Source organism: Coregonus lavaretus (assembly GCF_964263955.1).
Source record: "Coregonus lavaretus genome assembly, chromosome: 35".
NCBI classification, from domain to species: Eukaryota; Metazoa; Chordata; class Actinopteri; order Salmoniformes; family Salmonidae; genus Coregonus; species Coregonus lavaretus.
In genome coordinates this window covers 960,738-1,032,826 of record NC_140022.1, presented here as the reverse complement: position 1 = coordinate 1,032,826, position 72,089 = coordinate 960,738, and the positions used below count along the sequence as shown (strand labels likewise).

General features: G+C 43.2%; 3 protein-coding genes and 1 long non-coding RNA gene across 7 annotated transcripts in view; all 4 read left to right on the top strand.

Moving 5' to 3' along the window:
- LOC311109794 (LIM and senescent cell antigen-like-containing domain protein 1) overlaps positions 1-7,136 on the top strand; it is a 14,877-nt gene extending 7,741 nt beyond the window's left edge. Inside the window, exons 8-10 of the mRNA XM_084152788.1 lie at positions 2,777-2,825; positions 2,904-2,979; positions 5,534-7,136. Coding sequence (XP_084008914.1) covers positions 2,777-2,825; positions 2,904-2,979; positions 5,534-5,648 — 240 coding nt within the window. The 3' untranslated portion in view covers positions 5,649-7,136. The remainder of the gene's footprint in view (positions 1-2,776; positions 2,826-2,903; positions 2,980-5,533) is intronic.
- On the top strand, positions 405-2,767 carry LOC311109795. Of its 4 annotated transcripts, none has more exons than XR_014610634.1 (3): positions 405-797; positions 830-1,081; positions 1,237-2,767. It is a non-coding gene; the product is annotated as an uncharacterized lncRNA (long non-coding RNA). The 4 variants fall into 4 exon arrangements; XR_014610635.1 differs by having other exon boundaries at positions 405-829; positions 1,040-1,081; XR_014610636.1 differs by having other exon boundaries at positions 405-1,081; positions 1,237-1,688; positions 1,721-2,767.
- Positions 7,137-12,734: 5,598 nt separating the features above from the next.
- On the top strand, positions 12,735-28,262 carry LOC311109738 (uncharacterized protein). The gene is made up of 3 exons (XM_084152710.1): positions 12,735-13,006; positions 23,814-24,062; positions 26,842-28,262. Exons 1-3 carry the CDS (start codon positions 12,739-12,741, stop codon positions 27,603-27,605), a joined length of 1,281 nt encoding a protein of 426 aa, XP_084008836.1. The 5' UTR covers positions 12,735-12,738; the 3' UTR covers positions 27,606-28,262.
- A 6,198-nt stretch (positions 28,263-34,460) lies between these two features.
- On the top strand, positions 34,461-55,027 carry LOC311109583 (uncharacterized protein). The gene is made up of 4 exons (XM_084152512.1): positions 34,461-34,540; positions 35,368-35,604; positions 48,726-48,974; positions 52,863-55,027. Exons 2-4 carry the CDS (start codon positions 35,502-35,504, stop codon positions 53,777-53,779), a joined length of 1,269 nt encoding a protein of 422 aa, XP_084008638.1. The 5' UTR covers positions 34,461-34,540; positions 35,368-35,501; the 3' UTR covers positions 53,780-55,027.
- Positions 55,028-72,089: the final 17,062 nt, after the last annotated feature.

Here is a 72,089-nt window from a genome sequence, read left to right as displayed (position 1 = left end):
ACTATGATCTGACTGTGAGACCCACTACAACCAGTTAATAAAACTATGATCTGACTGTGAGACCCACTACAACCAGGTAATAAAACTATGATCTGACTGTGAGACCAGGTAATACAACTATGATCTGACTGTGAGACCCACTACAACCAGGTAATAAAACTATGATCTGACTGAGAGACCCACTACACCCAGGTAATAAAGCTATGATCTGACTGCGAGACCCACTACAACCAGGTAATACAACTATGATCTGACTGAGACCCACTACAACCATATAATAAAGCTATGATCTGACATTGAGACCTACTACAACCAGATAAAGCTATGATCTGACTGTGAGACCAAGTAATAAAACTACGATCTGACTGAGAGACCCACTACAACCAGGTAATAAAGCTATGATCTGACTGTGAGACCCACTACAACCAGGTAATACAATTATGATCTGACTGTGAGACCCACTACAACCAGGTAATAAAGCTATGATTTGACTGTGAGAACCACTACAACCAGGTAATAAAACTATGATCTGACTGTGAGACCCACTACAACCAGGTAATAAAACTATGATCTGACTGTGAGACCCACTACAACCAGGTAATAAAACTATGATCTGACTGTGAGACCAGGTAATACAACTATGATCTGACTGTGAGACCCACTACAACCAGGTAATAAAACTATGATCTGACTGTGAGACCCACTACAACCAGGTAATAAAACTATGATCTGACTGTGAGACCCACTACAACCAGTTAATAAAACTATGATCTGACTGTGAGACCCACTACAACCAGGTAATAAAACTATGATCTGACTGTGAGACCAGGTAATACAACTATGATCTGACTGTGAGACCCACTACAACCAGGTAATAAAACTATGATCTGACTGAGAGACCCACTACAACCAGGTAATAAAGCTATGATCTGACTGCGAGACCCACTACAACCAGGTAATAAAACTATGATCTGACTGAGAGACCCACTACAACCAGGTAATAAAGCTATGATCTGACTGCGAGACCCACTACAACCAGGTAATAAAACTATGATCTGACTGTGAGACCCACTACAACCAGGTAATAAAACTATGATCTGACTGTGAGACCCACTACAACCATATAATAAAGCTATGATCTGACATTGAGACCTACTACAACCAGATAAAGCTATGATCTGACTGTGAGACCAAATAATAAAACTATGATCTGACTGAGAGACCCACTACAACCAGGTAATAAAGCTATGATCTGACTGTGAGACCCACTACAACCAGGTAATACAATTATGATCTGACTGTGAGACCCACTACAACCAGGTAATAAAGCTATGATCTGACTGTGAGAACCACTACAACCAGGTAATAAAACTATGATCTGACTGTGAGACCCACTACAACCAGGTAATAAAACTATGATCTGACTGTGAGACCAGGTAATACAACTATGATCTGACTGTGAGACCCACTACAACCAGGTAATAAAACTATGATCTGACTGAGAGACCCACTACAACCAGGTAATAAAGCTATGATCTGACTGCGAGACCCACTACAACCAGGTAATAAAACTATGATCTGACTGTGAGACCCACTACAACCAGGTAATAAAACTATGATCTGACTGTGAGACCCACTACAACCAGTTAATAAAACTATGATCTGACTGTGAGACCCACTACAACCAGGTAATAAAACTATGATCTGACTGTGAGACCAGGTAATACAACTATGATCTGACTGTGAGACCCACTACAACCAGGTAATAAAACTATGATCTGACTGAGAGACCCACTACAACCAGGTAATAAAGCTATGATCTGACTGTGAGACCCACTACAACCAGGTAATACAATTATGATCTGACTGTGAGACCCACTACAACCAGGTAATAAAGCTATGATTTGACTGTGAGAACCACTACAACCAGGTAATAAAACTATGATCTGACTGTGAGACCCACTACAACCAGGTAATAAAACTATGATCTGACTGTGAGACCCACTACAACCAGGTAATAAAACTATGATCTGACTGTGAGACCAGGTAATACAACTATGATCTGACTGTGAGACCCACTACAACCAGGTAATAAAACTATGATCTGACTGTGAGACCCACTACAACCAGGTAATAAAACTATGATCTGACTGTGAGACCCACTACAACCAGTTAATAAAACTATGATCTGACTGTGAGACCCACTACAACCAGGTAATAAAACTATGATCTGACTGTGAGACCAGGTAATACAACTATGATCTGACTGTGAGACCCACTACAACCAGGTAATAAAACTATGATCTGACTGAGAGACCCACTACAACCAGGTAATAAAGCTATGATCTGACTGCGAGACCCACTACAACCAGGTAATAAAACTATGATCTGACTGAGAGACCCACTACAACCAGGTAATAAAGCTATGATCTGACTGCGAGACCCACTACAACCAGGTAATAAAACTATGATCTGACTGTGAGACCCACTACAACCAGGTAATAAAACTATGATCTGACTGTGAGACCCACTACAACAAGGTAAACCTATGTGCTGTGTCCAAAATGGCACACTATTCCCTATGTAGTGCACTACTTTTGACCAGGACCCATAGGGCTTGTGTCCACAACCTTTCATGCGATAGGGTTGCTGAGTTCTAGAGTTATTGCATGTTGTTCTGGCTGGAATTGACTGAAATGTAAAGTTTGATAACGGTTAAATCAAGTGCTGTTTGGTGAATGAAAAGCTAATCTCTGCCGCTGTCTCAACCCTCTAGCTCTTTGGTGATGTATGCTACCACTGCAACAGAGTGATTGAAGGAGACGGTAAGCATAAACTATTGTAATTGATGAATTGTTTTAGAATGATCTAAAGCCATAATGGAGTTCCTCTTCCTCTCGTAGTGGTGTCAGCCCTGAACAAAGCATGGTGTGTCAACTGTTTCTCCTGTGCCACCTGCAACACCAAGCTCACCCTCAAGTATGTTATTATTACATTATTATTATATAGGAGTAGTATTATACTGGGCTCTTCCCTGTCTGTCGTTGTCCTGCTGTCCTCTCAATCTGGGTGCGTCCCAAATGACACCCTATTCCCTATAAAGTGTAGTAGGGTGCCATAGGGACACAGTCTGTGTTCTCTAACCTTCCTCCTATTGGACACAATCTGTGTGTTCTCTAACCTTCCTCCTATTGGACACAATCTGTGTTTTCTAACCTTCCTCCCATTGTACACAATCTGTTTTTCCTCTTATTTCACTACAGTCTCCTGACTTAACTTCTCCACCCTGTGCTTTTTCCATCCTCTTTTTCTCCTCTCCTCTCCTCTCCTCCCTTCTCTCCTCTCCTCTCCCCCCTTCTCTCCTCTTCCTCTCCTCTCCTCCTTTCTCCTCTCCTCCTCTCTCCGCTCCTCTCCTTTCTCCTCTTCTCCTCTCCTTTCTCCTCTCCTTTCTCCTCTCCTCCTCTCCTTTCCTCTCCTTTCTCCGCTCCCCCTCTCCATTCTCCTCTCCTCTCTCCGCTCCTCCTCTCCTTTCTCCTCTCCTCTCCTCTCTCCACCCCTCCTCTCCCCCTCTCCTCTCTCCACTTCTCCTCTCCCTCTCTCCACTCCTCCTCTCCCCCTCTCCCTGTGGTGTAACAGAGACAAGTTTGTAGAGGTAGATCTGAAGCCTGTTTGTAAGCACTGTTACGAGCGGATGCCTGAGGAGCTGAAACGCAGACTGGCCCGTCGCGAGAGGGATGCCTCAAAAGACCGCAAAAAGAAACCTGTTATCTGTCTGTAGACCTTTCCAGTCCTCTTCCTCAGCTTCACTATCCTCCTCTCTCTCGTTTCCCTCCATTGGTTAGTAATTCCACTTCCTGTCAGCTTCACTATCCTCCTCTCTCTCGTTTCCCTCCATTGGTTAGTAATTCCACTTCCTGTCAGCTTCACTATCCTCCTCTCTCTCGTTTCCCTCCATTGGTTAGTAATTCCACTTCCTGTCAGCTTCACTATCCTCCTCTCTCTCGTTTCCCTCCATTGGTTAGTAATTCCACTTCCTGTCAACTTCACTATCCTCCTCTCTCTCGTTTCCCTCCATTGGTTAGTAATTCCACTTCCTGTCAGCTTCACTATCCTCCTCTCTCTCGTTTCCCTCCATTGGTTAGTAATTCCACTTCCTGTCAGCTTCACTATCCTCCTCTCTCTCGTTTCCCTCCATTGGTTAGTAATTCCACTTCCTGTCAGCTTCACTATCCTCCTCTCTCTCGTTTCCCTCCATTGGTTAGTAATTCCACTTCCTGTCAACTTCACTATCCTCCTCTCTCTCGTTTCCCTCCATTGGTTAGTAATTCCACTTCCTGTCAGCTTCACTATCCTCCTCTCTCTCGTTTCCCTCCATTGGTTAGTAATTCCACTTCCTGTCAGCTTCACTATCCTCCTCTCTCTCGTTTCCCTCCATTGGTTAGTAATTCCACTTCCTGTCAGCTTCACTATCCTCCTCTCTCTCGTTTCCCTCCATTGGTTAGTAATTCCACTTCCTGTCAGCTTCACTATCCTCCTCTCTCTCGTTCCCCTCCATTGGTTAGTGAAGATGACAGGAAGTGGAATTACTATCCTCCTCTCTCTCATTTCCCTCTTGGTTAGTAATTCCACTTCATGTCACCTTCACTATCCTCCTCTCTCTCGTTTCCCTCCATTGGTTAGTAATACCACTTCCTGGTACCTTCACTATCCTCCTCTCTCTCGTTTCCCTCCATTGGTTAGTAATACCACTTCCTGTCAGCTTCACTATCCTCCTCTCTCTCGTTCCCCTCCATTGGTTAGTAATTCCACTTCCTGTCATCTTCACTATCCTCCTCTCTCTCATTTCCCTCCATTGGTTGGTAATTCCATTTCCTGTCAGCTTCACTATCCTCCTCTCTCTCATTTCCCTCCATTGGTTAGTAATACCACTTCCTGTCATCTTCACTATCCTCCTCTCTCTCGTTTCCCTCCATTGGTTAGTAATTCCACTTCCTGTCATCCTCACTATCCTCCTCTCTCTTGTTTCCCTCCATTGGTTAGTAATTCCACTTCCTGTTCACTCTTCATTGAGCTTTTCCTTTTATTGTCTTTGTTATTGTTATATTTCCCCTCCAGTTTGCTTGATGTGTTCTGTTCTGTCATTGTTCTTCTGTTATGTGACATTGTATGCGTCCCAAATGGCACCCTATGGGTCCTGGTCAAAAGTAGTGCACTATAAAGGGAATAGGGTGCCATTTGGGAAGCAGCCATTGTGATCAAAGCAGTAAGAGTGTAATGTGTCATCTTGCATATGTAATTTGTAATTTGCCTTAAAAATCTAATATTTAGTGTTGGTGCCACTTCAATCCAACTGCCTGTGTTTCTATCCTTCATGCTAGTTGTGTGATCATAGTGTAACGTGCTGCTGTTCATGACAGTAATAATGAATGATAATACATTTATTTGTAAAGCACATTTCATACACACAATGCAACTCAAAATGGCACTTAAAACAAAATACTGACTCTGTGTCTCTCCTGTCCTCTGTTGACAGGAACAAGTTTGTGGAGTTTGACATGAAGCCTGTGTGTAAGAAATGTTACGAGAAGTTTCCTCTGGAGCTGAAGAAGAGACTGAAGAAACTGGCTGAGACCGTCGGACGCAAGTAGACCTCCGAGTACCAAGGGGGCGACACTCAACCCAACAACCAGGGTTACAAAATTCCAGTAACTTTCCCCAAATTTCCTGGCTTTCCGGATGTTCCATTTGGGCTTCTAGAAACCTGGGATTTTAGGAAAGTTACCGGAGGTTTCTAACCCTACGAGCAACGCTGAAACCTAATATTAACCCTAACAAGCGCCAAAATTAGTCAAATTAATCGTATAAATGTGTCAGATTAGACTCCTGTCTGTTTGTACCAGCATTTTAGTATTTGACATCCTCAGGTACTCAGTATAACGTGTTGAAATATTTTGTCTCACTTTTTAATTGTTTATTTTTGTGCAATGCAAGTGGCTTTTGCATGTGGAGCTGTTTTCTAGCTGTCCAGAGTCTTATTCAAATAATATAGAACCTCGTACTGCCTGACAATGACCTATGAAAGCATGGACAAAAAAAAAATGCGTTCAGAATATTTAGATACTTTTATGTGTGTTTTTTTTGTTTTGTGTATTATGTCTTAACTATGGCATACTTTTCAAAAGCCAAACATGTCTGAAATGGTCCTATCAGGACCCAGAGATACATACCTCAATGAGAACTCACTGGGGACATGAAATTTGGATTGGTCACGAGCCGACCACATTAACAGCCTTATATAGGGTTTATAACCTAAGCCGCCATGACATCTAACAAAATACTTACACACTGTCTTAAAGAGATGAGAAGGTGCTTCGAATACACTTAAAATAGCTTTTGTCATGTGCCTTGGGTATGAATATACACTGAGTATACAAAACATTAACAACTGATCAGGTGAAAGCTATGATCCCTTATTGAGGTCACTTGTTAAATCCACTTCAATCAGTAGATGAAGGGGAGGAGACTGGTTAAAGAAGGATTTTTAACTCAATATTAGGAAGGTATTCCTGATGTTTGGTATACTCCGTGTGTCAGATAATATGCATGTGATTGTCCAATATGCTGGGATGTGACCCACTCTTAGACTTACTGCAACTGCCTTAATCAGAGGTGAAAAGAATATTCCTCACTTCTGTGTAAGAATGAGAATTCTAGCCATGTATCAGAATGTGGAGCCTATGAGTCTGGTATATCATGTATCCTAACATTTGCTTGTAATAAAATGTCAGAGGTTTGTTTGAATATTACTCCCAGCCGTTTCAGAGGGGGAGAGTTGAAAGGAATGTAGATTACATGTCTTAGACCACTACTCCATTTTGTTACATCACTGTGAGTTTCTATCATGTATAAACAAGTTAGTGTTTCATGGAGCACATTTTCTTAAGTTGAAGAAGATAAATACATATGATAAACATACGTATATAAAGGTCTTAAACATACTAATAGTTGGGTTTGATTAACACTTTGCTAAAGGAGGTATTTTTGCATAAAGATAAATAATGGAAGATGCTTTATGAATTTGTTGACAATAAATCTAGTTATATAAGACAATTTAATAAACACGTAGTCGTTTCAGAGCCTGTCTATCAATAAACAAACGTTACGTAGTAAAAAAAGAATCCACCCAAACTAATGGTGAAAACTGATCATCGCTAGCTCATTCCCACAGAACACTGCAGAGGGAAGCGGTACCACCCAGTCAAACATCAGACTACATTGAGCGTACAAAACATTATGGATACCTGCTCATTCCATGACATAGACTGACCAGGTGAAGCTATGATCCCTTATTGATGTCACTTGTTAAATCCAAGGATACCTGCTCTTTCCATGACATAGACTGACCAGGTGAAGCTATGATCCCTTATTGATGTCACTTGTTAAATCCACTTCAATCAATGTAGATGAAGGGGAGGAGACAGGTTGAAGGATTTTTAAGCCTTGAGGAGACAATTGAGACATTGATTGTGTATGTGTGCCATTCAGAAGGTGAATGGGCAAGACAAAATATTTAAGTGCCTTTGAATGGGGTATGCTAGTAGGTGCCAGGCGCACCGGTTTGGTCAAGAACTGCAACGCTGCTGGGTTTTTCACTCTGATGAACTGTCACGAGTCCTTGAAGAAGAACTAGTTAGTCCATCAGTCCAATAGATGTCGCTGTTGGCTTTCCAACGAGACGGGAAGGAAGGTGTGATGTTTAGATCAGAGATTCGTCTCCCAGTGGAGGCTCCTCAGAGCAGGAAGGGGAGGACCATCCTCAGTGAATTTCATAAAAATAGTGAAACATTAAAAAACGTTATCCTTTTTAGATAAAACTATACTAAATGTATTCACGTCACCAAATAATTGATTAAAACACACTGTTTTGCAATGAAGGTCTACAGTAGCCTCAGGAGCACTCTGTAGGGTAGCACCATGTTGTAGCCGGAGGACAGCTAGCTTCTGTCCTCCTTTGGGTACATTGACTTCAATACAAAACCTAGGAGGCTCATGGTTCTCACCCCCTTCCATAGACCTACACAGTAATTATGACAACTGCAACCGATCAGAGCTCTTGCAGCATGAAGTGACATGTCCACCCAATCAAAGGATTAGAGAATGAATCTAGTACTGAAAGCATAAACCACAGCTAGCTAGCACTGCAGTGCATAAAATGTGGTGAGTAGTTGACTCAAAGAGAGAGAAAGACAATAGTTGAACAGTTCTGAACAAATTAATTTATTCCAAAATTAAGGAGAAGCAAGAGAGAGAGAGCTAGCAATATTTCCTTTTTTTTTTAACCCTTTCACTTACTTAGCTAGCAAATGCAGCTAGCTAGTTTAGCCTACTCAAACGCCCGGCTCAAACAGAGATGGATGCTATGTTAGCTAGCTGGCTATGGCTATCCAACACTGGAACTCTTTCAAGTAAAAGGTAGCTTTTGGTTTAATTAATTTATTGCCACCGGGGCCCCCGGTGTAACTGCTAAACTGCTTTCTGCTGACTGTACACTGTACTGCATGATTGTAGCGGCTTTACTAACGCATTAGTTCTAGTAGCTATGTTGACTATGACGTTAATACGGTGACAACGATGTAGGCTGTGCGTAGCGGTTAGCGGTCATGCTATGAAGGTTTGGCTTGGAACGTTTTTGCGCCTGGTCAGCTGATGTGTTGTCCACTGAAGTCCACAAGCGAAGGGAAAAGGTGAGAGGAGGAGAGTGCATAGATAGATGCGCGCAAAGTGATCATGCTGTTTGTATGTGGCTGCTATGAAAGTGAACTGTGTTTGCGTGTGATCAGGGGTGTATTCATTTAGCCGATTCTGTTGAAAAACTTTTCTTAAACGGAAGCAAACAGGGATAAACATACCTGAATTTGTCCAATAGAAACTCTCATTTGCAACTGTTGAACTAATGATTACACCCTAGATCAGCTAGATGCAGGCAAGAGTGTGCAAGGCGGTATTGAATGTGCAGGGGCGGTGTGTTCAATAGGGCGATATGGGCGACGCACTGCCAAACGGGAAAAGGAAGGGATTTTTTTTCTAATCAATTATATCACGGCAACAGTAGTTATCAGTGTTGTAATCTAGACGTCTGATCTGCCACAGTGCCACTAAATGTCCAATCAGGCTAAAGTCGTGCTTCAAATGGCCTCCCCCCCCCTTTTGGGGCGATTTCAGTCAGGTTGAAAATCGCCCAGAAGTCTGTCATAGACTCCCATGTAAAATCTATTTTTTTCAAATATCAGAGCTTTCAATACAATCTCTATGGGTTTCTGAGGGCTTGCACTTACGCGCTTTCGTCATACGTAACGTAACCATGAACGTAACTAAGAAAAGAGCGGGTAGCCTCATCAATCAATTCACTACTACTGTAAAAATGGCTAGGCTTCAGTGCAACTCGATTGTGTCTTTGAAAGAAGTTCCTTTTTGTCGGCGAACAAATGAAGATAAATTGGCAACGAAACAATTAGGACCTCCCAGACCAAATTTAATAATTCAACAGGTTTCTACTAAAGGGGGGAAGTCCTACACCCGAGGATTTTCCAAAAATTGGTACGAACGAAAAACCTGGCTAGCAGGCTGCGATGTAGCTAATGCAGTCTTCTGCTACCCCCTGCTTACTCTTTCACCCTGAAGGCGGCACGGCAGACAGCACCGCTTGGACAGCGACTGGTGTGTAACGGACATGCACCATCTTTCAGGAAAGATTAAGAAACATGAGCTGTCAAAGACCCACATGGATAGCTGTTTGAGATTGTCTGCTTTGGGGAGAGTGAACATTCCCACTCAACTGGATGAGGGATACAGGCTAGCTGTCCGCCGCCACAACGATGAGGTTAGTGTTGATAATCACAAGTTTACTGGAGAACTGAAACTGACAAGGCTGACAAGATAGGACCCTTTTGTCCATTGTTATTGGATAGGAACAGAACTTATAACCAGCTCCTGACCTAAATAGATCTTAGCACAACATTTTACTCAACATATCATATTCCATATTCACTATAACAAATATATTTACTACGACATTAGCAAGAACCGCCACATCCTCATCCGGCTAATCCAGTGTGTGAAGTTTTGCGGAGTGTTTGAGTTAGCTTTGCGAGGCAAAGATGAAACTGAGGGCTCCACCAACCCTGGTAAGCCAACACTTTTGAGATCAGTCAATAAATGCTTCTGGTATTGACTTATATGCTGCCCCTGTCTTCATGTTGTTGCTGGACATATCTTTTTTAAAATGTGTGTAGGTCACCTAAATCATCAGAAAAATTGCCCCCCCTGAGAATTTTTTCAGGAGCCGCCACTGTGAATGTGTCACTATCTGTCATCTTGATTACTCAAAATTATTTCATTCATAGGCTAGGTTGTAGCAACCTCATGATGGGTACAGGGAAAAATGTAGTTGTGTAGTAGCCTACACTTATCGATGTTACATTGAGATGGGTGAATGGAATATCACATTTACATTTTAGTCATTTAGCAGACGCTCTTATCCAGAGCGACTTACAGCTAGTGAGTGCATACATTTTCATACTGGCCCCCCGTGGGAAACGAACTCACAACCCATGGCGTTACAAGCGCCATACTCTACCAACTGAGCTACAGGGGGTCCTGAATGAAGTGTCTAAGCAGCGAGTTAAAGACCAATGAAATCAGATTTCCTCCCGCTCTCAAAGGTTCCGTCATCATCCCATTCATTTGCGGAAGATGACTGATTAAATATTGTATTCATTAAATGTTTTTTGTTGTGTTAAAAATACTAATATTAAAATGCCTATCACATGACATTAACTATACGCAATAAAAGAAAGGCACTTCTAATAGCGTATTCCACACCATATCCTGCTGAATTTGCAAGATAACATTTCTGCCGAAATCAAAATGAAAGAAAAGTTAATGTGGTAGTCATCCAATATGCTGTAATAGAAATGATCATCCTTCCGTCTTAAACGGCACCGACCGCCACTGTCGTCTCCTGTGTACACACCTAATCCTCCAAACACGGCGAGTTGAGTTGATGCCAAAGAGCTCCATTTTGGTCTCATCTGACCACAACACTTTCACCCAGTTCTCCTCTGAATCATTCAGATGTTCATTGGCAAACTTCAGACAGGCATGTATATGTGCTTTCTTGAGCAGGGGGACCTTGCGGGCGCTGCAGGATTTCAGTCCTTCACGGCGTAGTGTGTTACCAATTGTTTTCTTGGTGACTATGGTCCCAGCTGCCTTGAGATCATTGACAAGATCCTCCCGTGTAGTTCTGGGCTGATTCTTCACAGTTCTCATGATCATTGCAACTCAACGAGGTGAGATCTTGCATGGAACCCCAGGCCGAGGGAGATTGACAGTTCTTTTGTGTTTCTTCCATTTGCGAATAATCGCGCCAACTGTTGTCACCTTCTCACCAAGCTGCTTGGCGATGGTCTTGTAGCCCATTCCAGCCTTGTGTAGGTCTACATTCTTGTCCCTGACATCCTTGGAGAGCTCTTTGGTCTTGGCCATGGTGGAGAGTTTGGAATCTGATTGATTGATTGCTTCTGTGGACAGGTGTCTTTTATACAGGTAACAAACTGATATTAGGAGCACTCCCTTTAAGAGTGTGCTCCTAATCTCAGCTCGTTACCTGTATAAAAGAAACCTGGGAGCCAGAAATCTTTCTGATTGAGAGGGGGTCAAATACTTTCCTTTAATGATCAGTGTGCACCTTGTCAGTTTTGGTGTGTTTTGTTAGCTTCTACTGTAAAGATACTGAGATGACCTTGTATTTGCCAGTAAGGTTGAATATCCTTGGAGGCTTCTTAAATTGAAACAATGTAGTCTGATGGTTGACTGGGTGGTACTGCTTCCCTCTGCAGTTTTCTGTGGCAATGAGTTAGTAGACACAACATGTGTCAGATAGAGATGATCAGATTTCATCATTAGTTTGGGTGGATTATATATTTTTTACTACTAAACAATTTTTTTGTTTAATGATATACATACTTTGAAACGACTACAAGTGTTTATTAAATTGTCTTCTAAAACTAGATTTATTTTCGTCATTGATGATAAATGTATTTGGATAACTGCATTGAACTTAATTGATCTGCTAATGAAAAATAAATATTCTACATGAATTTGCGTTATCTATACAGAAAATACAATGTTTTTGTTTAATTCATGGCATTCAAACTAATTTAAATATCTATGTATCTACTCAATACATGTCACTAAACCTCTACAAGCCAATTAGCTAGCCCCCAGTATTTTCTACAATGCATACAAATATATGTTTTGCAGTATAAAGGACGTTTTCATATTTAAGTTAAATAAAAACGAAAAATGTATTTCATTTTTTTATCATTTTAAAGTGTTTTATATTGTGTCAATGTCCATGGACAGCATTACTACAACAATTCAAGTATGACCCACTTACTATTGGGGAATGGAACCAGAGAGGAGGCTTGTCACCCTTTCCACGCTTCATTGTTAGAGTGAAAGAGCTGTGAACTCACCTGTAATTTTATTTTATTTTTCAAGCAAAGTATAAGGAAGTTATACTCCAGTCTAGTAGGTGGCGGTAATGCAACATTTATTGGATGCCAACCGCCGTTAAACCTAATCGAAGAACTCACCTGTAATGTGCCACGTCTACCACAACCTTTCCAATTCTGTTAGAAAGCAGCACAGCATTTTAGGACGCCATTGTTCAAAATGTGTTCATGCATACAGTTCAATGGGAAGGGGGACCAGGAAATTGATCTCAGACAATCCAGAGTTGACAGATTAACAGTGAGGACAAACCCAGCCTGCCTCTCTCCTTCCACACTGGGTCCTGATTGTGACAGTGGAGCCCAGTTTGCACCGCAGTATGCAAAGATGTCATCCGTGAAGCTGGAAGACTGCAGTCAAACGCTGGAGCTGAATGTTAACATTAAAGATGAAGACGAGGAGGAGAAGATTGTGAAATCTGTTAATCATGGTAAGAGCAGGTTCTATCTATCTATACATTAGCTTCATAAATTAGACCTCCATGATTTATGATCCAGTGTATCGCTAGGTTGAATTCTGGTTCTATCGTATATGGCGTCTTGTGGGCGAGCGGTTTGCTGTTGTCAACGTTGTGAACAGAGTGGTGGTGTTATGTAATGGAAAGGCATAAGCTACGGTCAACGAACACAATTGCATTTTATCGAAGGCAATTTTAATGCACAAAAATACCGTAACGAGATCCTGAGCAGTGGCGGCTCCTGAAAAAATTCTCAGGAGGGGCAATTTTTCTGATGATTTAGGTGACCTACACACATTTAAAAAAAGATATGTCCAGCAACAACATGAAGACAGGGGCAGCATATAAGTCAATACCAGAAGCATTTATTGACTGATCTCAAAAGTGTTGGCTTACCAGGGTTGGTGGAGCCCTCAGTTTCATCTTTGCCTCGCAAAGCTAACTCAAACACTCCGCAAAACTTCACACACTGGATTAGCCGGCTGAGGATGTGGCGGTTCTTGCTAATGTCGTAGTAAATATATTTGTTATAGTGAATATGGAATATGATATGTTGAGTAAAATGTTGTGCTAAGATCTATTTAGGTCAGGAGCTGGTTATAAGTTATGTTCCTATCCAATAACAATGGACAAAAGGGTCCTATCTTGTCAGCCTTGTCAGCAGATGGCCAAGGACAACACCCACGCCATAGGCCTCTCAGTTCTTCCAACTCACGAGTTCTTGCTCTGAGGACACACACACACACAAACACACACACACACACATCATCACTGTTAAACACACACACACACACACATCATCACTGTTAAACACACACACACACACACACACACACAAAAATCCCCTCTCTTAGGCTGAACATTTGAAGACAGAGAACCCGACTCAGAGCCAATGCAACAGTGACAGTAGCCTGGAGGGGACCTCGCCCAACTCATCAGGACCAATCAGAAGATCAGAACTACTAGATTGAACCTACTTCATTTATTGCATAAAATGTCTGCACACAATGTTTCGGGGCTCTCTTCAGATAATAATAATAATAATAATAATAATAATAATATGCCATTTAGCAGACGCTTTTATCCAAAGCGACTTACAGTCATGCGTGCATACATTTTTGTGTATGGGTGGTCCCGGGGATCGAACCCACTACCTTGGCGTTACAAGCACCATGCTCTACCAGCTGAGCTACAGAAAGTGGATACTCATGGATGCGCATTGCAATTGTAAAATGTCAACACAATTGGAGACACCACGTCATTTTTGGAGACATGTTATTGACAGTAAACTATTGTAGATGCGACTGCTAACTAAATAAAACATTTTAGCTGGCTAGCTAATCATCTTAGCTAAATGTGGGGCAAACAATTCAGTTATTTACCGTTAATTTGAGGGATTGGGGTGAAAGAAATCGAGTTACATAGTGATACTTTACGATATACTGTATTGACAATATCGCAATATTTTAGCGCTAGTTGGCTGTACCTGCACCAAAACACCATTATTGTTCCTTCATAGCTTGTTCTCAATCTTTTCACATTGGGAGCCAATTTGTTTTCAGCACTTTTATTTCCATGACTGATCAAAACTCGTTCTCATGGCTTTCTGATCCCTCTGCAACAGACATATGGTGCGCAATAAAATCACAGTATCGAATCGCAATACGTATAGAATCATGAGACTCGCAATGCTGATGCATATATCTTATCGTGAGGTTCATGGCAATTCCCAGCCCAAGTTCATTTGCCACAACAAATCTCTTCGCTAGCAAACGCAATGTGTCTCCAGCAATGTTTACTTTTTTGACGTTCTATGGTATCTCCACTTTCCAAGCATATATGACCACATGTAATATTTTGGTAAGTGATGCAAATAGTGAACTATGTAGGGCCAGGATGTAAAATATATGTAGCTGCAGCAATTTCTCTTATCTGATATGGTAAGTAATGGGGCTTGATTTATAACTCCCTAAGAGTTTGACGAACGGGTCCGTGAACGCGATTGCAGATATCTTTACCTCTGAATAAACTGCCTTATATTATACAATTATCCACCTTGTCCAAAAGTCTCTACTTTTTCTCCGTTCTCCAGTAAACTTGTTTTATCAACAATAGTAAGGTTCAATGACACAGAAAGCAGTTCAATGTCGGGGTACAGAGTCGCTCTCTTACCAGGATCGCGGTCCGCTCTGACCAGGGTGAAGGTGGCCGGCTCCACCTCTCTGCCAGCAGCGTTTTCATTATTTAGTCCGTTCGTAGCGGGTATGTACACGATCAACAAGATCAGTCCAAAACCGAAGATCAGTCCAAAGCAGAATGTTTGCAGAATGTTTGTAAACTAAGTCTACAAATTAAAAACATAAAATAACGCCACACTGCAGGTCGCAACATAGACGCTGATAGCCGCCATTGTCTTAGTTACGTTCAACGTTACGTCACGTATGACGAAAGCGCGTAAGTGCATGCACACAGACACCCATAGAGAATGTATTGAAAGCTTTGAAATGTGAAAAAAATAGATTTTACATGACAGGCTATGAGAGACTTCTGGGCGATTTTCAACCTGACTGAAATCGCCCAAAAAACGGGCGGGGCCATTTGAAGCACGACTTTAGCCTGATTTGACATTTAGTGGCTGGCAGATCAGACGTGAACACTGATAACTGCTGTTGCCTTGATATAATTTTTTATAAATAAAAAAAAATAAAAAAAAATTTATATATATTTTTTTTATATAATTGATTAGAAAAAAAATCCCTTCCTTTTCCCGTTTGGCAGTGCGTCGCCCATATCGCCCTATTGAACAAGCCGTCCCTGATCCTGAGGCACATGTTTTAAAGGTATATGGGACCAAGAGATGCATATCTGTATACCTAGTCATGTGAAATCCATAGATTAGGGCCTAATGAATTTATTTAAATTGACAGATTTTCCTCGTATGAACTGTAACTCTGTAAAATCATTGAAAATGTTGCATGTTGCGCAGCAACGCTCCTCATCCAACCTGACAGAGCTTGAGAGGATCTGCAGAGAAGAATGGGAGAAACTCCCCAAATACAGGTGTGCCAAGCTTGTAGCGTCATACCCAAGAAGACTTGAGGCTGTAATCTCTGCCAAAGGTGCCTCAACAAAGTACTGAGTAAAGGGTTTGAATACTTATGTAAATGTCATATTTCCGTTTATTTTTTGGGGGGTAAAAATGTCTAAAACTGTTTTTGCTTTGTCTTTATGGGGTATTGTGTGTAGATTGAGGGAAATAAACAATTTAATCAATTTTAGAATAAGGCTGTAACGTAACAAAATGTGGAAAAAGTCAAGGGGTCTGAATAATTTCCGAAAGCATTGTACACCCCTGATCGTGCACCCCTGATCGTGCACCCCCTCAGTACACAGTTCACTTTCATAGCAGCCATGTTGAATTCCTTCTCGCATCTATGCGCTCTCCTCCTCTCACCTCTTCCCTTTGCTTGTGGACTTCAATGCACAACACATCAGCTGTATGTAACCAGGCGAAAAAACCTTTCCAAGCCAAACCACTACACACAGTCTACATCGTTGTCACCAAATTAGCTAAATTAACATCATAGTCCGCATAGCTAATAGAACTAATATGTTTGTAAACCCGCTACAATCATGCAGTAACATTAGTCAGTAAGAGTTAAAGTACACCGGCGGGCCCCGGTGGCAATAAATTAATACAACCAAAAGCTACCTTTACTTGAAAGAGTTCCAGTGTTGGATAGCCATAGCCAGCTAGCTAACATAGCATCCCTCTGTTTGAGCAGGGTGTTTCAGTAGGCTAAACTAGCTAGGTAAGTAAGTGAAACTGAAAGTGAAGAAAAATGAAAATCTCTCTCTCCATTTCTCTCTTGCTTCTCCTTCATTGTGGAAGAAATTAATTTTGTTCAACTACTGTCTTTCGCTCTCTTTGAGTCAACTTCTTACCACATTTTATGCACTGCAGTGCTAGGTAGCTAGCTGTAGCTTATGCTTTCAGCACTAGATTAATTCTCTGATGCTTTGATTGGGTGGACAACATGTCTGTTCATGCTGCAAGAGCTCTGATAGGTTGGAGGATGTCCTCCTAAAGTTGTCATAATTACTATGTAAGTCTATGGAAGGGGGTGAGAACCATGAGCCTCCTAGGTTTTGTATTGAAGTCAATGTACCCAGAGGAGGACGGACGCTAGCTGTCCTCCGGCTGCACCCTGGTGCTACCCTACAGAGTGCTGTTGAGGCTACTGTAGACCTTCTTTGTGTGTTTTAATCAATTATTTGGTGACGTGATTATATTTAGTATAGTTTTATCTAAAAAGGATAACCTTTTAAATGTTTTACAACTTGTAGTTTTATGAAATTCACTGAGGAGGATGGTCCTCCCCTTCCTCCTTTGAGGAGCCTCCACTAGTCTACATGCTCTCTTGAGAACCTTGATCATCTCGCAATGGAGTCAGAAGACAAGTGATGAGCGCTCTGAGGTTGAGCATGTCCAGGATTAAGTCGGCCTACCTGTGGCAACTTCCAACATTTGCCCTGAGAATCCTACCAGAGATGATTTTGGACCGGTAGGAGTGAGATGTTTGGAAAGCGTGGATTCCTGCTTTTTGTCCCACCCATACATTGTGTCAAGGACAAACTGGGAATAGTTACATCTGTGAAACATTAGAGAAGTGGAATTGTTTAGATTTTTTTGTGTATCCACCTCCCAGAGGAAGCGGGCGCTTCGAGTCACGCGGCTTGGGTCTCAACCTGTGGTGTACTTTGCGCTCCGGAGTACGGCCCCGCTCAAAGGAGTGATCAGTGGGGTAGAGGTGGATCAAATGAAAAGGAATATTCCTAGTGTTTGTGACACCCGCTGTTTGGTGAGACCCGGTGGCAATGGCGAGACTAAGAATACCCTGTCTGTCTTGTTGAGCTTTGACTCTACCTTTCTACCTGATAAGGTCATGTCAGGTTATATTTGGTATTCTGTGAGGGCCTATGTTCCGAATCCGCTACGGTGCTTTAGTTGCCAAGGATTCAGACACGTTGCAGCAGTGTGTAGAAGGGAGATCCTACCATGTGAGTTGGGATAGAGAAAGCGCTGTGTGTCAACTGTGGGGGTTTCCATGCAGCTGGGGACCCGACGTGCCCTGTGAGAGAGACGGGTTGAGATTGCCAGAGTTCGAGTGGGGCAGAACGTTTCCTATGCTGAGGCAGTAAAGAGAGTAGAGGGTAGCCCAAGGGTGAGAGAGCCTCCCAGTGAGTAGGCCTGAAGAGAGAACGATCCAGAGAGGATGAGTTTTAGTAAGGTTGGATTTCTTGCGTTTTGTAGCCATGGTAATGAACTGCAATGCACTGATGGAGGGGAAATCACAGAAGGTACATGTGGTAGTTGCAGCAGCAGAGAAATATTTGGGTGTGAGATTTTAGTACAGAAGATGTACAGAACAGCGCTGGAGAAGATGGCTGCCGTTTTACAGCCCTCTAACCAATTGTACTATTATGTGTGTTTTTCCGCGTTATTTGTAATTTATTTTGTACATAATGTTTCTGCCATCGTCTCTTATAACCAAAAAGAGCTTCTGGATATCAGGACAGCGATTACTCACCTTGTATTGGACGAAGATTTTTTTCTTCAACGAGGCGGCCGCGAAGGATATCATATAGACACCCGACAGGGCCCAAATCCCCGTCATTCGCATAAGGAAGAGACGGAGATATAGTGGACGTAGGTCGGGGTGCCTTGTAAGGATCCGACGGCGAGCGAGTAAACTGCCTCTTCCATCAATCCTATTAGCCAATCTTCAATCATTGGAGAACAAATTGGATGACCTAAGATTACGGTTATCCTACCAACGGGACATAAAAAACTGTAATTTATGTTTCACCGAGTCGTGGCTGAACGACGACATGGATAACATACAGCTAGCGGGCTACACGCTACATCGGCAGGATAGAACGGCTGACTCCGGTAAGACAAGGGGTGGCGGTCTGTGTATATTTGTAAACAACAGCTGGTGCACAAAATCAAATACTAAGGAAGTCTCAAGGTTTTGCTCGCCTGAGGTAGAGTATCTTATGATAAGCTGTAGACCACACTATTTACCAAGAGAGTTTTCATCTATATTTTTCATAGCTGTCTATTTACCACCACAAACCAATGCTGGCATTAAGATTGCACTGAATGAGTTGTATAAGGCCATAAATCAACAGGAAAACGCTCATCCAGATGCAGCGCTCCTAGTTGCCGGGGACTTTAATGCAGGGAAACTTAAATCCGTTCTACCTAATTTCTACCAGCATGTTAAATGTGCAACCAGAGGAAAAGCAGGAAGCACCAGTGACTCGGTTAATAAAAAAGTGGTCAGATGACGCAGATGCTAAGCTACAGGACTGTTTTGCTAGCACAGACTGGAACACGTTCCGGGATTCTTCAGACAGCATTGAGGAGTACACCACATCAGTCACTGGCTTCATCAATAAGTGCATCAATGATGTCGTCCCCACAGTGACCGTAAGTACATACCCCAACCAGAAGCCATGGATTACAGGAAACATCCGCACTGAGCTAAAGGGTAGAGCTGCCGCTTTCAAGGAGCGGGACTCTAACCCGGACGCTTATAAGAAATCCCGCTATGCCCTCCGACGAACCATCAAACAGGCAAAGAGTCAATACAGGACTAAGATTGAATCGTACTACACTCGGCTCTGACGCTCGTCGGATGTGGCAGGGCTTGAAAACTGTTACAGACTACAAAGGGAAGCACAGCCGCGAGCTGCCCAGTGACACAAGCCTACCAGACGAGCTAAACCACTTCTATGCTCGCTTCGAGGCAAGCAACACTGAAGCATGCATGAGAGCACCAGCTGTTCCGGATGACTATGTGATCACGCTCTCCGTAGCCGATGTGAGTAAGACTTTTAAGCAGGTCAACATTCACAAGGTCGCAGGGCCAGACGGATTACCAGGACGTGTACTCCGAGCATGTGCTGACCAACTGGCAAGTGTCTTCACTGACATTTTCAACATGTCCCTGACTGAGTCTGTAATACCAACATGTTTCAAGCAGACCACCATAGTCCCTGTGCCCAAGAACACTAAGGTAACCTGCCTAAATGACTACCGACCCGTAGCACTGACGTCTGTAGCCATGAAGTGCTTTGAAAGGCTGGTCATGGCTCACATCAACAGCATTATCCCAGAAACCCTAGACCCACTCCAATTTGCATACCGCCCCAACAGATCCACAGATGATGCAATCTCTATTGCACTCCACACTGCCCTTTCCCACCTGGACAAGAGGAACACCTACGTGAGAATGCTATTCCTTGACTACAGCTCAGCATTCAACAGCAGTGCCCTCTAAGCTCATCACTAAGCTAAGGATCCTGGGACTAAACACCTCCCTCTGCAACTGGATCCTGGACTTCCTGACGGGCCGCCCCCAGGTGGTAAGGGTAGGTAACAACACATCTGCCAAACTGATCCTCAACACGGGGGCCCCTCAGGGGTGCGTGCTCAGTCCCCTCCTGTACTCCCTGTTCACCCATGACTGCATGGCCAGGCACGACTCCAACACCATCATTAAGTTTGCCGACGACACAACAGTGGTAGGCCTGATCACTGACAATGATGAGACAGCCTATAGGGAGGAGGTCAGAGACCTGGCCGTGTGGTACCAGGACAACAACCTCTCCCTCAACGTGACCAAGACAAAGGAGATGATTGTGGACTACAGGAAAAAAAAGAGGACTGAGCACGCCCCCATTCTCATCGACGGGGCTGTAGTGGAACAGGTTGAGAGCTTCAAGTTCCTTGGTGTGCACATCACCAACGAACTATCATGGTCCAAACACACCAAGACAGTCGTGAAGAGGGCACGACAAAGCCTATTCCCCCTCAGGAGACTGAAAAGATTTGGCATGGGTCCTCAGATCCTCAAAAAATTCTACAGCTGCACTATCGAGAGCAACCTGACTGGTTGCATCACCGCCTGGTATGGCAACTGCTTGGCCTCCGACCGCAAGGCACTACAGAGGGTAGTGCGTACGGCCCAGTACATCACTGGGGCCAAGCTTCCTGCCATCCAGGACCTCTATACCAGGCGGTGTCAGAGGAAGGCCCTCAAAATTGTCAAAGACTCCAGCAACCGTAGTCATAGACTGTTCTCTCTGCTACCGCACGGCAAGCGGTACCGGAGTGCCAAGTCTAGGTCCAAAAGACTTCTCAACAGCTTCTACCCCCAAGCCATAAGACTCCTGAACAGCTAACCATGGCTACCCTGACTATTTGCACTGCCCCCCCACCCCATCCTTTTACGCTGCTGCTACTCTGTTAATTATTTATGCATAGTCACTTTAACTCTACCCACATGTACATATTACTACAACTACAGTGGGGGAAAAAAGTATTTAGTCAGCCACCAATTGTGCAAGTTCTCCCACTTAAAAAGATGAGAGAGGCCTGTAATTTTCATCATAGGTACACGTCAACTATGACAGACAAGTTGAGGAAAAAAAATCCAGAAAATCACATTGTAGGATTTTTTATGAATTGATTTGCAAATTATGGTGGAAAATAAGTATTTGGTCACCTACAAACAAGCAAGATTTCTGGCTCTCACAGACCTGTAACTTCTTCTTTAAGAGGCTCCTCTGTCCTCCACTCGTTACCTGTATTAATGGCACCTGTTTGAACTTGTTATCAGTATAAAAGACACCTGTCCACAACCTCACAGTCACACTCCAAACTCCACTATGGCCAAGACCAAAGAGCTGTCAAAGGACACCAGAAACAAAATTGTAGACCTGCACCAGGCTGGGAAGACTGAATCTGCAATAGGTAAGCAGCTTGTTTTGAAGAAATCAACTGTGGGAGCAATTATTAGGAAATGGAAGACATACAAGACCACTGATAATCTCCCTCGATCTGGGGCTCCACGCAAGATCTCACCCCGTGGGGTCAAAATGATCACAAGAACGGTGAGCAAAAATCCCAGAACCATGACCTGCAGAGAGCTGGGACCAAAGTAACAAAGCCTACCATCAGTAACACACTACGCCGCCAGGGACTCAAATCCTGCAGTGCCAGATGTGTCCCCCTGCTTAAGCCAGTACATGTCCAGGCCCGTCTGATGTTTGCTAGAGTGCATTTGGATGATCCAGAAGAGGATTGGGAGAATGTCATATGGTCAGATGAAACCAAAATATAACTTTTGGGTAAAAACTCAACTCGTCGTGTTTGGAGGACAAAGAATGCTGAGTTTCATCCAAAGAACACCATACCTACTGTGAAGCATGGGGGTGGAAACATCATGCTTTGGGGCTGTTTTTCTGCAAAGGGACCAGGACGACTGATCCGTGTAAAGGAAATAATGAATGGGGCCATGTATCATGAGATTTTGAGTGACATCAGCAAGGGCATTGAAGATGAAACGTGGCTGGGTCTTTCAGCATGACAATGATCCCAAACACACCGCCCGGGCAACGAAGGAGTGGCTTCGTAAGAAGCATTTCAAGGTCCTGGAGTGGCCTAGCCAGTCTCCAGATCTCAACCCCATAGAAAATCTTTGGAGGGAGTTGAAAGTCCGTGTTGCCCAGCGACAGCCCCAAAACATCACTGCTCTAGAGGAGATCTGCATGGAGGAATGGGCCAAAATACCAGCAACAGTGTGTGAAAACCTTGTGAAGACTTACAGAAAACGTTTGACCTGTGTCATTGCCAACAAAGGGTATATAACAAAGTATTGAGAAACTTTTGTTATTGACCAAATACAAAGTATTGAGAAACTCACACGAAGAAGAAGATGAAGATGTCGCTTTTGCACTAATGTAGCACAGATATTTTGCCAGATGTATAAATGTGACGCATCCGGTTGGCGTTTCCACCCACTACCAAATACGGTGGTGAGAATAGCCCAACAGGCTCTGTTGAAGACTTAAGACAGGATCCTGACGCTATCTCCATCCTTGCTGGTAATGACCTAGACTAAGAGGCTTATGTCATACCATGCTAGGTAACAAATCCGTTAAGGTATTATAACGTTTGTTAAAGGTTTTATGTGTTATTTTTGTGAGTGGAAAACATGATTTAAAAACGATTTTATAAGTCGATAGCTAGAGACTGGGTTTGTCTGAGTCAATGAACATCATTTATTTATGGTAATTTCATTAAATATTTTATTTATTTTAGATTTCTAAGCTCGTTTGACATGTTATTGGTTTTATGTAAAATTCACGAGCTGGTAAAATGGCCGCCGACACTGTCTGCGTCAACGGATTTCAGTGCGCGCAGGGCAGATGCATCAGAGAGACAATTTCATGGTTGCACTACTGTTTTGAAGCTGAATGTAATGTATCTTTTATTTTATTTTACACATGTGTAATAATATTCCGACACATTCAGTTTCTATCTATATCGATAATTGTTACTATGTTGTGAATGGGAAATACAATTGTTTTTTTTTGTGAGTGAAATAATACAGGGAAGACTAGGTTATTAAAGAAAATTGTTCATAGTGATGCCTAAAACAAACTGTAACCTTGTACTAAATGGTTTGTGATTTATGCATTATGTAAATTTTAGGAAATCTACTATAGGTTAAGTGCACTTACCTTGTGTAATTTAAAGTGTGCACTTTGTCTAATGTGAATGAATGTTTTGTTGTCAATGCATAGCTACCTGATTTATTGAAATTAGATAATTGAATAAGGAAAAAACTAAATGTTTTTAAGAGAATAAAATAAGCGGCAGAACTGTAAAGACAATTTTTGTGTCCGTTTCTCTTTATTACAACAGGCCGACTCCGATTAACTCTGACGCCGGTAACATCAACAGTGAGGACAAACCCAGCCTGCCTCTCTCCTTCCACACTGAGTCCAAACCTACAGTCACTGGGTCCTGATTGTGACAGTGGAGCCCAGTTTGCACTGCAGGATCCAGAGATGGCATCAGTGAAGCTGGAAGACTGCAGTCAAACACTGGAGCTGAATATCAACATTAAAGATGAAGAAGAGGAAGAGAAGATTGGGTATTCTGTTTCTCATGGTAAGAGCAGGTTCTATCTTTGTAAGTTTGTGTTTGTTCCAACTTCCCACTGTGCTTGAAAAGTTGCAGTAGAACTGTTTCAATGAGAAGGTTGTGTTATTTCATGCTACTGAGACTTGCATGGTTTGACACCAGTATTGTCAGCATGTGTTTTATTCGCTGGGCTATCTGGAGTGAGCAGAGAGTAGACTAAAGAAGTGAAGTAGACAAACTGCCAGTGTTTTAAAGTTCTATGAAATGAGTCTGTGTAGTTACTAACCCTTGTGATAGTGAGTTGGCTCATTATTTTCACTCCTTTTGCGCATTTTGAGCTTTTTACTCTTACCCACTTTTAGAATGGTTTTATTCCCCTTTTGTATTGCACAGCCTACTGATATGAATTCATACAGTGCATTCGGAAAGTGTTCAGACCCCTTGACTTTTACCACATTTTGTTACGTTACAGCCTTATTCTAAAATTGATTAAATTGTTTTTTCCCCCCTCTAATCTACATACAATACCCCATAATGACAAAGTAAAAACAGGTTTGTATACATTTTAGCAAATGTATGTCAAATAAAAAAACGGACATTACATTTACATAAGTATTCAGACACTTTACTCAGTACTTTGTTGAAGCACCATTGCAGCGATTACAGCCTTCAATCTTCTTGGGTATGACGCTACAAGCTTGGCACACCTGTATTTGTGGAGTTTCTCCCATTCTTCTCTGCAGATCCTCTTGAGCTCTGTCAGGTTGGATGGGGAGTATCGCTGCACAGCTATTTTCTGGTCTCTCCAGAGAATTTAGATCAGGTTCAAGTCCGGGCTCTGGCTGGGCCACTCAAGGACATTCAGAGACTTGTCATGAAGCCACTCCTGCGTTGTCTTGGCTGTGTGCTTAGGGTCGTTGTCCTGTTGGAAGTTGAACCTTAGCCCCAGTCTGAGGTCCTCAGCGCTCTGGAGCAGGTTTTTATCAAGGATCTCTCTCTACTTTGCTCCGTTCATCTTTCCCTCGATCCTGACTAGTCTCCCAGTCCCTGCCGCTGAAAAACATTCCCACAGCATGATGCTGCCACCACCATGCTTCACCGTAGGGATGGTGCCAGGTTTCCTCCAGACGTGACGCTTGGCATTCAGGCCAAAGAGTTCAATCTTCGTTTCATCAGACTAGAGAATCTTGTATCTCATGGTCTGAGAGTCTTTAGGAGCCTTTTGGCAAACGCCATGTGGGCTGTCATGTGCCTTTTTACTGAGGAGTGGCTTCTGTCTGGCCAATCTACCATTGGTGGTGGAGTGCTGCAGAGATGGTTGTCCTTCTGGAAGGTTCTCCCATCTCCACAGGGGAACTCTGGAGCTCCGTCAGAGTGACCATCGGGTTCTTGGTCACCTCCCTGACCAAGGCCCTTCTCCTACGATTGCTTAGTTTGGCCGGGCGGCCAGCTCTAGGAAGAGTCTTGGTGGTTCCAAACTACTTCCATTTAAGAATGATGGAGGCCACTGTTCTTGGGGACCTTCAATGCTGCAGATATTTTTTGGTACCCTTCCCCAGATCTGTGCCTCGACACAATCTTGTCTCTGAGCTCTACTGACAATTCCTTCGACCTCATGGCTTGGTTTTTGCTCTGACATGCACTGTCAACTGTGGGACCTTTTATATAGACAGGTGTATGCCTTTCCAAATCATGTCCAGTCAATTTAATTTACCACAGGTGGACTCCAATCAAGTTGTAGAAACATCTCAAGGATGATCAATGGAAACAGGATGCACCTGAGCTCAATTCCGAGTCTCATAGCAAAGGGTCTGAATACTTATGTAAATAAGTTATTTCTGTTTTTTATTTTTAATACATTTGCAAAGATTTCTAAAAACGTGTTTGCGCTTTGTCATTATGGAGTATTGTGTGTAGATTGATTTTTATTTATTTAATCAATTTTAGAGTAATGCTGTAATGTAACAATGTGGAAAAGATCAAGGGGTCTGAATACTTTTCGAATGCACTGTATGTCACCAGGTACAGGCGGAAGAGGACTGGCCACCCCTCAGAGACTGGTTCCTCTCTAGGTTTCTTCCTAGGTTCCTGCCTTCTAGGGAGTTGTACTTAGCCACTGTGCTTCTACATCTGCTTGCTTTTTGGTGTTTTAGGCTCTATTTCTGTAAGCACTTTGTGACAACTGCTGATGTAAAAAGTGCATCGGAAAAATGTATTTGATTGACATGTAGAATGAGTGTACAAAACATTCAGAACACCTTCCAAATATTGAGTTGAACCCCCCTTTATGCTCTCAGAACAGCCTGAATTCGTCGGGGCATGGAATCTACAAGGTGTGTAAAGCTTTCCACAGGGATGCTGGCCCATGTTGACTCCAATGCTTCCCAGTTGTTTCAAGTTAGCTGGATGTCCTTTGGGTGGTGGACCATTCTTCATACACACAGGAAACTTTTGAGCGTGGAAAAACCCAGCAGCATTGCAGTTCTCTACACAAACCGGTGTGCCTGGCACCTACTACCATACCCCGTTCAAAGACACTTAAATATTTTTTTGCCCATTCACCCTCTGAATGGCATACATACACAATCCATGTCTCCAATTGTATCAAGGCTTAATAATCCTTCATTAATTTGTCTCTTCCCCTTCATCTACACTGATTGAATTGGATTTAACAAGCGACAGCCATAGGGGAACATAGCTTTCACCTGGTCAGTCTATGTCATGGAAAGAGCATGTGTTCCTAATGTTTTGTCCACTCAGTGTATATCACACCAACTGACTGGTTCTTCTGATGTTGTTCACACAGGAGACCATGTTGAGACATTCTCTACATCCAGAGAGCAACAGCAGGAAGATCACAGAGCTAAGAGGTCTCACCACTGCCCACATTGTGGGGAGATTTTCCCAATTCTATCAAAGCTAAAAATACACCTAAAAATACACACAGGAGAGAATCTGTATTCCTGTACTGACTGTGGGAAAAGTTTCACAACATCAAGGACTCTGACAGTTCATCAGAGAGTGCACACTGGCGAGAAGCCTTTCAACTGCTCTGACTGTGGGGAGCGTTTCTCTCAACAGAGCAACTTAAATAAACACCAACGTATACACACAGGAGAGAAGCCTTACTCCTGCTCAGCCTGTGGGAGGAGTTTCTCTCAACAGAGCAACTTCAAAAAACACCAACGTATACACAAAGGAGAGAAGCCTTACTCCTGCTCTGACTGTGGAAAATGCTTCACAACATCAACTGAGCTAACAGTTCATCAGAGAACACACACAGGAGAGAAGCCTTACTGCTGCTCTGACTGTGGGAAGAGTTTCTCCCGGATGGATACCTTAAAAGTACATGAACGTGTACATACAGGAGAGAAGCCTTACTACTGCTCTGACTGTGCAAAGTTATTCGCAACATCATCTGAGCTTAAAGTTCATCAGAGAACACACACAGGAGAGAAGCCTTACTGCTGTTCTGACTGTGGGAAGCGTTTCTCTCAACAGAGCAACTTAAAAACACACCAACGTATACATAAAGGAGAGAAGCCTCATCAGTTGTCTCAGACCAGTTAAGATTAAAGTCACTCCATCACTTCATTCTCACCTCATAAAGGAAGTGGGAACAGTGAATTTGATAACATTAAGAAAGAGTAACACACTATTGTAATCCTATTGTTTCTCACTGTGAGAGAACTGTGCAGAGGAAAGGGAGCGTTATAGAATGTTAGCATCTCTTTACTTTACTGATCAGTGAGCACTTTGTCAGTTTTAGTGTGTTTTATCTTTTACTCTAAAGGTATTGAGAGTACCTTGAATTTGCCCTTAGGGTTGAATATAGAGCATGGCGCTTGCAAAGCCAGGGTTGTGGGTTCGTTTCCCACGGGGGGCCAGTATGAAAATGTATGCACTCACTAACTGTAAGTCGCTCTGGATAAGAGCGTCTGCTAAATGACTGAAATGTAAAAATGTAATATCCTCTGTGAGGCTTCTTACATTGAAACAATGGAGTCTGATGATTGACTGGGTGGTACTGCTTCCCTCTGCAGTTTTCTGTGTGAATGAGTTAGTAGACACAAGTGTAACATGTATCAGATAGAGATGTTGTGATGATCAGTTTTCACCATTAGTTTGGGTGAATTTCTTATTTTTTTACTACTAAGCAACATTTTGTTTAATGATACACATACTTTGAAACGACTACATGTGTTTATTAAATTGTCTTTCAAACTAGATTTATTATTTTCGTCATTGATTAATTTATTTGGTTAACTGCGTTGAACTTAATTGATCTACAAATGAAAAATAAATATTCGACATGAATTTGTGCTGGTCAAACTTTGGGTAATCTATACAGAAAATGCAATGTTTTTGTTTAATTCATGGCATTCAAACTAATTTAAATGTATATGTATCTACTCAATACATGTCACTAAACCTCTACAAGCCAATTAGCTAGCCCCCAGTATGTTCTACAATGCATCCGAATTCCCTTTTTCAAATTTAGTTACTTTACAGCCTTATTCTAAAATTGATTAAATAAAAAAATGTCCTCATCAATCTACACACAATACCCCATAATGACAAATCAAAAACAAGTTTTTAGAAATATGTGCAAATTAAAAATAAGCTTATTTACATAAGTATTCAGCCCCTTTGTTATGAGACTTGAAATTGAGCTCAGGTGCTTCCTGTTTCCATTGATCATACTCGATGTTTTTAGAACTTCATTGGAGTCCACCTGTGGTAAATTCAATTGATTGGACATAATTTGGAAAGGCACACACCTGTCTATATATAAGGTCCCACAGTTGACAGAAGGAATTGTCCGTAGAGCTCAGAGACAGGATTGTGTCGAGGCACAGATCTGGGGAAGGGTACCAAAATATGTCTGCAGCATTGACTGTTCCCAAGAACACAGTAGCCTCCATCATTCCTAAATGGAAGAAGTTTAGAACCACCAAGACTCTTCCTAGACCTGGCCACCCGGCCAAACTGAGCAATCGGGGGAGAAGGGCCTTGGTCAGAGAGGTGACCAAGAACCCGATGGTCACTCTGACAGAGCTGCAGAGTTCCTCTGTGGAGATTGGAGAACCTTCCAGAAGGACAACCATCTCTGCAGCACTCCACCAATCAGGCCTTTATGGTAGAGTGGCCAGATGGAAGCCACTCCTCAGTAAAAGGCACATGACAGCAAAAGGCACATGACTCTCAGACCATGAGAAACAAGATTCTCTGGTCTGATGAAACCAAGATTGAACTCTTTGGCCTGAATGCCAAGCGTCACATCTGGAGGAAACCTGGCACCATCCCTATGGTGAAGTATGTTGGTGGCAGCATCATGCTGTGGGGATGCTTTTCAGCATCAGGGACTGGGAGTCTAGTCAGGATCGAGGGGAAAGGTGAATGGAGCCAAGTACAGAGAGATCCTTGATGAAATCCTGCTCCATAGCGCTCAGAGCATCAGACTGGGGTGGCGGTTCGCCTTCCAACAGGACAACGACCCTAAGCAAACAGCCAAGACAACGCAGGAGTGGCTTCGGGACAAGTCTCAATGTCCTTGAGTGGCCCAGCCAGAGCCTGGATTTGAACCTAATCGAACAACTCTTGAGACCTGAAAATATCTGTGCAGCGATGCGCCCCATCCAACCTGACAGAGCTTGAGAGGATCTGCAGAGAAGAATGGGAGAAACTCCCCAAATACAGGTGTGCCAAGCTTGTGACGTCATACCCAAGAAGACTTGAGGCTGTAATCGCTGCCAAAGGTGCTTCAACTACTGAGTAAAGGGTCTGAATACTTATGTAAATGTAATTTTCAATTTGATCTTGAATGCATTTGCAAAAATGTCTTAGCCTGTTTTTGCTTTGTCATTATGGAGTATTGTGTGTAGATTGAGGGGAAAAAAACTATTTAATCTATTTTAGAATAAGGCTGTAACGTAACAAAGTGGAAAAAGTAAAGGGGTCTGAATACTTTCCGAATGCACTGTATATGTTTTGCAGTTTTAAAGGAATTTTTTTCATATTTCAATATAAGTTAAATAAAACAAATCATTTATTTTGTCAATTTACGATTGTAATGTGTTTTCTATGTTGCCAAAGTCCAGGGACAGCATTACAACCACAATTCAAGTATGACCCAGTTACTATTGGGGAGTAGAACCAGAGAGGAAGCCTGTGTTCCCCTTTCCACGCCCAACTGTTAGAGTAAAAGAGCTGTGAACTCACCTGTGATGGCCCACGTCTACCACAACCTTTCCAATCGTGTTAGTTAGCGCCATAGCTTTTTAAGACAGCCATTGATCAAAATGTGTTCATACATGGGAGGGGGTGTGGCATGCACAAGGGAGGACCAGGAAGTTGATCTCAGACTTCCATTTAGGACTGGGATCCTATCCAGAGTTCCCAGATTGACAGTGAGGACAAACCCAGCCTGCCTCTCTCCACCCACACTGAGTCCAAACCTACAGTCATTGGGTCCTGATTGTGACAGTGGAGCCCACACCCCTACTTCCCGCGGCTATGGTAATGATTATAACGTTTCCTCATAAGCATAGCAGGTATCTATGGTAGTGTTTATGTTTCGTCGTCAACATAGCAGGTATTTACACTGAGTGTACAAAATATTAAGAACACCTTCCTAATATTGAGTTACACCTTTGCCCTCAGAACAGCCTCAATACGGGCGGCAGGTAGCTTAGTGGGTAAGAGCGTTGTGCCAGTAACCGAAAGGTCGCTGGTTCTAATCCCCGAGCCGACTAGGTGAAAAATCTGTCGATGTGCCCTTGAGCAAGGCACTTAACCCTAATTGCTCATGTAAGTCGCTCTGGATAAGAGCGTCTGCTAAATGACCAATTATTATTATTATTATTATTAATTCGTCAGGGCATGGACTCTACAAGGTGTCGAAAGCGTTCCATGGAGATGCTGGCCCATGTTGACTCCAATGCTTCCCACAGTTGTCAAGTTGGCTGGATGTCCTTTGGGTGGTGGACCATTCCTGAAAAACCCAGCAGCGTTGGAGTTCTTGACAGAAACTGGTGCGACTGGCACCTACTACCATACCCTGTTCAAAGGCACTGAAATATTTTGTCTTGCTCAAAGTTACTCTCAACTGCAGCGGCGGCCGCTGATTGGCTGAATACCCGTGTCGTGAGATGGTTCGAGTTGTCAACAAAGTGGCATGACAGAACTATGATGCCAAGTTTTCGAACCAGAGGTGTGGTGAGAACTCGATCCGTTGGAATAATGCGATACGAGATGTATTTGTCAAAGGTCCGCTGTGGGTCTGTATAAACTATGCGATTAAATTGGAGACCGATTTATAGCAGTGAATGTAATCTATTAATGTACTGTTATAGTATTTCTAAGTAGCAACCATATCAGCCAGGGAAACTACCGGTAATTGTTCTCACTTTATGATAGAACATTCACATTTTTCAGTGAAGTCGAAATCCTTCCTCTTCAATGGTATCTGACAACACCGCATCCAACGACTGATCTGAAGACCCTTTTTAGCAGCAATGGAGTAACTCGCTTGGCCCTAACCACTGCTCCATAATTGCTGGTCGTCAACCTCCCTCTCTGCATGGTTTGCCAGTTGGTGTCGGTGCGCTGTCCAACTGCCGTATAGTCTCCTGCTGCTCCACCGACAGCGTCATGCCTGCATGCCCCAGGTGCCCTTGTTTTTTAACAATGTCCGGCACAGACAGGGATGACAGAGGGTAGCGTTTTTTCTTGCTCAGGTTCAAGAAGACATACCATTCCACTGAACCTGCCCCAGCGATGGTTCCTTAGCAACTGATGATCCTCCTCTATGGGCTCTCGGGACAGAGGGTTGTAATCTTCGGCCGGGTACAGGTCCTACACTGACTGCACCTGGTTGGGCACGGCTGGCATCCGTACAGACAAAATTGTGAACCGCCAAAATAGGCTGCATGGCTACACTTCTGAGCTCCACGGAGGCATTCACATGTGGTAGAGAGAATCCCCTGGTCACCTATAGAGACCTGCCAAGAGGAAGGATGTAAGTGCGCTGCAAGAAATGTGCCATATTGATAAAGAAATGTGTGAGTAAGATATTACTAAAATGTAAAACCCTCAGTTAAACTAATAATGTATGACTATTAGTAGACTAGAGCTTAGAGAGTTAATCAAATGTGTTTTATATAATATGCATATTTGCCCAGCAACAGAGTATTTGTGTCTTGTAATTAGGCAAGCAGAAGTGCAAAACGATTGAAACCAATACCAGGAGACTGGTTCCAAAAACACATAGGGAAGGGGAGTGAAAGGCTTGCATAATATTGTGAGAACAGCGAAAGAGAAAACCTGCCCGAGCAAGGAGTAGACTATGATAAGAACGTTTGTGTGTGTGTGTGTGACCTGATGGTCAGGAGAGCAGAGGAAAATCACATGAGCTAAACCCAGGTGTGAGTTTACAAGATGTGTACAGTGGAAAAATACAGCCCGCCTAAAGCGGGGTGGGACTTCTTCTCTGACGTGTGTGTATAAAAAGATTGTACGACCATTTTGTTGCAGAGTGCTCTCAATGAATAAAGGCTGACCACTGCAGAATTGGGTCTTTGTTTAATTTATTTAAACTAGAGATTTACACCTCTGGGAATTATTCAAAGATTTAAGAAGTGTTTGACTTCAACCATTGAGATAACAAAATTCTCGTGACACATATAAATAAAGTTTGATTTGATTGATGACATTACAGCTGTAGAATATTTAATAAAATGTAATTTTCACATGTGGACAAGTGAAGTTTTTCTATAAACTTTTAATTGATAACTTGGGATTTTATCATTTGATATCAATCATACATTGGGAAGGATCCTATAAATCAAGACTGTGTGAATGCAAGTTACCACTCCAAATAAATAAATACTGTACAGAACAGGCTGGATGTCTAAAGAAAATACATTCTGAATGTCAATAGATTTAGATTCATTCTCATCAATGACAACATTCTAGAACTGAGTTTCACTCATCGAAGTCTGGTATCCGGGGTAATCTGGTTAATGATTATATAGTTAAGTGGCTCTTTCCTTGTATAATGTTGACAGCTGTATAGAACACATTGTATCACTATGATGCTCAAACTTCACTTAATAGCTACACTCACCAACACAGGATAAACTTTATCCCTCATGCTGGCCCTGACCAAACCGTTAAGTTGCCCCTCACTGTAGCTGCACTTCTCCACATGGCCAGACTTATAGAGGTCTTCTCCCCTTTTAATGCCCTTATGGCATTTTTCAAGGATGAGCATTAGGCCTGAAATAGACACCAAAGTCGACATACTGTACAAACAATTACCTATGCTAAGTAAAACAATGCTTTTTTGATCTACCGCTCTGCTAACTAGCTAGCTAACGTGTAGCCAGTGGCTAGCTAAAACAGAGAAAGTTAATGTAAATTCATGGATTGGTCACAGAAGGTCTCGCTGATCGCAGTGGTGAACGGTAGCTGACAGTGTCGGCTAGAGATGAAGTGCGGGAGCTTCCTGCAGGAATTTGTAGTCTTGCTGAGGATGCGTTTTAGTAAGGTTTGATTTCTTGCGTTTATAGCCATGATGATCCACTGCACTGATGGAGTGGAAATCACATTAGATAGATGTGGTAGTTGCAGCTGCAGATAAATATTTGGGTGTGAGAGATTTTAGTGCAGAATAAGTTTTGATGGAAGGGGTTCCATCCTCCCAGGCCGATGGCCTTGTGTAGGATCGTTTAGGGCCAAAGTAGTGGGATGGGGTGATGAGTTATGGGGGATAGTGTATAGGTGCATGATTATATGGTGCAATTTAAGATTTTCCCATTCTCCTTTTCCCAGTTTTTTTTTGTGTGACTTAAATGTGCAATCCGTACTCCGACCTGCGACAGGCAGCAATAAGAGTGTCTAGTCTGACGGAAATTCACACGAAGAAGATGTCGCCAAAGATGTTTATATGTAAAGATAGAACACCTTGTCGTTTCCAATGGGAGCAAATTAATCATAGTGGGCAGAACAAGCACGTGCTAGCGATATCCTATTGGCGCGTTCTAGCAAACATCTGCATGTTTCCGTTAGGGAACGTCTACTCTGTGAAGTGCTTGTGTGCAATAACTAAATTTGCCTTTGCAGTCCTAAACAGCGAGATTTTAAAAAACGTTTGAAAAGGGTAAAGTCTACAAAAGTTGGTCCACTCTGTTCATAACAGATGATAGTTTTGGGAACATAAAACTGTATTGAGATCAAATGCTTAATCGATGAGAAAAAGTGCAGAAAGTCGGTCAAAATCCATCTCGTCCCATCTTCTCCCACTGCTCGCCAGTGGGCTTCCTCTCACTACCATATTTGGTAGTGAGTGGAAACGCCAACCGGATGCTTCACATTTATACATCCAATGAAAAATATGTCTCATTGTTCTGTCTGTGATGTCGCTTTTACTCTGTTGCAGTGGGCGCCTGAACTGTGGTGTCAAGACGATCACTTTTGTGTCCGTTTCACATGTGTTACTACAGGTATGTAATACCACGTTTAAACTTTTAATATCGAAAGAACATGTCATAGCGTGCTAGTTAACAAATCCCTTAAGGTATTATCACATTTGGTTAAGGTTTTATGTGTTCTTTTTGTGTCAAGTCGAGTGAGCGTAACTATTTTATAAGCCACATAGGTAGAGACGTTGGGTTTGGCTGAGTGAATGAACATAATTTAGTAAAGCTAATTTCATTGAAAAAATCAATTTATTTGCGATTTCTGAGTTCGTTATTGGTTTTGTGTAAAATTCACGAGCTGGTAAAATGGCGGTGCCACTGTCTGCGTCAACGGACTTCAGTGCAGGCAGTGCGGGTGCATCAGAGAGAGACGATTTCACGGTCGCACTACTGTTTTGAAGCTGAATGTAATGATTCTCTTATTTTTTGTGTGTAACAATATTCAGACACATTCAATTGTTTTTATCTTTATCTATAATTGTTACTATGGTGTGAAAATTGTAAATACAATTGTTTTTTGTGACTGAAATAATACAGTGAAGAGAAGCTTATTTAAGAAAATAGTTCATAGTACTGCCTAAAACAAACTGCAACCTTGTACTAAATGGTATTTGAGTCATGTATGCATTTATGTAAATTGCACTTACCTTGTGTAATTTAAAGTGTACAAATTGTGTCTAATGTGAATGAATGAATGTTTTGTTGTCAGTGCTTAGCTACCTGATCTATTGAAATTAGATAATTGAACTAGAAAAAATACAAATTATTTTTAGAGAATAAAGAAAGTGCCAAAACTGTCAAGACAAAAAAATTCTGTGTCCATTTCTCTTTATTACTACTGGCCGACTCAGATTATGCCAGAGGCCGGTAACATCAACAGTGAAGACAAACCCAGCCTGCCTCTCTCCTTCCACACTGAGTCCAAACCTACAGTCACTGGGTCCTGATTGTGACAGTGGTGCCCAGTTTACTGCAGGATCTAGAGATGGCATCAGTGAAGCTGGAAGACTGCAGTCAAACACTGGAGCTGAATGTCAACATTAAAGATGAAGAAGAGGAGGAGAAGATTGGGAAATCTGTTTCTCATGGTAAGAGCAGATTCTATCTTTAAGTTATCTTCATAAGTTATGACCCAGTCTATTGCTAGGTTGAATTCTATAATTCTGACACTCAAACATCCCTGAAGAACACAAGACTGTTCTTCGTTTCAACTTCATACTGTGCATTACAAGTTGCTATAGAACTGTTTCAATGAGAAGGTAGATGTTATTTCATGCTACTGAAATCTGCATGGTTTGACAACAGTATTGTCAGCATGTGTTTTATTCACTGGGCTATCTGGAGTGATCAGAGAGTAGACTAAAGAAGTGAAGTAGACAAACTGCCAGTGTTTTGAAGATCTATGAAATGAGTCTGTGTGGTTGCCAGGATTGGTGTCAATTCCATTTCAATTCCAGTCAATTCAGTAAATACACTCGTTCTAATTTCAATTCTCTTCAATGCTTTTCGATCAAGAAAAGTTGGGGTAACACTTTACTGTAGGTGTCCTTATTCATGCATTCATAAAGCCTTTTATAACACCTATATAACACATTACATTTGACATAAACTGCGATAAGTAGTTTTAAATAGTAATGAGTAACGGCATAAAATGTTACGAAACTAGTTATAATAATAATATTAATAATAATAATAATAATATGCCATTTAGCAGACGCTTTTATCCAAAGCGACTTACAGTCAGGTGCGCATACATTTTTACGTATGGGTGGTCCCGGGGATCGAACCCACTACCCTGGCGTTACAAGCGCCATGCTCTACCAATTGAGCTACAGAGGACCAACAATAATAATGTGTGTTATATGACTGTTTATCCTGTTGTCATATGCACTAATGTCTACTGTTAATAACAATGGGTATTACACAGTCTGCATGACAACTTATGTCATATGCTATTACATGCTACATAATTGTCTGCGTACCAGATGTTATAACGGGGCGTTATATATCATTTACCAAACTCTTTGTCACATTTATAAAACGGGTTGTTTGGATCTTGGATGCTGATTGGTTGATAGCAAGGAGTTATCACCACAATCCACACATTCCACGCATAATGCCTGTTAACAGTTCCATTAGATTTATCAATGCACATCCACTGTCCCACAGCCCAGCCAGGCAATTTATAAACCTAATCTCCCCTGGGGGAAAAAGCGTCTAGACAATATTTCCCCACGCTACTAGCCTGTCGGACATGTTGCATTTCCACCGTGCACCATGCATATGGACGTGACGAGTCTGACAGCTTCTCTGATCCAGGCTAATACATTTTTCAGGATCATTATAATGGATTTATCCAAATAATTGGCAATAGCTAAGGTAGTAGCTAAAACAAACGAAAATGCACATCGTTTGCTGTCATTTCAGCTGCTTGATGTGATTGTGTGTTAGCTTTAGTTGACTACCTAGCTAGCAAAGGAGAATAACTACAATACATTACCAAAAGTATGTGGACACCTGCTCGTCGAACCTCTCATTCCAAAATCATGGGCATTAATATGGAGTTGGTCCCCCCCTTTGCCACTATAACAGCCTCCACTCTTCTGGGAAGGCTTTCCACTAGATGTTGGAACATTGCTGCGGAGGACTTGCTACCATTCAGCCACAAGAGCATTAGTGAGGTCGGGCACTGATGTTGGGCGATTAGGCCTAGCTCGCAGTCGGCGTTCCAATTCATCCCAAAGGTGTTCGATGGGGTTGAGGTCAGGGCTCGTGCAGGTCAGTCAAGTTCTTCCACACCGATATTGACAAACCATTTCTGTACGGACTTCGCTTTGTGCATGGGGGCATTGTCATGATGAAACAGGAAAGGGCCTTCTCCAAACTGTTGCCACAAAGTTGGAAGCACAGAATTGTCTCTAATGTCATTGTATGCTGTAGCGTTAAGATTTCCCTTCACTGGAACTACAGGGCCTAGGCCGAACCTTGAAAAACAGCCCCATACCATTATTCCTCCTCCATCAAACTTTACAGTTGGCACTACGCATTGGGGCAGGTAGTGTACTTCTGGCATCTGCCAAACCCAGATTTGTCCGTCGGACTGCCAGATGGTGAAGCGTGATTCATCACTCCAGAGAACATGTTTCCACTGCTCTAGAGTCCAATGGTGGTGAGCCTTACACCACTCCAGCTGACGCTTGGCATTGCGCATGGTGGTCTTAGGCTTATGTGCGGCTGCTCGCCATGGAAACCCATTTCATTAAGGTCCCGACGAGCAGTTCTTGTGCTGACGTTGCTTCCAGAGGCAGTTTGGAACTCGGTAGTGAGTGTTGCAACCGAGGACAGACGATTTTTACGCGCTTCAAACCTCAGCCGTCCCTTTCTGTGAGCTTGTGGGGCCTACCACTTCGTAGCTGAGCCGTTGTTGCGCCTAGACATTTACACGTCACAATAACAGCACTTACAGTTGACCGGGGCAGCTCTAGAAGGGCAGAAATTGGATGAACTGACTTGTTGGAAAGGTGGCATCCTATGACGGTGCCACGTTGAAAGTCAATGAGCTCTTCAGTAAGGCCATTCTACTGGCAATGTTTGTCTATGAAGATTGCATGGCTGTGTGCTTGATTTTATACACCTGTCAGCAACGGGTGTGGCTGAAATAGCTGAATCCACTAATTTGAAGGGGTGTCCACATACCTTTGTGTGTATATTTAAGTGTATCTTATTGACTTGACAATCAGATGGTTGTTGCCTATTTATACATTATTTATGAAATCATTATTTATTGAGTTTATTAAGTTATTGTCTCTCGTCATTGAACCACTGTTAGCTAGCTAGCTACATGCCAATGATTTGTTTAGCATAGCAACGTGGAATTAGGGCTGTTGCGGTGACTGTATTACCGCCCACTGGAAATTACGAGTCATGACCGCAGTCAAATTGTCACGGTTTCGGCCGAGGCTGCTCCTCCTCCTGGTTCGGGCAGGCATCGGCGGTCGTCGTCCCCGGAGTACTAGCTGCCACCGATCTATGTTTCATGTTCGTTTTGGTTTGGTCTTGATGTTGTACACCTGTGTCTAGTTAGTCCTCATTAGTGTTCTATTTAAGTCTTGTTGGGTGTGTCTGTGTTTGTGTGTGATTGTTCCTGTCGTATGTTTGCTTGTCGATTTCCTTATTCGCTCGGTTGAGCTATACTCCACTGTGTTGGAGCGTTTTACGCACCTGTGTAGTGCGCCTTTTGTTTGTCGCCTACGTGCGTAGTTTCGCCTTCGGGCAAGTTTGTTCTGTTTTCCTTGTTGGATATTTCACTAAAGTCTTTTGGACTATACTTCGGTGTCCTGCGCTTGATTCCACCACTACACCCACCTACAGCATTTATGACAGAATCACACACCATAAGAATGGAATCAGCAGGAGCCGCAGCAGCCCAGGCGACGCTGGAGGACAGGGTCCGTGAACAGAGTGACCAGATCCTGCAGATGGGGTCCGCACTGCAGGAGGTGACCACCACCATCCGAGGCTGGGGGACTCCTACACCGCCATCCTCTCTGCCAGCCCCATCGGGAAGTCAGCCCATTCCCGCTCCGGAACCCAGAGGAGTTCGACTCTCGCTCCCGAGGGCCTACGATGGGACCGCAGCCGGGTGTCAGGGATTCCTTCTCCAGGTGGAGCTTTACCTGGCCACCGTGCACCCGGCGCCCTCGGGACATGAGAGCGTGTCCGCCCTGATCTCCTGCCTTTCCGGGAAGGCGTTGGAATGGGCCAACGCAGAGTGGAGGAGGATCGACGCGAACACCATCACCTACGACGAGTTCTCCCGCCGCTTCAGGGCGGTGTTTGACCATCCCCCGGAGGGGAAAGCGGCGGGGGAGCGTCTGGTCTTCCTCCGGCAGGGGAGGAGGAGTGCCAAGGAGTTCGCCTTAGAATTCCGTACTCTAGCGGCGGATGCAGGGTGGAATGAGCGGGCTCTCATCGATCACTACAGATGTAGTCTACGCGAGGACGTCCGTAGGGAGCTGGCCTGTAGGGACACCAGCCTCTCGTTCGACCAGTTGGTCGACATGTCCATCAGGCTGGATAACCTGCTAGCTACCCGCGGACGTTCCGAGGGGGGTCCGTCCATTTCACCCTCCAGCGCCTCCGAGCCGTGCCCCATGGAGCTCGGGGGCGCTGGCGCTAGAGAGCGGAGGAGGAAGAGCCCGAGGGGGCCTGTCTCCTGCACCAAGTGCGGTCGTGGAGGGCACACTGCGGCCAGGTGCTGGGGAGGGTTCTCCGAGGGAGAGGACAACAGGCCACGCACTGGGGGGGCCTCCCAGGTGAGTAGACGGCCCGCTTACCCAGAGCTTTCTGTTGCGCACTTTTGTATACCTGTTGGTTTTCCACAGGTTGCACCTCATTCCCAGCATAAGGCGCTAGTAGATTCAGGCGCAGCTGGGAATTTTGTTGATCGAAAGTTTTGTTTAGAGTTAGGGATCCCTCTCCTACCTGTTGACAAACCTTTTCCCGTACATGCCTTAGATAGCCGCCCGTTGGGGTCGGGGTTGATCAGGGAGGTCACAGCGCCACTTAGGATGTGTGCGCAGGGGGGTCATGAAGAGACTATACAGCTGTATCTGATCGACTCTCCTGCGTACCCAGTGGTGCTGGGGATTCCCTGGTTAAGCACCCATAACCCTGCTATTTCGTGGCAACAGAGGGCTCTCGATGGGTGGTCTGCTCAGTGTGAGGGGCGATGTCTGGGTGTTTCCGTGGGGGCGACTTTGGTGGAAAGTCCAAACCAAGTGCCCGCACTGCACATTCGGCCTGAATATGGGGATTTAGCTCTTGTGTTTAGCAAAACTAGGGCGACGGAGTGTGCGATTGATCTCCAGGCAGGAGCAGCGCTCCCACGGAGCCATGTGTATCCTTTGTCTCAAGAGGAGAGGAAAGCTATGGAGACTTACATAGCCGAATCTTTGAGACAGGGATACATTCGGCCTTCCATTTCCCCCGCCTCTTCGAGTTTCTTTTTTGTGAAAAAGAAAGATGGAGGGTTGCGCCCGTGCATTGATTACCGTGGTCTCAATCAGATTACTGTGAAATACAGTTATCCACTCCCTCTGATTGCGACCATGACGGAGTCATTGCATGGGGCGCGGTTTTTCACAAAATTGGATCTCAGGAGCGCGTATAACTTGGTGCGCATTAGGGAGGGCGATGAATGGAAAACGGCGTTTAGTACCACGTCAGGTCATTTCGAGTATCTTGTCATGCCATATGGGTTGATGAATGCTCCATCAGTCTTCCAATCCTTCGTAGATGACATTTTCCGGGATATGCAGGGACAAGGGGTGGTCGTGTACATTGATGATATTCTGGTGTACTCATCTACCCGAGCCGAGCATATAACCCTGGTGCGACGTGTATTGAGGAGGCTGTTGGAGCACGACCTATATGTCAAGGCAGAGAAATGTCTGTTTTTCCAGGAGTCGGTCTCCTTTTGGGGTTATCGGTTGTCCGCGTCAGGGGTGAGAATGGAGGTGGATCGTGTGTCCGCTGTGCGTAATTGGCAAACTCCAACCACTGTAAAAGAGGTGCAGCAGTTCTTGGGCTTTGCGAATTACTACCGGAGGTTTATCCGGGGTTTTGGACAGGTGGCAGCTCCCATCACGTCCCTTCTGAAGGGGGGTCCGGTGCGCCTGCAGTGGTCAGCTGATGCGGACAGGGCCTTTGGGAGACTGAAGGACCTGTTTACGTCGGCTCCGGTGCTGGCGCATCCGGATCCCACAATTCCATTTCAGGTTGAGGTGGACGAGTCTGAGGCTGGTATAGGGGCCGTTCTCTCTCAACGGTCCGGCTCGCCACCTAAACTCCGCCCCTGTGCTTTTTACTCCAAGAAGCTCAGCCCGGCGGAGCGTAACTATGACGTTGGGGACAGGGAGCTGTTAGCTGTAGTTCAAGCCCTTAAGGTGTGGAGGCATTGGCTTGAGGGGGCTCAACACCCTTTCCTCATTTTGACTGACCATCGGAACCTGGAGTACATCCGGGCAGCGAGGAGACTGAACCCTCGCCAGGCTCGATGGAGTATGTTTCTCACCAGGTTCGTATTTAAAATCACGTACATCCCTGGGTCCCAGAATGGTAAGGCAGATGCACTGTCCCGGCGGTATGACACGGAGGAGAGGTCCGTTGAGCCTACTCCCATACTACCGGAGTCTTGCCTTGTGGCACCGGTGGTGTGGGAGGTCGATGCCGAGATCGAGCGAGCGTTGCGTACCGACCCCAGCCCTCCACAATGTCCTGAGGGTCGGAGGTACGTTCCGCTCGAGATTCGGGATCGACTCATCTACTGGGCTCACACGTCACCCTCCTCTGGACATCCGGGTATTGGCCGGACAGTGCATTGCCTTAGCACTAAATACTGGTGGCCTACTTTGGCTAGGGATGTGAGGGTTTACGTCTCCTCCTGCTCGGTGTGCGCCCAGTGTAAGGCGCCCCGACATCTGCCCAGGGGTAAGTTACAGCCCCTACCCGTTCCACAACGACCATGGTCCCACCTCTCGGTGGATTTTGTAACAGACCTTCCCCTCTCTCAGGGGAATACCACCATCCTGGTCGTTGTGGACCAGTTCTCTAAGGCCTGTCGTCTTCTCCCTATGTCGGGTACTTCCTACTGCCCTACAGACCGCTGAGGCCCTATTTACCCACGTCTTCCGGCATTACGGGGTCCCCGAGGATATAGTGTCTGATCGAGGCCCTCAGTTTACCTCCCATGTGTGGAGAGCGTTTATGGAGCGTTTGGGGGTCTCGGTTAGCCTTACCTCGGGGTACCACCCGGAGAGTAACGGGCAGGTAGAACGTGTTAACCAGGATGTGGGTAGGCTTCTGAGGTCGTATTGCCAGGACCGGCCTGAGGAGTGGGCGCGTTACATTCCCTGGGCCGAGATGGCCCAGAACTCTCTCCGCCACTCCTCTACTAACCTAACCCCTTTCCAATGTGTATTGGGTTACCAGCCGGTTCTGGCACCATGGTAGCAGAGCCAGATCGAGGCCCCTGCGGTGGATGATTGGATGAGGCGCTCGGAAGAGACGTGGAACGCTGCCCACGTCCACCTGCAGCGGGCCGTCCTTCGTCACAAGGCGAGCGCCGATCTCCACCGCAGTGAGGGGCCGGTGTACGCACCCGGAGATCGAGTCTGCCTCTCTACCAGAAACCTGCCCCTCCGCCTGCCCTGCCGGAAGCTGGGTCGGCGGTTTGTGGGGCCCTTTAAAGTCCTGAGAAGATTGAACGAGGTGTGTTTATAGGTTACATCTACCTGTTGAATATAAGAATATTAACCCCTCGTTCCATGTGTCTCTTCTCAGGCCGGTGGTAGCTGGTCCACTCCAGGACAATGAGATAGGAGAGACTCCTCCGCCCCCATTGGACATCGAGGGGGCTCCGGCGTACACCGTTCGGTCCATCTTGGACTCCAGACGCCGGATGGGGGGTCTCCAGTATCTCGTGGAGTGGGAGGGGTACGGCCCGGAGGAGCGGTGCTGGGTGCCGCGGAGGGACATCCTAGACCCATCTCTCCTGTCGGAGTTCCACCGGGATCATCCCGCGCGCCCTGCTCCGCGTCCTCCTGGTCGTCCCCGAGGCCGGGGTCGGCGCACGGCTGGAGCCGCGCGTCAAGGGGGGGGTACTGTCACGGTTTCGGCCGAGGCTGCTCCTCCTCCTGGTTCGGGCAGGCATCGGCGGTCGTCGTCCCCGGAGTACTAGCTGCCACCGATCTATGTTTCATGTTCGTTTGGTTTGGTCTTGATGTTGTACACCTGTGTCTAGTTAGTCCTCATTAGTGTTCTATTTAAGTCTCGTTGGGTGTGTTTGTGTGTGATTGTTCCTGTCGTATGTTTGCTTGTCGATTTCCTTATTCGCTCAGTTGAGCTTTACTCCACTGTGTTGGAGCGTTTTACGCACCTGTGTAGTGCGCCTTTTGTTTGTCGCCTACGTGCGTAGTTTCGCCTTCGGGCAAGTTTGTTCTGTTTTCCTTGTTGGATATTCCACTAAAGTCTTTTGGACTATACTTCGGTGTCCTGCGCTTGATTCCACCACTACACCCACCTACAGCATTTATGACACAAATTCCCTGCTGCCGTTGGTAATGGTATTCCCATCAAAACTGTGCAAATGAATGGCGCTGTTGGGTACCCTACCAACTGGGTAACGGCCCTCACTAACGGCCTGGTACTCAGCAGTCTATTGTCCCTCAAATCACTCTCTAAACACTTCATGATTGAATTGGAATAATCTGAATGATGAGGAGAAATGGTGATGGGAAGTTAGAGCTCCCTTTCTGAAATGGACACAGGAAATCCCTGAACCCAATATGAATTAATTTTTAAAACCTGTTCCGAAAGGGCCTAAAGGACATCCAATCCGAGTGAGGGAAGCAGCAGAAAAGCAACTTAATTCAACCGGAGTTAAGGATACAGAGTGATACGTTTGTGAAAGGAAATCAAATCAAATTAAATTGTATTTGCCACATGCGCCGAATACAACAGGTGTAGACATTACAGTGAAATGCTTACTTACAAGCCCATAACCAACTATGCAGTTTAAGAAAAAAATAAAAAAAAGCAAATAATTAAAGAGCAGCAGTAAATTAAAAATAACAGTAAGGAGGTTATATACAGGGGGTACCGGTACAGAGTCAATGTGCGGGGGCACCGGTTAGTTGAGGTAATTGAATTAATATGTACATGTGGGTAGAGTTAAAGTGACTATGCATAAATAATAAACAGAGTAGCAGCAGTGTAAAAGAGGGGGTTAGGGTGGGGGGGCAGTGCAAATAGTCCAGGTAGCCATTTGATTAGCTGTTCAGGAGACTTATGGCTTGGGGGTAGAAGCTGTTAAGAAGCCTTTTGGACCTAGACTTGGCGCTCCGTCACCGCTTGCCGTGCGGTAGCAGAGAGAACAGTCTATGACTAGGGTGGCTGGAGTCTTTGATAATATTTAGGGCCTTCCTCTGACACCGCCTGGTATAGAGGTCCTGGATGGCAGGAAGCTTGGCCCCAGTGATGTACTGGGCCGTACGCACTACCCTCTGTAGTGCCTTGCGGTCGGAGGCCAAGCAGTTGCCATACCAGGCAGTGATGCAACCAGTCAGGATGCTCTTGATGGTGCAGCTGTAGAACTTTTTGAGGATCTGAGGACCAATGCCAAATCTTTTCAGTCTCCTGAGGGGGAATAGGCTTTGTCGTGCCCTCTTCACGACTGTCTTGGTGTGTTTGGACCATGATAGTTTGTTTGTGATGTGGACACCAAGGAACTTGAAGCTCTCAACCTGCTCCACTACAGCCCTGTCGATGAGAATGGGGGCGTGCTCAGTCCTCTTTTTTTCCCTGTAGTCCATAATCATCTCCTTTGTCTTGAGCACGTTGAGGGAGAGGTTGTTATCCTGGCATCACACGGCCAGGTCTCTGACCTCCTCCCTATAGGCTGTCTCATCATTGTCAGTGATCAGGCCTACCACTGTTGTGTCGTCGGCAAATTTAATGATGGTGTTGGAGTCGTGCCTGACCATGCAGTCATGGGTGAACAGGGAGTACAGGAGGGGACTGAGCAGGAAGAGAGAGTTAGGGGCACAGAGCGAGCCGTTTGTGAAAGGAAGAGAGGGTTAGGGGCACAGAGCGAGACGTTTGTGAAAGGAAGAGAGAGTTAGGGGCACAGAGCGAGACGTTTGTGAAAGGAAGAGAGAGTTAGGGGCACAGAGCGAGACGTTTGTGAAAGGAAGAGAGAGTTAGGGGCACAGAGCGAGACGTTTGTGAAAGGAAGAGAGAGTTAGGGGCACAGAGCGAGACGTTTGTGAAAGGAAGAGAGAGTTAGGGGCACAGAGCGAGCCGTTTGTGAAAAGAAGAGAGAGTTAGGGGCACAGAGCGAGACGTTGTAGGCTACTAGAGAGCCGAGGCCGTGCGGTGTGTGTGAATGTGTGTGTGTGAGTAAGACAGTCTGTCTTTACAGAAATAAATCAAATCATTCAAAATAGGCAACTACACCAGAAAGCATGATTTGGCCACAGAGGATCATTTAGCTTCTTTAAAAGAAAAAAAGCTGTGGATGGTTTTAAATTGCATAGCCTACAGTCGGAAGGACCCCGCAATTTGGGCGCGCAGCAAATGTCAAGTAGATGATTGTTGAGTTGCGACTGTCATTGAAGCAGAGCGACCCAGCCTGACATATCACAATATTAAAAAATGCAATCGCGGAAAAACAGTTTGTCAAAGCAACTATTGCTTTAAAGAGACAGTGGGTCTCCAGGAACAGGGTTGGAGAGCCCTGGTGTAGGATATATTACATGGATTTATTAGACTTTTTCAAATGTGGATGTTCCAAAGGCGCATCAGCAGCCTGTATGCATGGAAGGCCTGGAGATGCTAAACATGTTTATGTTAATTAACGGTCAATTACCGTGAGACCGGAAGTCATTTGCATGACAGTTACCGGGTGACAAAATGTCATTACCGCCACAGCCCTACGTGGAATGAATAGAATGAGTGACTGGGTCAAAACATCCCAAAATAATTTAACGACCAGCCTGTTTGGTTAGCAACTTCAGAACTAATAACTGCCATTTGCCCGGACTATATCGTGTGTGTTTGAAAATTCACTCTGGAGTGTCAGTGCAGGAGTACTGTTGCTCCGAGAGTTCTGACCTCAGCTTGACTGCCGTTATAACAGGCTAAAGGTGGCTAGCTTGCTAGCTTACTTCCAGACACAAATGAGAACACCTCACCCTGAAAATGTTTCTCACCCTAGCAGAGCTGGTTAATGTTATCAAGAGGGTTAGTGACTAACTGTGTTACTGGAAACAATTTCATTCATATTTTTAGCTGCTGTTTACTTACACCTGTCATAACAACCCGAGTTCAGGGCATTCCTCAGTTATTCTGCGTTTTGGCACTCTCAAACCAGAGTGCTCTGAAATCGGGAGTAGATTGCCAGGGTGAATTTATGTCTGGTGAAAGGATGAAATAACATAAATGTACTCATTAAAATAATGTTTTTAATGAAAACATGTCATTATTTGCCTTGGGCCTAAGAACAGCCCTCCGGGAGTTATCACACGATAATCCCTGGGTTCTCATGCCTTATTACGCAACTATTACATTGTATGGAATGATGGGCGTCATAACCATGTCATAACCATGACATAACCATGTTATAACCATGTCATATGCCATTATAGTGTGCACTATAATAGAGTGACATTCATTTGAGGTGTTATAAAACAGTTATGAATGTGCTTAATACTGCAGAGTTGAGAGTATCACAAAACCATTCAGGATGTCCAAGAAATATGGGCAAATTGGAGCATAGACATATTTAGTATTTTTTTATATAGACAAGACAATACACTACAGAGTTGTATAAGCTGGACCACTTCCAGATATATAAAAAGCTACATTATATTATTATAATAACATGCCAAAAATCAATTTTGAACCTAAATGGAAGCAAATATTTTACCACAAAATCACAACAGGATTTGTGAAAGCTTTGGAAAAAGTTAGATGTGCAGGCTATAGTAACAATGAGTGCTGTTAATGCATGGGTTAATAACAGTCATTTATCGTACATCATTCTTGGAGTGGAAACGTTGTTTGCCCTAATATCATGCTCAATAAATATTCATAATGTGGCTTAACTGTGTGACATAACCATCAATTTAGTTGTTCACATTTATTCATCCTTTATAGAGCATGAAATACGGTTATAGATGATTTGTGACCAATTGATGTAGTGCTTATGAAGCGTATATTAATGCTTTATGAAGCCTTCATAAGATGCACTTAAAATAAAGCGGGACCAAAATATGTACTTTCTACTTAATACTGCCCTGTACTTGAAGGTGCAGTGGTGGAAAAAGTTATGGGATGGTTGGTGGGCAGCTCTCAGGGAACTGTGGAGGGATCGTGGATGGTTGGTGGGCAGCTCTCAGGGAACTGTGGAGGGGTCGTGGATGGTTGGTGGGCAGCTCTCAGGGAACTGTGGAGAGGTCGTGGATGGTTGGTGGGCAGCTCTCAGGGAACTGTGGAGGGGTCGTGGATGGTTGGTGGGCAGCTCTCAGGGAACTGTGGAGGGATCGTGGATGGTTGGTGGGCAGCTCTCAGGGAACTGTGGAGGGGTCGTGGATGGTTGAGGGGCAGCTCTCAGGGAACTGTGGAGGGGTCGTGGATGGTTGGTGGGCAGCTCTCAGGGAACTGTGGAGGGATCGTGGATGGTTGAGGGGCAGCTCTCAGGGAACTGTGGAGGGGTCGTGGATGGTTGGTGGGCAGCTCTCAGGGAACTGTGGAGGGGTCGTGGATGGTTGGTGGGCAGCTCTCAGGGAACTGTGGCGGGGTCGTGGATGGTTGGTGGGCAGCTCTCAGGGAACTGTGGAGGGATCGTGGATGGTTGAGGGGCAGCTCTCAGGGAACTGTGGAGGGGTCGTGGATGGTTGGTGGGCAGCTCTCAGGGAACTGTGGAGGGATCGTGGATGGTTGAGGGGCAGCTCTCAGGGAACTGTGGAGCGGTCGTGGATGGTTGGTGGGCAGCTCTCAGGGAACTGTGGAGGGGTCGTGGATGGTTGGTGGCCTGGCAGTTGGGAGCTTGGGCCGGTGGCCGATAGGTCCCTGGTTTGGGTTCCCGATTTGACTTGGTGGGAGACCTGTCGACGTGCCCTTGGCGGGGAGCTTGACCCTGGTTGTTCCTGTGGGTCGCTCTGGATAGGAGTGTCTGCTAGATGACTGAATGTAATGTAAATGTTGAGCGGCTTCACTGCAGGTAGATTGTATGTTTTTAATATTCAATGAACATTTTTTATTGGTGAATTATACTAATCATGCATTGAACTGCATCCATCTATTCTGCCAACAATGTCTTACTCTATGTCATGGAATGTTGAGTCAAATAAAACCTATTTTTAAAACCTCATAAAGTTAGTTTTGTAGAATATACTGGGAATTGTATATTTTGGACTGCTATTATCATTGTCTGTTTCATATCTGCAAAGTAGTTAAAACGCTGTCAGTTCCACTTGAAGTGCACTTGACGTTGTGTAATTTAAAGTGTGCACTGTTTTGTTGTCAATGTTTAGCTACCTGATCTATTGTAATGAGATAATTGAACAATAATATATTTTTAGAGAATAAAGAAAGTGCCAGAAATGTCAAGACTCATTTTTGTGTCCGTTTCTCTTTATTACTACAGCCCGACTCAGATTAAGTCTGAGGCCTGTAACATCAACAGTGAGGACAAACCCAGCCTGCCTCTCTCCTTCCACACTGAGTCCAAACCTACAGTCACTGGGTCCTGATTGTGACACTGGAGCCCAGTTTGCATTGCAGGATCCAGAGATGGCATCAGTGAAGCTGGAAGACTGCAGTCAAACACTGGAGCTGAACGTCAACATTAAAGATGAAGAAGAGGAGGAGAAGATTGGGAAATCTGTTTCTCATGGTAAGAGCAGGTTCTGTCTAACTACGTTTGTTGTATTCGTTTATCTATAAGTTATCTTCAGAAGTTGGACCTCCATAAGTTATGACCCAGTCTATTGATAGGTTGAATTCAGTCATTTTGATATCACATCCCTGAAGAACTCCAGACTGCACAACAAAGCTTGTGTTGTTCCTTCCAACTTCCCACTGTGCATGAAAAGTTCCAGTAGAACTGTTTCATGATGAACTGTTTCAATGAGAAGGTAGATATTATTGTCAACATGTGTTTTATTCACTGGGCTATCTGGAGTGATCAGAGAGTAGACTAAAGAAGTGAAGTAGACAAACTGCCAGTGTTTTAAAGTTATATTAAATGAGTCTGTGTACTTTCTAACCCTTGTGATAGTGAGTTGTGGATGATATGGCTCATAATTGTCACTACTTATTGCAATCAACTGTTATCCACTTTTAGAATAGTTGTATTCCCCTTTTGTATTTTACAGTGTACTTACAGTGCCTTCAGAAAGTATTCATACCCCTTGACTTATTCCACATTGTGTTGTGTTACAGCCTAAATTCAAAATTGATTAAATTAGTATATTTTTTCTGAGCCTTCTACACACAATACCAATAATGACAGTGAAAACATGTTTTTAGAAATGTTAGCAAATGTATTAAAATTGAAATGAAGAAGTATCTAATTTACATCACACCCCTGAGTCAATACTTTGTAGAAGCACCTTTGGCAGCGATTAAGAGCTTTGCACACCTGGATTGTACAATATTTGCACATAATTATTAAAAAAATTCTTCAAGCTCTGTCAAGTTGGTTGTTGATCATTGCAAGACAGCCATTTTCAAGTCTTGCCATAGATTTTTAAACCGATTTTAATTCAGAACTGTAACTAGACCACTCAGGAACATTCAATGTTGTCTTGGTAACCAACTCCAGTGTATATTTGGCCTTGTGTTTTAGGTTATTGTCCTGCTGAAAGGTGAATTTGTCTCCCAGTGTCTGTTGGAAAGCAGACTGAACCAGGTTATCCTCTAGGATTTTGCCAGTGCTTAGCTCTATTCCGTTTATTTTTATCCTAAAAAAAACTCCCTAGTCCTTGCCGATGACAAGCATACCCATAACATGATGCAGCCACCACCATGCGAAGAGTGAAGAGTGGTACAAACATAACGCTTTGTATTTAGGATAAAAAGTTAATTATTTTTGCCACATTTTTACTTTAGTGCCTCATTACATTGCAAACAGGATGCATGTATTCTGTACAGCTTTCCTTCTTTTCACTCTGTCATTTATGTTAGTATTGTGGAGTAACTCCAATGTTGTTGATCCATCCTCAGTCTAACTGTTTTAAAGTCACCATTGGCATCATGGTGAAATCCCTGAGCGGTTTCCCTCCTCTCCGGCAACTGAGTTAGGAAGGACGCCTGTATCTTTGTAGTGACTGGGTGTATTGATACACCATCCAAAGTGTAATTAATAACTTCACCATGCTCAAAGGTATAGTCAATGTCTGCTTTTATTTGTTTTGTTTATCTACCAATAGGTGCCCTTCTTTGTGAGGCATTAGAAAACCTCCCTGGTCTTTGTGGTTGAATCTGTGTTTGAATTTCACTACTTGACAGAGGGACCTTACAGATCATTGTATGTGTGGGGTACAGAGATGAGGTAGTCATTCAAAAATCATGTTAAACACTATTATTGCACATAGAGTGAGTCGATGCAACTTATCATGTGACTTGTTAGGCACATTTTTACTCCTGAACTTATTTAGGCATTCCATAACAAAGGGGTTGAATACTTATTGACTCAAGACATTTCAGCTTTTCATTTTAAATTAATTTGAATAGAATAATTTCACTGACGTTATGGGGTATTCCACTGACGTTATGGGGTATTCCACTGACGTTATGGGGTATTCCATGGTTGTTATCAGGTCTATAAAGTGCATCTAAAGATGAAACAGTTTACCTACCATGTATAACACTTTCTGGCCAACTGGTGGTTTAGTTCCTTCTGTCGTCCAACTGGTGGTTTAGAATCTACAGATGTGGTATTCATATTCAGATGCTAGATAGTCGTAGTAGAATTCATCTTGGTACAACAATATCCAACATCTAGTCATGTATCCATGCCCATGTATGTGTGTGGTATTGGGGTATTGCATGTAGGCCAATGACACACAATTTCAATTTAATACATTTTTAATTCAGGCTGAAACACAACAAAATGTAGAAAAAGTCAAGGGGTGTGAATACTTTCTGAAGACACTGTATATGAAGTCATATGGGGAGAACAAGTATTTGATACACTGCCGATTTTGCAGGTTTTCCTACTTACAAAGCATGTAGATGTCTGTATTTTTTATCATAGGTACACTTCAACTGTGAGAGACGGAATCTAAAACAAAATCCAGAAAATCACATTGTATGATTTTTAAGTAATTAATTTGCATTTTATTGCATGACATGCGTATTTGATCACCTACCAACCAGTAAGAATTCCGGCTCTCACAGACCTGTTCGTTTTTCTTTAAGAAGCCCTCCTGTTCTCCACTCATTACCTGTATAAAAGACACCTGTCCACACATTCAATCAAACAGACTCCAACCTCTCCACAATGGCCAAGACCAGAGAGCTGTGTAAGGACATCAGGGATAAAATGTAGACCTGCACAAGGCTGGGATGGGCTACAGGACAATAGGCAAGCAGCTTGGTGAGAAGGCAACAACTGTTGGCGCAATTATTAGAAAATGGAAGAAGTTCAGATGACGGTCAATCACCCTCGGTCTGGGGCTCCATGCAAGATCTCACCTCGTGGGGCATCAATGATCATGAGGAAGGTGAGGGTTCAGCCCAGAACTACACGGCAGGACCTGGTCAATGACCTGAAGAGAGCTGGGACCACTGTCTCAAAGAAAACCATTAGTAACACACTACGCCGTCATGGATTAAAATCCTGCAGCGCACGCAAGGTCCCCCTGCTCAAGCCAGCGCATGTCCAGGCCCGTCTGAAGTTTGCCAATGACCAGCTGGATGATCCAGAGGAGGAATGGGAGAAGGTCATGTGGTCTGATGAGACAAAAATATAGCTTTTTGGTTTAAACTCCACTCGCCGTGTTTGGAGGAAGAAGAAGGATGAGTACAACCCCAAGAACACCATCCCAACCGTGAAGCATGGAGGTGGAAACATCATTCTTTGGGGATGCTTTTCTGCAAAGGAGACAGGACGGCTGCACCGTATTGAGGGGAGAATGGATGGGGCCATGTATCACGAGATCTTGGCCAACAACCTCCTTCCCTCAGTAAGAGCATTGAAGATGGGTCGTGGCTGGTCTTCCAGCATGACAACGACCCAAAACACACAGCCAGGCAACTAAGGAGTGGCTCCGTAAGAAGCATCTCAAGGTCCTGGAGTGGCCTAGCCAGTCTCCAGACCTGAACCCAATAGAAAATCTTTGGAGGGAGCTGAAAGTCCGTATTGCCCAGCGACAGCCCCGAAACCTGAAGGATCTGGAGAAGGTCTGTATGGAGGAGTGGGCCAAAATCCCTGCTGCGGTGTGTGCAAACCTGGTCAAGACCTACAGGAAACGTATGATCTCTGTAATTGCAAACAAAGGTTTCTGTACCAAATATTAAGTTCTGCTTTTCTGATGTATCAAATGCTTATTTCATGCAATAAAATGCAAATTCTTACTTAAAAATCATATAATGTGACTTTCTGGATTTTTGTTTTAGATTCCGTCTCTCACAGTTGAAGTGTACCTTTGATAACAATTACAGACCTCTACATGCTTTGTAAGTAGGAAAACCTGCAAAATCGGCAGTGTATCAAATACTTGTTCTCCCCACTGTATATCACACCAACTGACTGGTTGTTCTGATGTTGTTCACACAGGAGACCATGTTGAGACATTCTCTACATCCAGAGAGCAACAGCAGGAAGATCACAGAGCTAAGAGGTCTCACCACTGCCCACATTGTGAGGAGATTTTCCCAATTCTATCAAAGTTAAAAATACACCTAAAAATACATACAGGAGAGAAGCCTTACTCCTGCTCTGACTGTGGGAAATGCTTCATTAAATCATCTAAATTAACCATTCATCAGAGAGTGCACACAGGAGAGAAGCCTTACTCCTGCTCTGACTGTGGGGCGAGTTTCTCCCAATTGGGCCACTTAAAAACACACCAACGTATACACACAGGAGAGAAGCCATACTCCTGTACTGACTGTGGGAACAGTTTCACAACATCAAAGGCTCTGACAATTCATCAGAGAGTGCACACTGGAGAGAAGCCTTACTTCTGCTCTGACTGTGGAAAGAGTTTCTCCCGATTGGATACCTTAAAAAGTCACCAATTAATACATAAAGGACAGAAGCCTTACTCCTGCTCTGACTGTGGGAAATGCTTCATTAAATCAGCTAAATTAACCATTCATCAGAGAGTGCACACTGGAGAGAAGCCTTACTCCTGCTCTGACTGTGGAGAGAGTTTCTCCCGATTGGATACCTTAAAAAGTCACCAACTAATTCATAAAGGGCAGAAACCTTACTTCTGCTCTGACTGTGGGAAGAGTTTCTCTCAACTGGGCAACTTAAAAACCCACCAACGTATACACACAGGAGAGAAGCCTTATTACTGCTCTGACTGTGGGAAGAGTTTCTCTGTATCGGGCAACCTAAAAACCCACCAACGTATACATAAAGGAGAAAAGCCTTACTCCTGCTCTGACTGTGGGAAGAGCTTCTCCATGTCAGGCAACTTAAAAACCCACCAACGTATCCATAAAGGTGTGACGAGGTGTGAATGAAGGAGTCAGGCGCAGGAGGTAAAATACCCAAGTCAAGAGTTTATTCCGTTTACATAAATAAAACGCACCCAGCGTCAAAACGAAACTATCACAAGGGAAATATTCCACCTTGGCAATAACAAATGGAAGAGTAGCTCAACCGAGCTACTCGCTCTCACAATGAAACAATCACTCACAAAGACAAGGGGAACAGAGGGAACACTTATACACATACTAATTAGGGGACTGAGCACCAGGTGTGTGTGATTGACAAGACAAGACATGACAAGTGGAGTGATGAGAATGGGATCGGCAGTAGCTAGTAAGCCGGTGACGACGAACGCCGAAACCTGCCCGAACAAGGAGGGGAGGCAGCCTCGGCGGAAGTCGTGACAAAAGGAGAAAAGCCTTACTCCTGCTCTCACTGTGAGAAATGCTTCAAAACATCAGCTGAGGTAAAAGTTCATCGGAGAACACACACAGGAGAGAAGCCTTACCACTGTGACTGTGGGAAGAGTTTCTCCAGATTGAATACCTTAAAAACACACCAACTTATACATAAAGGAGAGAAGCCTCATCAGTTGACTCAGACCAGCTAAGATTAAAGTCACTCCATCACTTCATTCTCACCTCATAAAGGAAGTAGTAACAGTGAATTTGATCAATTGAAGAAAGCATAGAACACAATTGTTTCTCACTGTGCAGTGGAAAGGGAGCGTTTTATACAATGTTAGCCTCTACTTTACTGATCAATGTGTTTTGTTAGCTTCTACTGTAGAGATATTGAGATCACCTTGGATTTACCCTTAAGTTGAAAACCCTCTGAGGCTTCTGACATTGAAACAATAGTCTGAGGGTTGACTGTGTGGTACTGCTTCCATCTAAAGTTTTCTGTGGGAATGAATTTGTAGACACAACATGTATCAGACAGAGATGGTGTGATGAGCAGTTTTCAACATTGTCACGCCCTGACCTATAGAACTCTTGTTTGTTGAGTCAGGGTGTGGAATTCTATGTTAGACATTCTATGTTTAGGTTCTAGTTTTTCTGTTTCTATGTCTGGCCAGGTATGATTCCCAATCAGAGGCAGCTGTCGCTCATTGTCTCTGATTGGGGATCATCCTTAGGTAGCCCATTGCCTGCTGTGTATTGTGGGATCTTGTTCCTGTTAGGCTGGTGTGTGTATAGCCCTTTGGACTTCACGTTACGTTGTTTCTTGTTTTGTTGAATGTTTATTTGAGTTAATAAACATGTACGCTTTTCACGCTGCACCTTGGTCCGACCCGTCTCTCAACGTTCGTGACAAGCATACATTTGGCTGGATAATTTTTTGCTACTAAATTACTATTTGTTTAATGATACACAGGCTATGAAATGACTACATGTTTATTAATTTGTCTTTTAAAACTAGATTTGTTATTTTCGTCATTGATGATGAATGTGTTTGGATTAACTGCATTGAACTTTATTGATCTGCCAATGGAAAATAAAGTGTACATGCATTAGTGTTTACGGACATATTCCATCCCTCCCTTTCCCAGTCTGCTGTCCCCACATGCTTCAAGGTGGCCACCATTGTTCCTGTACCCAAGAAAGCAAAGGTAACTGAACTAAATGACCATCGCCCCGTAGCACTCACTTCTGTCTTCATGAAGTGCTTTGAGAGGCTAGTTAAGGACCATGTCACCTCCACCTTATCCGAGAACCTAGACCCACAAAGTTTGCATACCGCCCCAATAGATCCACGGACGACGCAATCGCCATTGGACTGCCCACCGCCCTATCCCACCTGGACAATAGAAATACCTATGTGAGTATGCTGTTTATTGACTACAGCTCAGCTTTTAACACCATAGTGCCCTCCAAGCTCGTCACTAAGCTCAGGGCCTTGGGTCTGACCTTTTCCATGTGCAACTGGGTCCTAGATTTACTGACGGGCCGACCTCACGTGGCGAGGGTAGTCAACAACACCTCCGCCATGCTGATCCTCAACACTGGTGCCCCCCAGGGGGGTGTGGTCAGTCCCCTCCTGTACTCTCTGTTCACCCATGCCTGCGTGGCCATGCACGACTCCAACTCAATCATCAAGTTTGCTGACGAAACGACAGTAGTAGGCCTGATTACCAACTGCGGTGAGACAACCTACAGGGAGGAGGTTAGTGCCCTGGCGGAGTGGTACCAGGAAAACAACCTCTCGCTCAACATCAACAAAACAAAGGATCTTGTTGTGGACTACAGGAGACAGAAGAGGGTGCACGCTCCCATTTTCTTCTTAATCTTCCTTGACCGGGGTCAAAAGTTTAAAGTTCCTCGGTGTGCACATCACTGAGGACCTGAAATGATCTCAGCACACCGACATTGTGGTGAAGAAGGCGCAACAGTGCCTGAAGAAATGTGGCATGGCCCCTAACACCCTCACAAACTTCTACAGATTCACCATTGAGAGCATTCTGTCGGGCTGCATCACCGCCTGGTACGGAAACTGCTCCGCCCTCAACTGCATGGCTCTCCAGAGTGTGGTGCAGACAGCCCAACGCATCACCGGGGCCATGTTGCCTGCCCTCCAGGACATCCACAGCACCCGGTGTCAAAGGAAGGCCAAGAAAATAATTAAGGAACCTGGTGCTTGCATGGGTACCTGTCCCACTGGTCAACTGCATCTCTACAGATACATGTCTACTATGTAGATCTGGTCAGGTGAGGACGATCTCTCCAGATACATGTCCTCAATGTAGATCGGGCCAGGTGAGGACAATCTCTCCAGATACCTGTCTACTATGTAGATCTGGCCAGTTGAGGACAATCTCTCCAGATACATGTCCACTATGTAGATCTGGCCAGGTGAGGACCATCTCTCCAGATACATGTCCACTATGTAGATCTGGCCAGGTGAGGACCATCTCTCCAGATACATGTCCACTATGTAGATCTGGCCAGGTGAGGACCATCTCTCCAGATACATGTCCACTATGTAGATCTGGCCAGGTGAGGACCATCTCTCCAGATACATGTCCACTATGTAGATCTGGCCAGGTGAGGACCAGCTCTTCACTTCAAAGTGCGTGTCATCCATCTGTGAATACAACCACCAGAACCAGAACCACCCGTACATAAAATGTATGCACGCATGACTAAGTCGCTTTGGATAAAAGCGTCTGCTAAATGGCATATATTATTAAATGTGAAATTTCACGGTAACATAAGTGCGCTGAGACAAGAGTTTTCACTTAATGTATGCCAAACAAAAACCATTGATTTTCAAAGTTTAACAAACCATATAACTCTATGCACAAGGACTACTGTATGTTACGTTTGGTATGGTTACATAAGATGGGTTACTTAAGGCAAAAATTAAAGGAGGCTGGTTTGGTGGGTGTACAACGCGAACGTCTAGCAACCCAAAGGTTGCATGTTGGAATCTCATCACTGACAGCATTTTAGCAACTTTGCAACTACATGCTACTTTGCAACTACTTTGCATGTTAGCTAAACCTTCCTCTATCCCTAACCTTTACCCTTTTAGCTATTCCTTCCCCTAACCTTAACCCTTTAACCTAACTCCTAACCCTTACCTTAACCCTAACCCCTAGCCTAGCTAACATTAGCAACCTAGCCATTCTGAATTCTTAACATACAGTATCATACGTTTTGCAAATTCGTAACATATTGTACGTTTCGCAAATTCGTAACATTGTACGAATTGCAATTTGTAACATATTGTACGAGTTGCAATTCGTAACATATTGTACAACTTGTAATTAGAACCATATCATACGAAGTAGATAATGGACATCCACATATGTATACAAACTATACGAAACATACATAACATATCATACTAAATGGAGTGTTTCAGATTTACGTACAGAATATTACGAAATGCTCTGAGACCACATTGCAATTAGTCCTATGGAACGTCAAGGGAACTGTAGCCTACTGTTCAGATGGGTTGAATGGAATCTGGACACTGACTCTAGGTCTATAACCTCTCACATAGCCTTAATATTAACTCAATTTATTGCAGTAACATGATACACCAATGTATGCAACATTTTGACTCGGGAACAGGAGTGGATAAATTATTTATTTAATAATATAATAATAATATACCATTTAGCAGACGCTTTTATCCAAAGCGACTTACAGTCTTGTGTGCATACATTTTTACGTATGGGTGGTCCCGGGGATCGAACCCACTACCCTGGCGTTACAAGTGCCATGCTCTACCAATTGAGCTACAGATATTTCTCTCAGCATCTTCATAGAATGTGAATACGCAGTTAGATACCGTCTGTAGAGCTGATAGTATTTTTCAACCACATAAAATATGTATTGAAGTCTTATCAGAAACATGTTGGGTCGTTTTTACAGCTTTCTAGTACCTTACAACCGGTCAAACTGATTTTTGCACAGAAAATCTTTTAAGAGTTATTGCATTTTCTCCCCGGTCCCTAAACGTCTTTGCTCTGTGAAAGAACCAGAGATGACAGAGAACTTTACTGATGTCAACTAGATTGAAGCATTAATTCTATAGATTTATAACATTATTGTGGTGAGCAAGGCTTTATTTAGTATTCTAGGACAACATCAAGGCCTAATGGCAGTGAGGGAAAAAAGTATTTGATCCTGTCGTATCGAGTAAATGCTGGCAATTATTGCTGATAAACAAAGGAGTCCGCTCATACTGAACCTTTGATCATAAGTTTTATTCATATCACAAGCTTTCAGCATGAGTTACAGGTGTCAAGATCACCCGGAGAGCGACGTCCCAGATTGCAATGGTCGCTCTAAGCTCTTCTTCGTTTTTCCCCAGTATATATAATCTCCCCGAGATATGGGTGGCTCCCTCTACTGTCCAATCCCCTGTCTACAACACACAGACTTCTCTGTCCTATCCGGGGTGTCACATTAAAACCGGCTCTCTTTCTGCTAAACAAACATCCTTTCAGGTTCCACTTAAAAACATTAACAAAGACATAATCCTAATACACTACATTCCCCCCTTCGAGACGAACTAAAAGTCTCGAAAACAAACAGAATAGGATTATGACAAGTAACAATTTATCTTATTGAGTATCTTTAACATTAAACCAAAAAACATTCTTCTCTAGAGTGTAAATACCTTTCTATGAAATATGAATAAATGTCTATGAAGTGTGAATACATTACTATGAAACATGAACAAATCTTTATGGAGTGTGAATACATTACTATGAAATATGAACCAATCTTTATGGAGTGTGAGAGCGAAAAACCTGTCTGGCAGCCATCATTCCAGATATCCATCCATCAATCAAGACAGTAAAATTCTCTCACGGTCCCTCTGCCCCAGGCAACCACCTAGGTACTCCCGATGAATTCATAAATCTTTATCAATGCATTTGAAACTATGATGCAATTAAATACACATGTAAGCCCCTGCAAACAAAATACTATCCAAAATGTCCACACCAAGGCTGGTCAACCCATCGGACCCTATAGTGGACCTCTATCCCTGCCTAGACTCCCTGTCCCTAAGCATTCACGAAATAAACAAAAACATCTAAGATCCCCACATGTATCCAATAACATCAAATATCATTTTACAAAAATTAATACCTAAGAATATGACACAAATTATGTATTACAGCAAATATGTATATATTTCATTGCAGACACTGGAATGTAGTCCACTACACTTCATCTCCCCCGTAGTCTCCTCTTCCAATGCATTGTTGATGATGGAATCGGAACATTTCCACACCTTCCTTGTTCCATCTCCTCCAGTCATTCTCCTTTCATATTGTCCCTTCATATTGTCCTTGTTTGCGTATTTCAATCTCTACATATTCCCCCAAATGCTTCTGGAAGAAAAGAAAAGACCAAACAGTATCTTTTGCAAAACAACACTTTCAAATTTAAACATCAATATCAACTAAGAATTTAGAAATTATATATAAATGATGTATGAATCAATATAAATGATAGAATAATGAAATAGGATAATGTGATTCATTCATACACTTCCCCCTTTGATTCATAACATCATACTAAAATCACCCTAATATTGAAAAAAAAATTGAAAAATGATCAAATATTCAAAAAGGATATTTATCATCAATACTCCATCCAGTCCCACTTGTCCCTCTTCCTCCAGATCAGGAACAGTCAACAACGGCATCTGAGTGTTGTCTCCAGGCATCACTACTCCAACCTATTTCAATATCATAGCTTTCTCAAAGGTCAGTAAGAAATTACAAAAGAAAAACATCACACACAGTGCTATCAAAACTGCCATTAAAATCTAATCCATCACTGCTCCTACTGGGCCTAACTGATCTTGCAACCAAGACTTCGCTGACCATCCAGCTCCTTCAGATCTACCAAACGCATCCCTTATATTCTTCAATGCATCTATAACTATCTGGAATCAAAGTATAGCTAATATTATCAATATGATCTGCCAGAAATGTTACACCATACCATGGAAAAAGTCCCCCCTTCTCTCTTAGACTTATCCTCCAATGATAGGCTTCAAGATTATGAAATGTCGACATGTCCCTTTTCACCCTACTTCCAAACCTAGATTCAGATTTATCTGTGTCCGGTGCTACCCCTCTTTTAATGGTAAAAGCCTCATATGGAAGCTTCAACGTTGACATGTAACAACATCCTGTCCATCCATAGGGTAAGAATATATATGCTTCATCACCACAAACCCTCCAAATATCTCTAAAATTCCCAATAGTCACATTGCCAGGCAAAAGTTAATCTTTCACCATCAAAGTACTGCTCTTCTTACTAACTGGAACATAAAAAGTAACATTATATTTCTCATTACTACCCTTAAGGTCATGCCTACCCAAAGTTATCATATAATCATCACAATCTGATATTCCCATAAACATACCCCTTACATCATATGTTTTATTAGAACAAAAACAACTTTTAGCCCTCAATGGTTTTACCTTCAATGCTTCAGGGTTCACTGTTACCTGATTTTCCTTCCCATCTAACAAATTCACATAGGGTAATTCATTTAACCAAGAACACTTAAACCTAGGCTTAAACAAATGTTTTGACAACGACATTATTTTATCTGTTCTGGAATTCTCAACAGACATGGACCCTCAAGATTCCTCACTGATCTTACAGAATGAGCTAGCTGCTGGAACCAAAGATTCCTACCTGCCCATCCATCTTTAATTTTCACAACAGAAGAATCAAACCCATATGCATTTAGTTTCTCTCTTCCCTAACGAGCGGTACTGATCAGATACCCCTCCTTGTCTGTCATTAAAATCAAAGACCTCATCCTGTACCTCCATGATAGTATCCTTCACTATTTCAGATGAATCTATATTGTTCTCTACCACCATCTGCTCTCCTATTTTAAACCTATCCTTACTATCATTGACAGCACTCTCTATCCGTACCATAAACCCCCGAGTCACTCTTGCTACATGCTTTAATTTCAGAAAAGTTGTTGTTGATGTCTGTGTCATACTTCCTACATTTGCTATTGCCGTCGTACCATTAATCCTTTCCAAAGTTACCATTAAAGTAGTTGATTTAGTTGATGTATTAACACCCTTAACTACTTCTAGTGGGAAAGCTACCGATATCCTATGTGTATTATTTACTGTTGGAGTGGCTACTGTAATATACTTCTCCTGAACTCCTTTGGTGACTGTGGAAGCTTCAACAGATTTCACATCTTCCATTATAAGCGTCACTTTACGAATTACATAGCCTTTTAACCAATAATTCTTAACCGGAACAAATTTTAATGCTTGCACTAGATAAGTACACATATATTCTCCCTAATCTTTCTCTGTAACATTACGCAAAATAAATGAACAATCACTCATAACCCTCTTCCACTTCATATCGTTGTACAAACTATACCTCCTTTGACTAGGTGCAACAGCTTCTACTTCTGGTCCTGATAACAATACTTCTTCTCCATAATTATCTCTCCATGTGGGAGGAACGTCCCCATCCTAACCCTAATAACAGTATTTTTCCCCCTAAAATTGGTGCTGGAGCTATTGGTTCCCTTATAATCAAATGCGATATATTTATGGCTTTAATAACTATCAATGTTGAAAGAGTTAAATTGCTTCTCACTGTTGTTTTAATATGCTGAAGTGTTAATGTCATTGTTGTCACTTCATCTATTTTCCCTAAGACTTTTAACTCCTTACTTGTATTTCCCTCTATCACCACTAGTGTCACTATTTTTTAACTCTCAGTCCTACCTCTAATCCCTGACTTACAAACTTTTGATTATAAAAAAAATACACCCACAATTACCTTGATCTTCCTGCTGGGAACTGTAAGTATAGATACTCAATCACCCTCAATCTTCTCTTATCATTCAGCAACGCATACTTTCTCAATGCATCTGCTCCTAACAGATCTAAACTCCTACCATATCTATCTTCCCACTAAACTCTAAAATGTCCTTCACCACTGTTCTCTCTCTCTTACTACTAACTTTGAAACTTAGCTTACTGTCTTAGAGTTCCTTCAACCCTAGTTCTCCTAACTTTTTAAATCTTTTCTCCTAACCTTTAAAAACCTTTTCCACTGATTTATTCACAAAATCCCTTTACCACCAATTTTTAGAATATGTGATTGGGAAGTCCCCACCTGCTTCTGACTTCTTTACACACAGACTTGGCAAACGACTAAACATCTTTTAGCCCAGCCTGAAATCTCTTGGTGTAGGAATGTAACCAAGAATAACAGTCACCCCTTTTAACTTTATTTTCCAGACAGATTGTCTAATAGGCAGTCTAATAGATTCCCAAAAACCCTACTCTTTTAAAATATTCTACCAGACAGCCGTTTAGTGTACATCTTATTGTACAGTTCAATTTACACCATGCATCTCTTCCCAACAATGCAATAGGTATATGTTCTAATATTAGTATGTCTATTTTAATTTCTCTTTGATTTTTTATAGAAGAGCTCAATTGGTTCCTTATGAGTAATTAGCTGTTTTACTACCTCAAATCCCTATCCTAATTAGTTAATTTTACATAGTGAGATGTTTAACCTCTTTAGGCTGAACACAGATAAAAGTTTTTCCACTATTCACCATCACTTCTCATAGTCCTCTGTTTTTACTTCAATTGTTGGATATTTTCCCTTCTTCTCTAATCGATGCTATCAGCTGACACCCCCCTTCGTATCTTCTAGGCTCTAGAATCCTTAGGGTTCACCTAGAGAACAGGTGATCTTCACTTGCTCCTTTATCTTCCTCAGAAATGTCCTCTGTTGTTTCCTCCTGGCGCATTGCACTCACAGGTAAAGTAACCAACCTGTCCACAATTATAACACTCTTCTGAAAGTTGCTGGAAGTGTGGCTGAAATCTTCCTCCTCCTTCTAAGCCTTCTCGTCCTCTTCCTCTCCAATTCTGTGTCTGTCCAGAAACTGTCTGTGGATATGAAACAACTGGTACCCCCATTGGTGGCTGGTACAATTGCGGTTGGAACTGGTCCTGTTGAAGCTGTGGCAGTGATTGTTGATTTGGTGCACTCTGATTCTTCATAACCAAAGCTTCTCTTCTCCTTCTTCTTCTCCACCAGTTGTAAGTTGTATTTGATTTAGTTTTCTGAGAGTTTCTTGGTCCTGTTCTTTCTTGTTGTTGACATATCAGGATTCTTCAACAGCTTATATTCTAAGTTCTGTCCTCGAAATATCATCTTCCATCATCTTCTTACTTTTCTTCAGCTTCTTGGCCTCAATGTATTCTTCTCCTCCAATTCTTGGGATCCTTTTCTCAGCAGTTTCTCCTTCTGTATCTTCTCTTCTTGAGTTGTTCATCCAGTTGTGTTACTTCTTCTAAACTATTCGCTTTATCCAGGCATGATACGCATCAGTCTATATCTCTATTTCTTCTTTGCTAATCATTGTTGAATAAAATCCTCTTGAACATAAAGCACCTTTAATCTCTAAGTCTTCATCTTCCCGAACCTCATTCTTCTCTTAGTTTCCAGACATCTCGGTTTTTTCTTACTTCTGGAGTTTTGGATTCATCTTCATTGTCGTTTCTGCTTGTCCTCTATCTATTATTCGTTCATCTTCATCTCTGATGCAATAATCACCCTCCTGGATGATCACTGGAAGCTGAGGATAAACATCCCTAAGCTCTACTTCCTTCTCATAAGGTGGGGGTGTTTTTGCTGAATCCGTATGTGAGAAAGGTATACTGACTTCTGCCATTAGTTTTTCTGTCGCCTTCTCTTCCTTTAGCCTTTTCTCTATACCTTTGTTTATCTTGCTGGAATCTTTTATCAGTTTTTGTTTGAGAATGAAGGGCAACTTTTGTTTCATTTGCCGGATAACCTAGCAATACTTTAGTTAAAGGATTACTATTTTGTACTATATCAACAGGTGTAATCACCCTCATAGCCTTGCTGTCCTTTCTCCCCATTGTAACAACCCTTTTATATTCCTTTATTGTGAATTATTTTATTTTAGACTATATAGCCTATGGCTTCCCCCCTTTAATTATTAATATAAACTAAAACAAAATCAATCAATAAAAATATGAATATTAAAAAAAATCAATTAAAAATTTCATTCAAAAAATATTTTTAATTAAAATAAAAAATCAATTAAAAAATCAATTAAAAATTATGAATAATTAAAACCAATTTTTTATTTCTATATCCTATCTTACCAATTTATCAATTAGTGGCTATCTTACCACAACCCATCAGGAAAGTAAATACAAGTAGTCACCTTCACAGCAATCCTAAAAACAAAGCCCTCTAACCCTACAATCACTACAATACCCATAAACCCCCTTGCTCTCTAAGCACCTAATTATCTTAATTTTTCAAATATTTTCTCTTTGTTCCCTCTCTGTGTTTCTGTCTCCCCCTGCAGTGTAACAGAAGTATGACCCATTTACCCAAAATCACCCTTGTTGTAGTTTTAGTAAACAACGTGTTGTAGTCTAGTGCCGGAAACCAAACGTGTCATAATCTCGTGCCATAAACTCCCCTGTTTTGTAGTGTAGTGTCGTAAAATTAAACGTGTTGTAGTTTAGCAAAATCACACGCATGCGCATTACATTTAACCATACGATTCACCGTGAAAGGGGGATTCTTAGCTCTCTCCCCAACCCAAATAGACAGTTAACAGTCCTGCTGTACCTCAGTTTTCCCCTCATAGTCAAACAACATTTAACAGCGCTCACAAAACATAGAACTTGAATTCCACACACACACAAACATAATTTAAGAGGCTTTATTCCATCGCAGTGGACCTCTAAGGTCACATGTTAGCATGCAGCATATTAGCATTTAGCATTAGCCTGTATGCACCATGTAGCATGAAAACAATGTACCTGACATTGCGCCTTAAATTACTTTTCTTTGTTCCTACTAACTTTAGGCTGCCGTGAGTTATGGATATTATATGAGAGGTTACATCAGACAAATGCTTCGTCAACCACCAGCTGAGAGGTAACATCAATAGAATGTATATTCCAAAACCCCAGTCCTAGACTGACTGACCTAATCACACCGAATGCGTTATTAGGATTTATGGCCCACCCTATGGTCGCCTCGTTTGTTCCGAGGGCTTATCAAATCCTGCAATGTCCTAACTTGTATACATATCTTGGCCCCCGATTGTTCTTGACTTCCTATTCAAGCAACACATCTCTATAGCCAATCTATAGGCTCTCCCCCGTTTTGCGCTGTTTACCAGCGCACATTTTTTAAATAATGATTAGCCAGACCCCCAGTTCTCAGCAATAAAGCAACACTAAGCACATCGGTCCTAACGGTACATCTCTCCAGCGTACACAAATAGCATCCAAACTAACAAACCCCAAAGCTGTGAGGAAAAAAACTCACCCTTTTCTGGCCATGACTTCAGAACGAGTTAGCTTGGCGGCAACGAATGAAACAAAGAAGAGATGCAGACCAGCCCCACGTTGGGCGCCATGTGTCGTATCGAGTAAATGCTGGCAATTATTGCTGATAAACAAAGGAGTCCGCTCATACTGAACCTTTGATCATAAGTTGTATTCATATCACAAGCTTTCAGCATGAGTTACAGGTGTCAAGATCACCCGGAGAGCGACGTCCCAGATTGCAATGGTCGCTCTAAGCTCTTCTTCGTTTTTCCCCAGTATATATAATCTCCCAGAGATATGGGTGGCTCCCTCTACTGTCCAATCCCCTGTCTACAACACACAGACTTCTCTGTCCTATCCGGGGTGTCACATTAAAACCGGCTCTCTTTCTGCTAAACAAACATCCTTTCAGGTTCCACTTAAAAACATTAACAAAGACATAATCCTAATACACTACAATCCCCTGCTGATTTTGTACGTTTACCCACTGACAAAGACATGATCAGTCTATAATTTTAATGGTAGGTTTATTTGAACAGTGAGAGACAGAATAACAACAAAAAAATCCAGAAAAACACATGTCAAAAATGTTATAAATTGATTTGCATTTTAATGAGGGAAATAAGTATTTGAACCCTCTGCAAAACATTACTTAGTACTTGGTGGCAAAACCCTTGTTGGCAATCACAGAGGTCAGACGTTTCTTGTAGTTGGCCACCAGGTTTGTCCCACTCCTCTTTGCAGATCTTCTCCAAGTCATTAAGGTTTCGAGGCTGACATTTGGCAACTCAAACCTTCAGCTCCCTCCACAGATTTTCTATGGGCTAAGGTCTGGAGACTGGCTAGGCCACTCCAGGACCTTAATGTGCTCCTTCTTGAGCCACTCCTTTGTTGCCTTGGCCGTGTGTTTTGGGTCATTGTCATGCTGGAATACCCATCCACAACCTATTGTCAATGCCCTGGCTGAGGGAAGGAGGTTCTCACCCAAGATTTGACAGTACATAGCCCCGTCCATCGTCCCTTTGATGCGGTGAAGTTGTCCTGTCCCCTTAGCAGAAAAACACCCCCAAAGCTTAATGTTTGACGGTGGGGATGGTGTTCTTGGGGTCATAGGCAGCATTCCTCCTCCTCCAAACACGGCGAGTTGAGTTGATGCCAAAGAGCTCGATTTTGGTCTCATCTGACCACAACACTTTCAGCCAGTTCTCCTCTGAATCATTCAGATGTTCATTGGCAAACTTTAGACAGGCCTGTATATGTGCTTTCTTGAGCAGGGGGACCTTGCGGGCGCTGCAGGATTCCAGTCCTTAACAGCGTAGTGTGTTACCAATTGTTTTCTTGGTGGCTATGGTCCCAGCTGCCTTGAGATCATTGACAAGATCCTCCCGCGTAGTTCTGGGCTGATTCCTCACCGTTCTCATGATCATTGCAACTCCACGAGGTGAGATCTTGCATGGGGCCCCAGGCCGAGGGAGATTGACAGTTATTTTGTGTTTCTTCCATTTGCGAATAATCGCACCAACTGTTGTCACCTTCTCACCAAGCTGATTGACGATGGTCTTGTAGCCCATTCCAGCCTTGTGAAGGTCTACAATCTTGTCCCTGACATCTTTGGAGAGCTCTTTGGTCTTGGCCATGGTGGAGAGTTTGGAATCTGATTGATTGATTGCTTCTGTGGACAGGTTTATTTTATACAGGTAACAAACTGAGATTAGGAGCACTCCCTTTAAGAGTGTGCTCCTAATCTCAGCTCGTTGCCTGTATAAAAGACACCTGGGAGCCAGAAATCTTTCTGATTGAGAGGGGGTCAAATACTTATTTCCCTCATTAAAATGCAAATCAATTTATAACATTTTTGACATGCGTTTTTCTGGATTTTTTTGTTGTTATTCTGTCTCTCACTGTTCAAATAAACCTACCATTAAAATTATAGACTGATCATTTCTTTGTCAGTGGGCAAACGTACAAAATCAGCAGGGGATCAAATACTTTTTTCCCTCAGTGTATCTAATTAGACAAGTTGACTAACAAATAGGCTACCAAAATGGCGGAAATTTTAAGCAGAAACATATCTAAATTAGGCAAAAACAAATACTGCACCCCTTGTCAAAAAATCGTTCCGCGACTGTAGCCTACAGCTCATTTTCACTTTGTCACATATAGTTTGGCAGTTGGAGGTGGGTTATTAACAATTGCGACAGGTGAACAAACAGCTGACCTGGGCACCACTACAGTGCAGTTCAGTAGAGTACAGCACAGACCAGTATAGTACAGCACAGACCAGTATAGTACAGCACAGACCAGTATAGTACAGCACAGAACAGTATAGTACAGACCAGTATAGTACAGCACAGACCAGTATAGTACAGCACAGAACAGTATAGTACAGACCAGTATAGTACAGCACAGAACAGTATAGTACAGCACAGAACAGTATAGTACAGTAGAGTAGAGTAGAGTATAGTTCAGTACAGCACAGAACAGCACATAACAGTACAGGTCAGTACAGTAGAGTAAAGTAGAGTATAGTTCAGTACAGTAGAGTACCATACAGTAGAGGTCAGTATAGTACATTATAGTGTACTCAACTCGTGTGCTCTACTGTGTACTGTACTGAACTATACTTTTCTTTACTGAACTCTACTCTGCCTGCCTCTGCTTACTTGAGTGTGGAGAAGCGTCACACATCTTGGCAGGGCAATTTGTATTTTTGCCCTGTCTGCCAGGCACGCCAACTGGCTTTTCAGTTCCCCGTGGCTTGGTGTTATGTTGGCATCTGTAATCTGCCTGAAATGTACACTACCGCTCAAAAGTTTTAGAACCTTTTTTTAATTTTTACTATTTTCTGCATTGTAGAATAATAGTGAAGACATCACAACTATGAAATAATTTTCTACATTGTAGAATAATAGTGAAGACATCAAAACTATGAAATAATACATATGGAATCATGTAGTAACCAAAAAAGTGTTAAACAAATCAAAATCTATTTTATATTTGAGATTCTTCAAATAGCCACCCTTTGCTTTGATAAGCTTCACCTGGAATGCTTTTCCAACAGTCTTGAAGCAGATCCCACAAATGTTGAGTACTTGTTGGCTGCTTTTCCTTCACTCATCCCAAACCATCTCAATTGGGTTGAGGTCGGGGGATTGTGGATGCCAGGTCATCTGATGCAGCACTCCATCACTCTCCTTCTTGGTAAAATAGCCCCTACACAGCCTGGAGGTGTGTTGGGTCATTGTCCTGTTGAAAAACAAATGATAGTCCCACTAAGCCCAAACCAGGTGGGATGGCGTATCGCTGCACAATGCTGTGGTAGCCATGCTGGTTAGGTGTGCCTTGAATTCTAAATAAACCACAGACAGTGTCACCAGCAAAGCACCCCCACAACATAACACCTCCTCCATGCTTTACGGTGGGAAATATACATGCAGAGATAATCCGTTAATTTATTCGGGCTGCAATTTCTGAGGCTGGTAACGCTAATGAATGTATCCTCTGCAGCATAGGTAATTCTGGGTCTTCCATTTCTGTGGTGGTCCTCATGAGAGCCAGTTTCATCACAGCACTGGATTGTTTTTGCGACTGCACTTGAAGAAACTTTAAAAGTTCTTGAAATTGTCCATATTGACTGACCTTCATGTCTTAAAGTAAATATGGACTGTCGTTTCTCTTTGCTTATTTGAGCTGTTCTTGCCATAATATGGACTTGGTCTTTTACCAAATAGGGCTATCTTCTGTATACCCCTCCCCCCCTACATTGTCACAACACAACTGATTGGCTCAAATGCATTAAGAAGGATAGAAATCCCACAACACTACAGACTCCCTGGTTCGATTCTAGGCTGTATCACAACCGGCTGTGATTGGGAGTCCCATAGGGCGGGGCACAAGGGTTTGGCCGGTGTAGGCCATCATTGTAAATAAGAATTTGTTCTTAACTGACTTGCCTAGTTAAATTAAGGTAAAATAAATTCCACAATGTAAAAATAAAGAAAACATTTTTTTTTACCCCGCACTATTTATTTTTAGGGATCTTTATTATTGCCAACACCACATTATCCTGAAAAAGAAGATGTCACCAAAGATTTTAATAACTACACCAAGATCAACTACAGCCTTCCAACGGGACCAAATGAATCATAGTGGGCAGAACAAGCAAGGAGGTGGGCAGAGCCAAGCACGAGCTAGCGAGATCCTATTGGCGCTTTCTAGCATTCATCTGCATATTTCCGTTAGGGAACGCCTCCCCTGTGAAGCGCGGGTGTGAAATAACTCAATTCGCCTTTGCACTCCTAAACAATGCAATTAAAAAAAACTTTTGCAAAGGGTGAAGTCTACAAGACTTAGTCCACTCTGTTCATAACATATTTTAGTTTTGGGAACAAAAAACTGTATTCAGATCAGATGTTTCATCGATTAAAAAATGTGCTAAACGTCAGTCAAACTCCATCTCTTTCTATCTTCTCCCACTGCCGGCCAATGGAAACGCAAAGCGGATGCCTCACATTTATACATCCGGTGAAACATTGTTCTATCTGTGACGTCGCTGTTGCATTTAGGGGGAAAAGGAAGTACAAATAATAATAAAGAAAGCAGCAGAACTGTGCTGTCGAAACGATCACTTTTGTGTTACTACAGGTATGTAATAGCACGTTTAAACCTTCTAATATTGAAAGAACATGTCATAACATATCAGGTAACAAATCCGTCTATTATCATGTTAGGGTATAACGTTTGGTAAAGGTGTTATTTTTTCTGTCAAACCGAAATAGTCATCTAGCTAGAGACGTTGGTTTGTCTGAGTGAATGTACATCATTTCATCAAGGTCATTTCATAAAGAATCAATTTATTTGAGATTTCTTAATTCGTGATGCGAGCTGATAAAATGGCGGCGTCCAAATCTGCATCATATTTTTACATTTTAGGCATTTAGCAGACGCTCTTATCCAGAGCGACTTAGTGAGTGCATACATTTTTTCATACTGGTCCCCCGTGGGGATCGAACCCACAACCCTGGCGTTGCAATCTCCATGCTCTACCAACTGAGCTACAGGGGACTACATCACTAGACTTCAGTACTGGCAGTGAGGCAGCATCAGAGGCAGAAGTTGTGTTCGAATACTCATACTTAAGTGTACTATTTGTGACGTCATTTAAGTAAATAGTATGCTTATTGGTCATAGTATGTGTTATGTGTATGTGAATAACTCATGTCGTAGAGTTTTTATATTGCAAGCATAATCCTTTACTAAGGTGTTACAGGTCATGACATCCTGATCCGACACTCATAATGCACCTGTTTATAGATCCTAGATAGGTGCCCCACTAGCGTCATCTCTGGGTTGGCATTATGCCCATTATCTTAACATCTTTATTTTCATATATAATTAGCTCGAACACTTCATACCATTTTAATACCACAGTGAAAATATGTATTTACATTATCAACACATTTTTTTAAATTATATTTTTAATAAGATACAATTAATTGTCCATCTCTTAAGGGACATAGTCCCCGTACCGCAGGGATGGTCTTATGTTAGCCCATGTCCTAGTTTGTCACACTAGTAGCATATTGGGCACCTCTGGGACGTTGGGCACCTCTGGGACGTTGGGCGCTTCTGGGACGTTGGGCACCTCTGGGAGCCTCAGGGCCTTTCCTTCCTCTTCCACAGCCTCCTGAAATAACTGATAACTGCCCTGGTGGGGTCTTCCTAGTCTCCTCATGTGTCCTACCCACACCATCCAGAGGATATTCACAGTCTTCCCATGTGGCCCTCCTGTGCCCTATGCTCTCCTGAACTGGGCGTATGTCCTTCCGGTTCCTTCCATACTTTCGGCCCTTTACTTCCACTTCATATGACCTTGCGCTGATGTGCCCTATGCATGTGCCAAGACTCCATGTGGCATCCCTGGCATAAGGTGACAGGAGCACTCTGACAGCTTGGCCTTGTTTTATTACAGGCAGATTTTTTGCATGCTGGTCACAGTAATGTTTTGACTTGTCCTGACGTGCACGTTTGTGTGCCTGAACATCCCTAATTGGTGCGAGGAGCTTGGGAGTTGTTGGCAACAGAGAACGAGTGCGTCTAGACATTAAGCGCTGTACAGGACTGCTGCCGAAGCCCTCTGTGGGAGTATTTCTCCATGCCAAAATGTCTTCCCACACATCTGTGCCTTCCTGCATAGCCTTTGTGATGAGAGTCTTTGCTATTTTCACTGCTGACTCTGCTTTACCATTATTCTGACCGTGGTAGGGTGGGGAGGTCACATTATGGAACTCCCAGGCTTTTGCAAACAAAGCTAAGTTTTGACTCGTGAACTGGGGCCGTAACTACACCACTATCAGATATGCCATATCTGCTAAACTGCTGCTTACAACAGTCGATGATGCAAGCGGCTGTTGTGTCAATCAGTTTCTCCACCTCCCAAAAATCTAAATAGTAGTCCACTATAATCAGAA

Bases quoted from the DNA above. Each gene is read 5' to 3' on its own strand.
- LOC311109583 (XM_084152512.1), top strand. From the start codon at position 35,502: ATGGCATCAGTGAAGCTGGAAGACTGCAGTCAAACACTGGAGCTGAAT. The intron at 35,605-48,725 runs GTAAGAGCAGAT...TTATTACTACAG, and splicing joins TGGGAAATCTGTTTCTCATG to CCCGACTCAGATTAAGTCTG. The intron at 48,975-52,862 runs GTAAGAGCAGGT...TTGTTCACACAG, and splicing joins TGGGAAATCTGTTTCTCATG to GAGACCATGTTGAGACATTC.
- LOC311109738 (XM_084152710.1), top strand. From the start codon at position 12,739: ATGTGTTCATGCATACAGTTCAATGGGAAGGGGGACCAGGAAATTGAT. The intron at 13,007-23,813 runs GTAAGAGCAGGT...TTATTACAACAG, and splicing joins TGTGAAATCTGTTAATCATG to GCCGACTCCGATTAACTCTG. The intron at 24,063-26,841 runs GTAAGAGCAGGT...TTGTTCACACAG, and splicing joins TGGGTATTCTGTTTCTCATG to GAGACCATGTTGAGACATTC.